Genomic DNA, 72,089 nt, shown 5'->3' with positions numbered 1-72,089 from the left:
TTTAGATACAGAGGTAAATAAATTAACACTGGCAGAACAATGTCTGCTGAGTTCTGCTAGTCCTATATATAAATAGGCTCATCGCCGACTGTAACCATTGAATATAAAAAATTCTTATAAAATCGCCATAAGAAAAACTTGGTGCACTTTTAAAGTTAGGACTGCCCGACATGAGATGGCACTGTGATCGCCTCGTCAAAATGGTGGCGCCATTGTAAGTTGGGCAGGGGAGTTACCTTAAAATATCGTTCTCTGTCTAAACAGGGGAGTATAAAAATACAACAAAAGTGCCTTTTCACGCTAAGGAGAATTATAATTGCTATTTTCAGTATTTTTTCATTGTTCCTAGCTTAAATATAGTATGGAGGATAGTAAGTGATATTTGAAAGCAGGACTAGATTGTGTTTAAAAACGGTAAATATTGAATGAACCAATTCAAGCTGGTCGACAGAAGGGTATGGTAAAGTGGAAGTTGTCGGTACAGACGCCACACGCGGAAATGTGCGTACAACGGCCTTCACTTGTGTTTCTGAACGTTCAGTTTTGCGTGGCCGTGCGCACACGCAAAAGCCTTAGTGTTGGTTTGGGAGGTAAAGCTATGGGCAGTTTCAGATGGGAGGTCCGAGGCAGGCTGGGTCCGATTTATGGAGTGAATAATTTATGATTTATATTTATAACGTCTCGCAGACAAGTCTTTTAGAGACGGTTGAACGGTACCAACAGTGAGTTGAAACGGTGACGACATGCATCAGTGTGGAAAACAGGAATACCAAATATACCAAGAAAACCCACCGGCTGACGGAACCTTAAAATATCGCGGGGAAAAAAATTATGGGTTTAATCACGCCGAGGGTATTCCTGGTTCTAAGGAGCCCGCTCGTGGAAGAAGCTCGGAATGCCGAAGCATCCAGAAGCGAAACCATCATGTTTATCTCGAGTTCCAGCCGTCCACGCCAACAAGACAACCGAGCTGGACAACAATACGGCGGATCACAATTCTCCAATCATTACCGTAAAATAAACAGACAATGAACGATCAGTTACGCCTTCATCAAAAGATAGGCCTCGACACACTGTTTTATTTTATTTTTATTAATGTCGCTCTACTTCGGCTTTCCAGAGTAATCATCTATTTAATTTCTTGATAAATACAAAATACATTGAATACAAATTACAAATCATACTTGAAACTTTAACGTTAACACTAAAATGTTAACAAATTATTTTCACAAAGGCTTCTAGCCGATATTGTGTAACGTTCGTCACGTAACAAAATAAAAGCCTAATGTTTGAAACTTGATTATACAGGCCAAATTTGGGAAAAAAAAAAAAACTCGTTTAACGGAAGTAACATAACATTCATCAGTTTTTTCTAAAAAAAAAATAAAAGATCAAGGAAAAACGTGATTCACACAACATTCCCGCAAAATACATCAGAAAACAGATTGCATTCCAATATTAATGACTCACTAAGTACTGAAAAATAAATTAATAACTAATCATTTTTTTGAATTTATACTTCAAATGCGACTTCCAACAAGGTTGCGTTAAACGTTTAACGCTACCATGGAGAATAACGCTACCATGGAGAAATATTTGCATGCAATTAAAAACTATTTTTTTAATGATGCCAAAGAAGTATAACTTCTCACGCGCGTACCTAAGTAGGTACCCATTTTTTGTTGTTGCGGTACTGACTAATCCAATACAATAGAGAAACCTACGATTCATTCGACTCCTGACAGGTCCGAAAATATCAAGTTCATCGTTCGTTCATACAACTTAACGGTCGGAATAAAAAAAAACTGTTGGCGAGATTTAATAAATAAGTATTTAAAATGTTTCTAACTATCTAAACCCACCTTTTATTTCGGTTAGAATCACCTATACGTGCGATAACCTCCCCCCTTAACTCCCCAAAAAAGAACAAATTTTTACGAGCATTTTATTTATGTAACATAACTAATTTTTACAACAAAAAATAAATTGTAAGCACACACACGGATTATACAGGCGTCTGACTCGGGGTCAATGAATCTTAGGTTCCGCTTCCGCAATTGTTTATCTTTGAGGTAATAGGGCCCAAGTTTTAATTCAAACGGTACAAGATCAAGGGAAGGCCATTACTTAAAAAAGGATAAAACTATGGTAAAAAAATAGAACAGGAAAATGGTGAATTTTATGTTGCTAATTCAAGCCTGGCCTTTGTACAAAGCAATTTTAGGCAAGCGGTTTTCATAGCTTTCATGGAATTTTTCTTTTGTAGATCCGGAAACCTATTAAAGGGTAAATCAGCTTCCGTAAGAGTCAAATACATGATTTAGTTTTTGGTAGCTTAAGAAGTGTGAATTTGTACATTATACAACGCTACATGTTGGAAGTTTGAAAACTATAGGAAAGCCTACAAATATTTACTTACACCATGGGAATGTGCGAGTAGTTTCTTATTCTATTGATTTAACAAAACATAATTTGAGATTCGTACCAACCAACGAACAATTATAAATAAATTATTTATTATAAACGTTTAATCAAAATCCAGGAATTCTTGAAAACAATAGTAAACAGCAAAAGACTCAACAGTAAAATTGGGTAATAGTATTGCTCTTTTGGCTCTTAAAATTAAAACTGAACGTTGCAAGTACTCAAGAGCCCTAACTTGGTCACATCTCATGGCAAATGTATGGCTTAGGGCGACTTTCTCAGACGTGTTTAAAGTGGAGGAAAAACCTACTCCATTTGATTGACGCGAAAAGTAACAATGTTACTCAAAGTTTTATGCTTGTTGGAAAAAAAATCAAATATATTTAGTTAATTCTACAGCTTTGCATCACAAAAAAACAACTAATTCCTTTATTCTAATATTTAATTTTAATATACAACTGGATACGCAATAAGGAATTCATTATTAGTACCAATTGAAATAGTAAACAAAAAAAAAACTAATATTGTGGCGCTGTCTTGCAGTCATTTATCATAATCGCTCGACGTATTTACTTTGTAACATGACTGATACACTACCTCCAAACGCAAGCACGTTGAAACTATAACGGCGTCGGTAGAACCACAGTAGCAGCAGTTAGCATAGTCATACTGTAGCGCAGCCTCAAAGCGGCCAATTTAACTGGCACTGTGGAACACGGTTTAAAATCTGGTCTTAAATAGCATTCTATAAAATGTGTTAAGTCACTTCCCTTAATTTCACCAGATTTTAGGACAACTGGCAAATGAAAACATGTTAAGTTACATAATATTCGCAGCATTAAAACGACCAGCAAATGCTACATCTTCGTTTACAAAGTAGCAAAATCGCATTTTCATAAACAGCAGTATAAGGAAATTCAACGCACACTAACGAAGTATACAGGACAAAAATTATTTTGTTATAGTTTAGAAGAATGTAGTCAAGACGACGTACTAACATACCTGCGCAAACACCAGAACCTCACGGACCGACGACAACCTACACCGCCAACGGTTAGGTAACAACTTGCAAGATACTGCACGGCTGCACAGGAGTGACGCGTTATGTACCGCGCGGGCAGGGTCGCCAACATTAATGTCGTGAAAACTGTCTCAAACTTCCTCAGTCACATGTCGACAGCGGCAACGCGTTCCGCTCGATTTAATTGGGGTTCACACCGTTCGAATGACCAAAGGCGTACACTTTTAGGGGGGGGGGGGGAGGAGGATACACTCCCTCCTCGAAATCCTAAAAAATATACCATTCATACTAACAATAGGAAAGGATTTGAAAGCGAACAGCGGGGAAATTGGCGTTATCGAAAATGCCTTCTTGACAGCATAATCAGTAGGTAATTTATTTCACCATTTGGTCGACAATATTTGTTCTTTACTATTTGTCAGAATTACAAATGTAAATTTGTCATTGATAGTTTTATGTTGCATTGTTATGCACTGATGCTAAAGTGTTTTTTAAGGTTCGTCTACCATTGCAATATCAATGATCCTTTGACGTAATGGATGGTTTGGACAGTGGAATTGAACGTTTTGTCCCAATCTGTGTCTTTTGGTAGCATAAAAAAACACTTGTGATAGTTGCTTTTTCCGGTTCCCGTTTCAAAAAGGGAAACAGATAATAACGGACAGTGGTTGGAAGCAGTGGCGTAGCCAGGATTTACGTATGGGGGGTGTTAAGAAGCATGCCGCGTTCCCCCCCCCCCCCCCACCACCACCCCGAGGTTTGGGGGGGGGGGGGGAGGGGGTCCGGGGGTCCTCCCCCGGGAAAAGTTGGATTTTAAGGTGTAAAATAGTGCTATTTTAGCAGTTTTCGGTACTTAAATTTAAATATTGTAATGGTAAATTTTTTATTAATTTTAATATGAAATTTGTTTGAGTGATGAATAAGAAATTAATTAAAAATTTGGTGCTAAGGGGGGGGGGGGTTAGAACCCCTAAAACCCCCCCCTGGCTACGCCCCTGGTTGGAAGTCAAGAAGACAAAGACAAAAACAATGATCAATGCTGTCCGTTTACGGCGGGCGCTTTAAAAAGGCCGAACACAAGAATTAGCTTTTGCAGTGTGCTTATAATTCATTTATCAGCATTTACTTTTGCCTCGCAGAATATATAAATAAATATTATTGAATCCCCCAACTTTCGCAAGTTAAATGAATATTCAAAACTTATCTGCGTTCTAATTTTCAATAAATAAAAAACAATCGATAAACATCTTTTTGGCGCTCTGGTGACTACTTGATAAATCAGAATATTCAGACACCCAACCTACCTTTCCGTGCACTAATGTGACCTGTGACCTACATGTTCGAACTGTTGTAGACTAACGGGCCTTGATAGTTCCATCTTGAGCGCAAAAAAATCTTGTTCCTTGAAAACTATTGCAGATAAGGTGACGAACCTTTTTTGTAGGTACTTATAAAAAAACCTTTTCTTTGAACTAGATTGTTTTAATTTTTTTTAATACTTAACTGGAAAATAATTACGTTAATATAAATACGTAGCGTATTAGATCACAGTTTTATCAACAAAATTATATCATCACGGGTATGCACACAGCATTAAATGTTGTTCAGTTCATATAAAACGCCCAACAAGGGCATGATTTTGTGCTAATTTACAATATATAAAAACAATCGACAAACTTTTATTTTGGAGCTCTATAATTTACTGCGCTCTGGTGACTACTTAAAATTTCAAGAAACAATGGTCTAGACAAGTAGAAATTAGTGATTATTGATTACCATAGAAAACTTTCTCATCTATAGTACTATCGTAATACTTCTCGAAATTTACTCAAATACTATTCAATTACGTAACAGGCGTTGATATTTGAAAGGAAATTCAAAAACATATTTTCACAAGGGATCATACTGTGGCTACGGCATCTGTATTGTGCGCTGATATAAAATAATAATAAAAAATATATATATGCATTTAAATAGCTTTTCATTTTTCTTCCTTTAGTAAATAATTACATATCACGGACTTTCGCGGCCAATGCCTGGAGTTACTTGGCTTCCGGGTTGTCGCCGCGTCAAAGGCGAAGATTTTACCTACGTTTCGGCCAACCGTGCAGTCGCCATCACCACGGTGTTACCTACTAAGGTACTGCCTTTATACTACCTACCATCTGGGAGTGGAGTGTTTCCTCATTGGCCGCAGTTGTATGCCAATCCTTAAATAAAACTCGGCTTGGGAGTTCATCCTCCTCTTTAAAATTTTATTGTCGAGTTGATGAAAGCGATTCTGGATTAAGCCGTTTGATAAGTGCTGCCGTGACAAGAGACTAGCTATTTTCAACTTCTATAAAATTTTGATATTCGCTTTCTGCTTGAGCGTTTTTTTTTCTACGGTGTAAGCGTTGTTTATTTTATCACGTCGACACATTACTAAGCCATCTTATCTATCCACTATTGTGAAATCACCATAGACGTCGCAAGTTTACTCACCGTGAGACGCTAATGGTTATCTCACCAAGTTATCAATGGAGGAGGAAGACATTTGTGACAATCTTCGCTTAGGCGATACCTTCAGAACGCCATTATCTGGGTTCGAATTCCGGGTAAGTTACTTAAGTTACGTGCATATGTGCAGGGCCGGCGCGTCCATATAGGCGAACTAGGCAACCGCCTAGGGCGCCAAGTAGCTGGGGGCAGCGCAGCACGACACATAACAGCTGATATATGTTTAACGATTATTAAAACTAGATGAAAAGGGATTTTTGTAACAGTTCGGAATGTTTATATTGATTTAAAGTCCACGGTGACCTGTTTATGATTTGTGATAAGTAAAAAAGAAAAAAAAACACAAGCCTGCTTACATTTGATTGTTGACAAAATATTAGGCTTACGTGATGTATTTTGAGGCAAGGAAAATTTGTTTTGGGGTGTCCGGCCGGGGGGGGGGGGGGGGGACTAATGTTTTTCGCCTAGGGCGCCAATTTACCTTGAACCGGCCCTGCATATGTGCCGTTCTTAACATTAGGGAATTTCCCCCCCCACGCATTTTGTGGGCCACCCGCAATCAGCATACAGGCATAAAAGTGAGGGTTAAAAAAAGCTAAATAGCTAATACGACACAATTTGCAATGGGCTGTGGAGACAACTAGGTGTTAATCGCTGACCCAAGCAGAAAAAAAAATCATTATACTTATTTTAATGAACGACAATGCAATGCGTTATAACTTACTGAAAATCTTTTCATCCTTTAACAAAAGTCAAATCCCGTTAGCAACAAAGGGTGGAGGAAACTGCCCCTGCTGCTGCCTCCCTCCGCTTGTCCACAGATCCTGCATCACTGTCTTAGATATTTGATTTTTAGTGTCACTGCCAACTTTGTTTTGTTTAGATATATTTTTTAAAATTTGATTTACGCGGTCACTGACACGGATTTTAAATCCCAAGCTATGATTTCTGTGTATTTAACCAGTTATGTTTCTTTGTTATGTGATGTCAAATTCCAGAATACTAACCATCTGCTAGCTCAGTAGTCACAGCTGCTGGCTGGCCAGTTGAAATTCCTGCCGGCTCGTAAACAATTTCTTTCCCGTGTCCACGGCTGGTTGTCAGCCCAGCGTCCAACATTGGGGGAGGGTTTTTGGTGGTACATAGTTACTCCCCCCCTCACCAATTAAATGGGGAGTCCAATATTTCTAAAATTAAATATCATCTTAAGGAGAAACGGACCTCACGGAATGAAATATCTACAATGACATTCATACGGGCCCGCACGGATTAGCTCGGCAATGCTTAACTCTTCCAATTACATCTATTGGCAGCCATGTTTTTTTTACAATTAAAATACTTAATCTAGTGTTGGATCATTACTTTATTTTTATTAAATATATAAATTCTGACTGGGCTGTTTATGGATCCCAACATTTTTTTTTAAATTAAATTATGTTTTGTAAGTGCAACGTAAAACACATTGGTTGCCGTAACAAATAGCAAGCAGCAAGATTGCATTTCAGGATTACAAAATATTAATTTAATTTTAAAGATAAATATAATGCAATTTAAAGAATATAATAATTTGAACAAATGTACTAAAAAAATTCCTTACATAAATATTGACACTACACTCCCCCCTTCTGCATAGGTTTATTGGGACCTAGTATGAACAGCAGAAGCAGATGAACCCAGCCCCTTCATTTTATTAATTCTTGCTATTTTCATATTCTCTACTCATAATTCACATTTTTTTGCTGCTCAAAGAACTGAAATATAATTCAGATCATAATAATGTCTAGAATTTATCAACGTCACAGCTCTGATAAAAAAAAAAGCAGAAATAATAAATTTGAAGTAAAATACCTAAGTGTGAATAAACCAACTGTTTGTAAATAAAAAAAAAGAGGCAACTGGATAACCCCCTTCCAATTAGTGGCCCTCTGGGCCTTCAAATTTATATCACTGTTTGAATAAGTTAGACGTCTAGTATTGTTAACTGAGTAAGTTTGAGTTTGATAGATTTGACCAAGAGTTGCACAGTGTATTTTTTTTTATGTAAACATATTTTAAACGAATACTTAAGCTGACATTTGACAGATAAACAATAATTCCTCCCTTGACATACCTGAGTATCAAAATAAATTAAAAGTTTTGAACACAATTTTTTTTTTTTTTTTTACACTAGGGACACTGAAATAGAAAATGCATGCACAACTTACGGAGATTTGCAGCTAAAATAGTTTTGGGAACAGGTGGTGGTATATTCTCTTTACCATTTACCATTTCCTTCTGAAAACATAACGAAAAATCTTAATTCATCCAATCTCATTTATTTATTGTGACAAAATCAGGTGACATCTTGAAATAATTAGGGTTTGGCAACCAAAACAATTACAATCACTAGTCATGTTTGAAATGCTTATTTATCATCCACCATTAATGACTAACCGTAACATAGTATTCATTGAGCCAAGATATTACAATTTCAATACACAATGAACAATAAAGTAATGAGTGACTGTGTGAGGGAGAAAAAAGACCCCACATAAAGCAGTTATTGTAAGAAATTTATTTGAACTTTTGAAGGTCTCAAAAAATTATATTGCACAACTGACGAAAACTTTACAAGGAGAAAAACCAATTTTTCCAGTACATGAATCAAACAGTGTGAAGAAAAATAGCACACACATATTACAGTGAGCATTCTTTAATCCGGGATTCTTTGGTATGGCACATTCCGTAATCTGGCAATGCTTGAGACATTTCCGTTCACATTCCTCAGAGGAAATCTGGTCTTTTGAAATACCATTGAAAATGTGATCAATAGCATGAACACTGATTACACATATTTTTTCTATCTAACAACAATTAATTGAAGGGATTGTATTGTCGCTACTGTAATGGTCAAAGACTGAGAAGTTTTTTACTCTCGCTCTGATCTGTTCTGACACCACCAGTGTTAAACTGGAATACACGGTAGAGATCTAAGGAAAGGGGAGGGCGCTGGGTTTGTGATTTTCGCACTTGTCGCCTATGTGACAGTCATGGCGTCTTTCAATTAATACAACAAAGGATATTTCCAAGGACCTAACAATTTAATTCCCTAAACTTCTGCATGCTTAGTCCTGTACAAGTCTAGTCACTACGGGCTACACTGTACCGAAGGGTCAAACCTAAGACGTCTCTCATAAGCATCTTCCGCACTGCGCACCATGTCAAGGTTCGAGGTGCCTCACAGACTTTACTCTAAGCCTTAGTTACTTAATACTCTCCGTGACTACAAAAAATGCTAATCTCGCTTTCTGGCTGAACACACACACCCCTGAACTCTCGGGAACCTGGCAGTGCCGCAGAGCACTCTAGTGGAAAATGAACAAAAGAAAAATGTTGAATGCGCAGGTCAGCAGCTCTCAAGTGCAGGCACAAAGTGAGCTGTTGATGTGACAACTGCACAACACTGTCCACTTTCATAAAGGTTTTAAACTAACAAATCCTCCAATCTTATAAACTATGTCTATAAAAGACTGTCCCAGTTATAAAATTTAATAGTATCAACCGTGTAGTGTGTTGGTTCAAAATCAAAATTAAAGCGTAACTCTAAACAGTTTTAGATAAGTGCATGCATGAATATTGCTTTGTTTTTTCTTGCTTGCAGCACAAAATAATGGCTCTTTCCCCAATTAGTTGAACCTGTAAACTTTATTTGGCACAGGATAGAGTCCCTCCCCATCGGAATCTCTTTGTACAAGAGTGGTTGAACGTCGAGTTTCTGACTGTTGGATTGGTCACAATGATTGAGACAGAGCTCTTTTTTACTGGCTTCCACATTCACCTGACACAACGCCATGCAATTATTTTCCTTGAGGGCTTTATAAAAGGTTTTTCTCTTCGTTCCGCTGCTACCTAATGAATCTTAAGAGTTGAGACACAGAATTGAAGAGTCAATTGCTTCTATTAATCCAAAGTGTGGGAAGAATTAGACTTTAGGTTGGTTGTGTGCCGTATATAACTAAAGGTGCAAAAATTGAACATTTGTAAAAAAAAAAAAAAAAAAAAACCACACACACACACAACTACATTACTTTACCTTTAATCTGATTTATAACTTCTTGCAAATAGTCTAATTTAAATTGTTATAATATACAATTGAAACTGGGACATTCTATTATGGACATACTGTATTTTCTTACACTACCAAAAATTTATAAACCGAGCAAGTTAAAAAAATTCAGTTAAAAACTGCAGTTACAGAAAGATACTATCAACACAACTCATACTGCCGCCCGTCTCTAAGGCAGGTCCGTGAGTGACATTGCAGCACATTTGCTTCTTTGTACTACACTCACTTATCTATTCCCCATGCTAGTAGGGATGTCCTGGCTGTTTGCAGTCTCTTGCTAGCTTATCTCACTTATCCCTCCATTCCCACATGTAACATTATTAGGAATATACTAAACCATGCGAGGCATGCTCAGTCATTAACGCACACATGATGTTGGTCTGGCACAGCTCGGTTTAAACATTCTTTTACCCTGAAGAGGTCTTTATTTACTCATTTGCAGTATGATTTTATTCCTAAGATGTCTAGCCACTAAAACCAATTTTTATCTCAATAAAATTTTCTTCAAATTTAGTAAAAAATAAATAAATAAATACTTAAAATAAACTTAGCGCATAGATTGCTTATACTCTATGACGAAAATGAGAAATTGTTTATGATGAGGCATAAAAATATTTGTCTCTGGTACAACATTATACAGAAGAAATTATTATTTTATGTTTTGATTGTAAAAATCCTGATTTTCTAGTAACAAGGAAAAAAAAAAAAAAAAAAAAACGTAGTTTGCAAATGCTAGGTGTGATTCTTTGTTCATGCTTTTTCTTTTGGTCACAATTGTATGATATTGTTTTATTTGAGAGAAATCTACGTACTTAAATTTTATTTCAGCAAAAAAATTGACAAAAATTACTGTTAAAAGTCTCTGAAAATGGATTTCGTACACACATTTAGTTAAAACTTATTGTCACTCTGTACTAATGTATAATTTTTTTTGGGTGAAAATCTGTTCAAAATACCTACTGTGGCATCTTATTGTTCAAAAGAACTGTGGCAAATAAAATAAATGATAATCTAAACATTTACACACACACACACATGCGCACACATTTTTTTTGCAACAGACTAAGGTAACAGATCTTTGATTTGCTGCTCTCTAAATGTTTGCCATGACTCTGTTTATGCTTCCTTTGGTGATGATAGACACTGTATACGCTCTTATAAAATATAAAGCATCAATTTATTTCAAAGTAGTACTGTATATAAACAAATGAATGTGTCAAAAACTAATTGACTAAGTTTCCATAAGAACCCTCTAAATGATCATAATATATATTCCAACAGTGTGATTTTACATATTTTAGCTTAATAATTGCATGCACATTAACTTTATGGATTATTCACGATTTTGGTTTATACACTGTGTTTCCGCTAAAACTATATTGACGTTAGATAGTTCGCCAAATCGCTAACATGGCACAGGTGTGGTCTAGAATGTTCCAGATTAAAGATCTTCCAATGTAAGATGACTTGTAAGTTATAAATTATGTTTTCAAGACAGCTCAAGCTACAAAAAAAAGTATACCCAATGACAGCATTCAATACAAATGAAAAATTTGAGAGATAAACACAGCCTAGAATCTTCTTTAACCCATATTTAAAAAAGGTGACAACATATACAAATAGGTAACTCATTATTTTCAATAAAAAAATGTTTTAAAAGAGTGGCATTTCAAAAGTTAACTTGGCTAAATGATAGGATGAAAATACGTAGTGAAATGTTTAACGTTATTACTGATAAAAGATGAGGGATGCCACCAATCTTTTGATTGCCTAACCTCAATATGTACCCCCATTCCATGAAAGTTACTGACTATATTATTAAGACTCGTTTGTTTTACTTTTGTGAATCTCATTCATTTAAGAAAAATGACCCTTTGTGTCCGTTAACCTAGCAACACTGAGGTTCATGCTCTGGTAATGAACTCGCTTCATTAATGACTTAATTTTACCAATTCTTTGCACAATCAAGTTTTGTGTTTTGGTTCCAATCCAATGCTTTGTACACAGACTTCTTTATCCTAGAATGGTGCATGGTCAAAAAAATATATGACAATTAGTTAAATAGTAGAATTTGAGCTGTGAGTGTTTTTAAATAAATAAAAAGGGAAATGTTTCACAGCACAAGAATTTTCTGCTGATATAAAACACTATAGCAAAAATTTTTACTGGCAGCTATCCAACTTTACCTCGATGCTAAAATACATGGTACCACACAAGTCTTCATGCCACATGTTTTCATCATTTTTTATAACGACACCATGCCTCCCTAATACCGAAAAGAGGTGGCACAGTCAAAGCAACGTCCTGCAAATACCAAGTTCTGGGCTTACTATAAACTCCCCCCTCACTATATGCAACAATAGCATTGTTTTCAACACAAGATGTGAAACTGGTTACTTGGAAGCATCATGCAAAGACAATTAGTCCATTGAAATGTTACATGATCTTTGCATTTTATAGAGGACGCAATTTTATATATGGAACATGTGATGGGGTCAATAGAAGCTTAACCTCAAGTTTGTGGGGTCGCCACCCTTGTCCCCCGGCCGCCATCTTGGAAAAAGGGGTGAAAACACTTTTTTCGCGATATCTCGGAAACTATGCGTCTTACAAAAAATTTGTAAAGTCATAATTTGTAGCAAATTGTTTTTCCTACAAATATGTTTATATAACTTTTTGCCCTAAATAAAAAATTTAAGAAGTTATAAGCAAAAAAGTGAGAAATGTTTTATAAAAATTTTGTTTTTTGCTTTATAACTGTTCTTTTATACATTTTACAAAAAAATTACCTCAGACCAATCTTGTAGATGATCTTTTGAGGAAAATTTTTCCCTATGATTTTTTTTAAATTTCATTCATTTAAAACGCTGTTACAGCGCTTCAAAGTTGATCGGATTCGTCAATGCTCATGAGAATCCGGTCGAAACGAAATGTTTAACTTTTTTTTTTATTGTAAATATATTCTTACAAAATTTTTGTTAAATTGGTACAACTTTACTTATTCTTTCCTATCTCTTTTATTTACCATAGAACTTACCAGCTGTTTCTTCTACCTCATTTTATTCTCTTAGTTGTGCTACATATTTTGCCACGTGTAGAAGTAATGAAAATTGCGGATATTATTTTCAGTTCAATCAATTAAACTGTGAGTTTTGTGTGGTGAAATTTTCATTTAGTTATAAACATTGCGACTTTTTTAAAGCGTGAATCATGAGTGATTGTTTTATATGTAAAAAACCTTTTGGGGACATTAAAGTTCGAACTGTGAAAGCTAGAGGAGTGAAAACTTTGCTTGCGCGAGCAAAATTTAAAAACGATGTGGATAATGAATTATTTTTACAAAGTGTTACTGAAGTAACTGTTCATATTCCCTGCTATCATTACTATAGTGATAGTTGAACAGATAATGTTGTTCGTCGTCTCAGCTGTAGCAGTTCATCATCTTCAGTATCAGAAAATCTAGACACTGATTTAGATTTCTCAAACTATTGCTTTATTTGCGGCGAATTATTCCAGGATCAGAGTGACTTTCGTCAAAGCTGTCAGAGGAAAATATGTAATGTACGTCATGAAGGTACAAAAAAAAGCATTTTGAACCTTGTTCTCAAACGTTCTGATGACAAGGCAAAGAGCATTGCTGATCGCATAGCTAATGTTTCTAGCTTAGTCAATGTTGGAGCTAGGTATCACAAGGATTGCAGCAAGCAATTGTACTCCAAAAAATGGAGTAACAAAATAAGACATGATGAGCACAAAAATAACATTGACAATGCTATGGAGGATGTTTTTGCTTACTTGCATGAGAATAGTGAAGAGTGCCAATTTCAACTTGCGGATTTAATGAAATCCATTAAAGGAGACATTCCAGAGAAGTGTACGGTCATTAAACGATTAAAGGCAAAGTACAAGGACGACATTCTAATCTTTAAACGAAGGTAAACAAGACATCATTATCTGCTTTAAAGGTTATATATACAAAGTTATATCGAAAAGATCATCTCATAAAAAAAAAGATCCTCAAGAGGAGAAATTGCAGAAGTCAGAGATGCAGCTGCAATTATTTTGAAAGACATCCGTTCACGGCGCTATGAAACGAATCAGTATCCACCTTCAGATAATTTTTTAAAAGAAGTTAATTCTTTAATTCCTGAATCTTTATCAGTTCTGCTTTCTGGAATTATCTGTCAATCAAAACGTAAGTCGTTGGTTGCAGCACAAAGAAAATGTACATCAATCGCTCACTCCATCATTGGAGCAACTCGACCTGCTTCATTCATTTCACCGCTACTACTTGTGGTTGGATCTTTTTTATATAAAAAATATGGTTCCAGTAATCTCATCAATGTTCATTCAACATTAGGTTTCTCTGCGTCTTATAATTCTATTTCATTGTACGAAGATTCCTGTGCATTTCGTCCAGCGCGTAATATTTTACCTCATGCCTTCTCACAATTTGTTTTTGACAATGCTGATTTTAACAGCAACACAATTGAGGGTAAAATTACTTTCCATGCGATGGGTGGAATTCAAAGTATTACACCGTATGAAAGTATTGAAGCTGATACCAGTTTACCATGTGTCTCCAAAAGAATACCAGCTTCAGCTAAATCTACTTTAGGGTTAGTTCCTCTTGCGTCCTACTCAAAAGGCAAAACAATTGGATTGGGTAAAATAAATGCTTCATTAATCGAAAATATCACATCACCAGCCAAAAAGATTGTTCCTCGTCCTTGTGACTTCATGTGGCTATATGGTAAATGGTCTTGTGCTTTAAACATTGGTGGATGGAACAGCTTTATGATTGAAGCAACTGTTGAGGAGTCTTTCCAAAGAAGTAGAATTGTATGTGTACCATTTATAAATGCTCCTCCAACAGATTATGACACAATTTTAACATCACTCCAGCTTTCTATTGAGAAATGTAAAGCTTCCAATCAAAAAATGTGTATTGTAACGTTTGATCAACCTTTATATTGGAAAGCTCGAGATATAACTGCTGCGGCTGATCCTACTTCAGATCTTTCAAAAGTTGTTGTTCGATTGGGTGGGTTCCATTTGCTTATGTCATTCATTGGTGGAATTGGATACATAATGTCTGGCAGTGGACTTGAAGATATATTTAAACTAATTTATGAAGATAACTGTGTTCAGCACATAATATCTGGACATGCTTAAGGTAGAGCTGTGCGTGCTCATTTGTTGGTGCATTTGTCTATAAGCAAAATAATTATGGACTCAATAGAATTTACAGATGAAGAACGTGATTTCCTCGATGTTACTAACGATATTGATCGAACTTTTAGAATCGATTAATAATCCTTTATTCAAGAAGATATCGACCAAATTTGAAGAATCTTTGACCATGCTGGAGAGTAAAGTACCAACTGCAACCTTATGGATGCAATACTACAGATTAGTCACTCTCTTAAAACATTTTATCGAAGCAGAACAATCTGGAAATTGGTCTCTTCATTTGGATAAGGAAAATACTTCCAATGTTTCATGCAAGTGGACATTTCTTGTATGCTAAGTCAAGTCAACTTTACCTGCAAGATATGTTGAGGCTTGATCAAATAATGACACCTGATGAATACCACTCGTTCACTGCTAAGGGCTGTTTTACTATTCGACGAACTGACAAATTTTGGAGCGGGATAATATCTGACCAAACTATTAAGCAAACTCTCATGAGAATGTTTAAATCATCTGGAGGGTTAACACACGGGCGCAGTATCTCTGAGAGCACGTTGGCCTCATGGACTCTTGGAATGATACGCTTACAAGATGTTTGCGAGCAGATTACAGAATACTGTAACATCACTATGGATACTTCAGAAAAGCACGTAGATTACAGAGATGAACGTGTCCAACGTGACAATGAAGACCTTGAAAAAATTGATAATTGGCTCTCTTCTCATGATTTTACTATAGATCGCACTGAATTGATTTGTTAGCAAATGGAATAGTTGCTTCAGATATCGTCAATTGTCATCATGCTTTTGAAATAGGAGAAGGCTTAATAACTAACATCATTGGATCTAATTTTCAAGGACTGTCATTTAGTCGCAAATCCAAGGTTCTTCCCATAAGTGCTATGACAAGCACTATTGAAGTAGAAAAATCTCCTGTCGTTATCAATCCCTTACTTTTATTTAAACGGATGTGTATTTCGAGAGAAACAGTTGGCGATATTAAACAATATCTGGCGTACGAATTAGCACCTTTTCCATTGGCATTATTCGCTGAGGATGGCATGAGGAAAGGTACTAAGTCGTCTTTGTTTAATGTTTTTACACCACTGGACCAATCCTTTGAAAACATTCACAAAAGTAATTTTGTTATCGATGGTGGTTTTCTATTGCATAAAGTGATTTGGGATCGGAATTCGTCATTAAACAACATCCTTGAGAAGTATGTCCGGTATGTGCAAGAACATTATGGACTATCTGCAACAATAATATTTGATGGTTACTCCGAAAATCCTGATATAGTAGGAACAAAGTCATGGGAATGTATGCGTCGCACGAAAAAACATCAATGTACTGAAATTAAGTTTGATAAGAGTACCGTATGTACTAACAATATCTCAAGAAAAATTTCTTGGTAATGAAAAAAACAAATCAAACTTGATAGATCTTCTCCAAACTGCTCTTTCAGAGGTTGGTTTTTCTGTCAACCACGCTAAATCAGATGCAGATTCAATCATCGTCTCTGCTGCGCTTACTGCATCCTGATCTCATGATTCTGTTATTATTGTGGCAGAGGACATTGACATTCTTGTATTGCTCACGGCATTAGGTACAAGACAGCCTAACATTTATTTTTCAAAACCTTCAAAAGGGCACACATCTGCTCAGTTATATAGCCCTTCAAGTTTTATGTATGGAGATCTCATAGCACAGAATTTGCTGTTTCTTCATGCTTTTTCAGGATGTGATACATCAGCAGCCTATATGGGGAAATTAAAATTTATAAAAATTATGGAGAAACATCCTGAATTAGCTGGTGGTACCGCGCTATTCCTGAGTGAGAAAGTCGATCCATCTTTGCTCACTCTTGTTGGCGAACGTTTTTTCATAGCTTTATACGGCGGTAATAAAGACGACTCACTAGACGGCTTGCAATACAAACGATTTGCCAAGACAGTGACTAAAAATTCATTTAATTTATCATCGCTGCCTCCAACACAAGATGCTGCTCGTTTTCACAGTCTCCGAGTATATCACCAGGTCCAGTCGTGGCTCAGAAGATATCACAATCCTGAAGATTGGGGCTGGAAAAAGCATGCAAACATTTGGATGCCAATACAAGCTTCCAAGCCTCCAGCACCTCCCGATCTCATGAAATTAATTTTCTGCAGATGCAAAGGAAACTGTGGAAGCATGTGTGGCTGCAGAAAAGCAGGCCTGAAATGCTCTACAGTATGCCTCCATTGTTCTGGCGAAACATGCAGCAACATTATGGAAATATCAAAGTTAATGGAAGAAAATGAATTTGAAGATGAACTTCCAACTATGACTCCAATTCTAACTCCTGTCATTCCTCAAACTTTCACATTTGACGTTGATTTAGATTCTGAGCCACAGCCTGGACCATCGAAGAAAAGTCGATTAGAGTAGCTAGCTAATAAGTGATTAAAAATATTATGATCTCAAGGATTACCTTATAAGCAAGATATCCGTGGAGTAGGCCTACTGGGGATACCATGTAACAAAAAACGCACCTACAGACTCTACCTCATTGGTGGCAGGGAAAAGAGTTAGGAATGAATAAGTAAAGTTGTACGAATTTAACAAAAATTTTGTAAGAATATATTTACAAAAAAAAAATCAAAAATAAGTTAAACATTTAGTTTCAAGCGGATTCTCATGAGCATTGACGAACCCGGTCAACTTTGGAGCGCTGTAACAGCATTTTAAATGAATGAAATTAAAAAAAAATTATAGGGAAACATTTTCCTCAAAAGATCATCTACAAGATTGGTCTGAGGTATTTTTATGTACAATGTAAAAAAAAAACAGTTATAGAGCAAAAAAGAAAATTTTTATACAACTTTTCTCACTTTTTTGATTATAACTTCTTTAATTTTTTATTTAGGGCAAAAAGTTATATAAACATATTTGTAGGCAAAACAATGTGCTACAAATTATGACTTTACAAATTTTTTTTAAGATGCATAGTTTCCAAGATATCGCGAAAAAAGTGTTTTCACCCCTTTTTCCAAGATGGCGGCCGGGGGACAAGGGTGGCGACCCCACAAACTTGAGGTTAAGCTTCTATTGACCCTCCACACGTCCCAAAAATAAAATTGCGTCCTCTAAAAAATGCAATATTCAGTCCTTAAATTGTAACATTTCAATGGACTAAATGCTGTTTCAACAGTGATGTCAGAATGTGCACATGGCTTTTCAGACAACAGAATACCTAATTTCTCATATGAATTTTCAAAATTTCAGCTTGTATTTCATCAGAAGTTTGACCACAGTCTGATGTATATCCCCTTAAAAAGTGAAAAAGACAGTGCGAACAGCAATTATCAGCAACAAATCTCATACCAGAACGTTCTGTTACAATACAATTTTGTCACTGTGCCCACAGTGGTATTACATTGGTTTCAGAAGTCAACCAGATATTTCAGTGACAAAATTATAATTCTATATCATATACAGATGTGTTAGCATAAAAATGGCAGTGTTCAAACACCTTATATTCTAATCATACATGTTGACTCATTATACAGTAACCAGCCACTAACGGGTGATGCCAAATGAGTCTACTGCTAGAATTTTTTTCTGTGCCAGTTCAACATGATTGAAAACTATAAAGGTGAATTTTAGTTTGCATTTGCAGACCTTCCAACTCTCCTGATTTTGGCCGGAGACTCCGGATTTTGTAGGTTATCTCCCGCCCTCCGGAGCTTTCATATAAATCTCCGGACTTTTGACTTATCTGCGATGTATTTCAATATATTTTTTTTTGCGTCAAATCATGCATCAAACGGTAAAAATAATTGCGATTATCGTAAAGTACGTTCGGCGAACTCCATGTATTATCGATTATCGCAGGTAGTTAGTTCTGTGGACTCGATATGCTACTATTATCGCGTCACGTGAATGAATCGAAATAGTTTTGCCAGCCATTATATTATTGTGTCCCAGTAATTATTCGCGAACGCTTCAGTCGATTTCTATGTGAAATGCGTTGTTCGAAATTTTAAAATGTCTAGAAAATATGAAACTGTTTACCGACATGCATTTTCAGAAGAGTATCTGTGTATCAAAGAATCTCGGAAAGGTGCTACATATGCTTTCTGTTGCTTGTGTAGGTGTGATTTTTCTGTGGCACATGGCGGTAGACGCGATGTTATCAAACATGTGGAAACAAAAAAAAAACACAAAGAAAGTGCAGTGTGCGTTGAAAGTAATCGCAAGTTGAATTTTTTTGTTCAAGAAAATGATTGTGAAAGTGTTACACGTGCGGAGTGTTTGTTTACTTCGTTTATCATCGAACATAACCTCCCATTTAGCTGTGCTGGTCATGCCGGGCCGTTATTAATGATTATGTTCCCGGACAGCCAGATAGCCAAAAAATACGGGTGTGCCCGAACGAAAACATCAGCAATTGTGTGTGAAATAGGCATTGAAGGAAAAAAGACAACTGTCGAAATTCTTAAAAATACATCGTTTTCTGTCTACGGACGGTAACAACAAAAGTGATGCTAAACTGTACCCTATTGTAGTCACTTTTTACAGCAAAAACTCTCAACAAATTGAAAACTTTGTACTGTCTGTCCCTTCATTAGAAGGTGATGCGACTGGTAAAAACATTGGTAATCTTGTACTCACCACCCTCAAATCATGTGATATCCCGTTGTCGAATTGTTTGGCCCTAAGTGCAGACAATGCACCTGTAATGTTGGGAATGAAGAATGGTTTTGTGGCTCTCTTAAAAACTAAAAACTGAGATACCAAATCTCATAGTAATAGGTTGTCCATGCCACTTAATAAATTTAGCTGCTGAAAAGGGAGCAGCATGCCTTCCTGTCAAAATAGATGAATATTTGATCAACATTTATTATTATTTAGATAAAAGTGCGAAAAGGAAAGAGCATTTGAAGCATTTCCAGGAATTACATAACACAGAAGTTAAAAAGATTTTGAAACATGTGAGTACACATTGGCTGTCTCTTGGTAGGTGTTTAAGTAGATTGTTGCAGCAGTGGCAATCTCTTGCAAGTTTTTTTAGAACTGAAGTTGGTGGTCAGAAGAATTCCCACGTTGGTGATTTACAAACTTACAAAATTCCCAAACTTGTTCATAATTAAGTTACTAGCAAAGTTTCAAACTCTGTTCAAGACTCAAAGGTTCTGGAATAAGTAAGTCTGCAGTTTCATCCAGTTCAAAACGAAGCTTAGAGACACAAATGTGTACTAGCAAACACAAAAAACCGAAACAAAATGACACTCCAGTAAGTTGCAGTCTGTCACGGGAAGAAAGGTTATTTATGATTATTTTTTCAGAACTGAATAAGGCGTTTAGCTTATTTCTTTCAAATACTATACCAGCATTTGAAACACCAAATTTGCTTCTCCAGTCCAGTGTGCCTCAGATTCATGTGCTAAGATCATGTTTGCTTAGTAGGCTACAGAACATAATGTCTAAATTTGTTAAGCCAGCAGCAGTCAAATGTGCATCATCAATTTTAAATGTTGACTACCATAGCAAAGACAATCAGAAAAATGACTCTGATATAATAGTAGGCAGTGCGCCGACCAAAGTTGTGGCAACACTAAAACAAGAAGAGAAGTTGATTTTCTTTAATTATGTAAGAAAATATTATTCAGCAAGTTGTAATTATATTATGGTACATAAATTTCCATTTAAAAGTGATGATATGATTAATGCTGAAGTTGAAAATATTGAATCGATTTGTAGTGTGTCATTTTCAAGCTTGCAATATTTTGTGGAAAAAATTCCTACAATTCTTGCTTCTACTAAACAAGATTTGGATGAAGAATTAGATGCATTACAGGCCCAATTTTGTAATTTTCAACTTGAGCCAGAATTACCACACGACATCAAGAATGAAGAAAGAATAGATGTTAAGTAGTCAATGGTGGGTCAGATGAAAGCTGCAGATGGGACATTAAAATATAACAAATTATTCAGAGTAATGCTTGCTATTTTGACAATCCCACACAGTAATGCATCTTGTGAGAGAGTATTTAGCCAGGTTACTAAAACACACACACAGTTCAGGTCAGCACTTAGCGAAGAAACCCTGGAATGTCTTCTGACAGCAAAATCCACCCAAAAAGGAAAATGTTTTGAACAAAAGTTTGATACTTCATTTCTCAAGACTGCAAAATCAGCTACAACATCAAGGAATCAACAGCATTAAGGTAGTATGACAAAGGTTCACTATAATTTAAATATGTTTTCTTGGATTGTAATTTTGTATTTTATTAATATTTTTTAGATATAAAGAGGTTAATTTATTAGTCTTTTGCTATAAATTGCTGGTTGGTATTCTAATCATTGTATGAATCACACTCGATAGCCTTTTTATGGTGTTGTGTAAAACGTCGCAAATTTCAAAGTTGAACAACTACAAATTTTGGCGTGTATGTTGGAGAGGAGGTGACGAACCTCCTGATTTTTCAGTTTGGGAAGTTGGAAGGTCTGCATTTGGTTAAGTTTTTGTAAATAATGTTATTTTTTTTTTAGTTTGAGACTGCTGAATATTCTTTCATCATTTCTGAGAAAAATTCTGGTAAAAGGTTAGCTAACCCATTTCTTTGAAAAACACAGTACTTTATTTTTTTTTAAATGGAATACTTTGTGTGGACAGACAGCTTAATACATCATACACAGCTGTCAAAAAAGTGCACTCGTTTGTAGACTGGACTGTCACTTGGCTTGAACTGCACGCAGGTAATTCAACACAACTGATCAATTATTTAGTTATTGTCTGAATTCTTAACACCTTTGCTGTAAAACAAACATTGTTATAAGAACAAAGAAAATTGTTAATTTTCTGCCATAAAATGGTTTGTATAGATCTAAACTTCACACATATACACAAATCACAACTTTGCAGGTGCAAGGTTTTACATGTTTCAAACATTACTTAACCTCTGACAAAAATAACACAAGTCAGATCAAATGAGAGAGAGAGAGAAAAAAAAGGGGGGGGGGGGGGGAACCTAAATTTTCACAATCACAATCTGTAAATATTCTCTTGAAATTGAAATACTTAAGTCATTCTTGCAGATTCACTGAAAATTGCAATTTTTTTTATACAAAATATCATCTCATAGTTTACAACAAATCTGTACTCATATAACAATAAAAACAAAATACTGCATTTATCTGAAAATAATGCTATGATTTTTACCAAAACTTTGGAAAATTTAAAGTTAAAGGTCCCATTATAATCACAAACTTTTATATTGCCTTTGGGAACAGCTTAGTTGAAAAACTACAGGCTCTGCCTCTTAAAAGTGTCACTTATGCCATTTTTGACTGCTGTTAACCACAATAATGACCACATTATTTTGAAAAAGTCACAATACACATTTTTTTTTAGCTGCAGCTTGCTGTTTCTAAAGAAACCATGTAAATCACTCTACTGAGGAAAGTGGCACTAGAAATGGTCTAGTAAATATGGCATAAATCAAATAATTTAATAATTTTCAAGTTTCATGGACTTGAATCGCAATTTCCAAGCCATTAACATTTTTTCATAAACACATAATCAAAAAGTTTGGGGTCACATTATATATTCACTCACATTATTATCGGGTAATTACAGTATTAAGTTTGTTAGCTTGGAGATACATAAGTTATTTACAGAACTGTATTTATGAATAGCACAAATTATGAACACATCTGAAATAAAAACAGTGGCAGAAAAGAACACTCCATTTAAGTTAACGACATTTTATACATGATTTTATTCATTATATAAAAAGCCACACAAACAGTCTTAAAATATTAAATCACACCCTTCATCTAGCATATGATAAGGTTCACAGCTTAACACCAGAATTTGGATACTTTGACATGGACTATGGTTAGCATTTCCATCAATACCAACAAACATCAATCAAATCCCTTACACAGAAGCAACAGATGCTGGAAAGTTTACATAGAAGTCTTTTGTTTATTCATTTAAGTATTTTGATTGTTAGCTGTAAATTACACAGAATAATTAAATTAAGGATGCACCATACACTGCCAAATAATTTTGCACTCTCGATAATACTCATTAAAGTAACCAAAAATTAAATGTATATCTTCTAGCAGCTTAAAAATATAATGATAGTAAAGACGAAATGTTACTGAACAGTAATCAAAAAACGTTTGGTACATATTACTTTTATTTTTTTATATAAAATCTTCATACCAGATAGAATTCGAAACAGTGTTCGTGCATAATTATAAACATTTGTTTGTAGTGTTACCATAGACAAAGCTGAGTAAATAAAATAGTTCAATGGAATATGGCTGTCGTTTAATTTGCGTAACCAATTGTCTTCGTATTTTTAATGGTCCTTCAGAAAAAAGTTTCTTTTCCATAAAACAGATAATACTAATGACATTCTCTGAAACGTATGCATATACTACAAAAATGGTATGATAGATGATTAATTTACAAATCCTACCAATAACGGATTCCTATGCTCGATGCAGCATGCACAAAACATTTTGAACACAGATACAAACACGATACAATAGAAAGTGCTGACTGAGCTATTTTGAGGCCCAGAGGTAACGAGTGATACTTCATAGACTGAGTCGGTGACGTAGCTGGGAGCAGAAGTAGTGTGTTCCAAAAGCTGGTAACTACACAACCATCATGCTTTAACTCATTTTGTAATTTAAATAGTGTGGCTGATTGACTTACAGTCTCACAGTGTAAAGTCTGTGACAAAACTAATAAAAATTAACAAATAGTGTAGTTCAAATATTTTCATTTTCAATCATAATATTTGGTGTTAAATTTTCTTGGCTTAACTCTCTCAGAGTACATGATAGTTTTTTTAAGCTTAAAACAACGAACAAATACACACAATAAAACTATTAAAAAAAACCATATTAATACAAGACAGGCACTTCCATAAGTTCCTTAAAAATTTCCAAATCAAACTTAATTATTAAATAAAATGAGCTTTCAGAGATGGATATCAAATCAAGCACAAAATTATGCATCAGAGCTATTTCTGAACATTTCACTAATAACTGGTGCAGGTAATCAGCGCAGTTAATGCCATAGGAGACTAAAATATAGTTTTCACATTGGAAACTTGTTAAAGAAATGATTACAGTCTCTAGTTTATTCATGTTTACTTGAACACTTTTGAAATATTTTTCTTCTGTCATAAATCAAAATACAAACATCAATGCATTGATTAAACAAAACCAGTGTTGAAAAAACATGACTTTGGGTATTCTTACTCTGATATTTAAAAAAAGGTTTAATTAACTTGGGTGACATTAAGCTACTTGCGAGATAGGGGATTGGTAAGAAAATTAACACTTAACACTGCCACACTCAGCTAAAACTCACTTTAGGAAGCACAACTGTTACCTGCTCCCTTAAGGTGTTGCATCGACTTGAAGTCACTTATAATAGAATATTTTGTTGCAAAAAGGAACAAATGCAAATAGTGCACAACCACCAAGACCCAGCTTATCGCTGCTTCATCCGGTGAGGTATCTCTTGTCACCACTATTGCCCTGCAAACTGATTAAACCTTTCCTCTTCAACATTACAGGCAACATATTGCTTAAAATAACATCCTTAATCTTCAAACTATCTTACACAACACAGAAAAAAAAGTCCCCAAATCAGCACTGCACTTTGCTTCCCAAACAGCAATAAAACTTTGAAAATCCTGACCTCAAAAGCAAGTGTCTTGCTTGGTGTCTTCAGTCAACCACTCATTCTTTCCTGTTGGCAAAAAAAGACAGGGTTTGTTGTTTTAACTGTCCATTCCGTCTCAGTCGGGCCTTGAGAATATAACTGAACATTTCTCACACAGACAAACAAGTTAATTAAGCTGAAAAAGCCCCATGTACTTGGGCTTAGTTCTTAGCCTTACACTCCCAATAATATTTTCCATAACCATAGTGCGACTTCTGGAAAAATTTTTATAGAGTTTTTTTGTTTCATGGTCCATTGTCACATTTTTATGGACACGATAACTGCTATTATTTTTCAGAAATCACTTGAAAATAATACATAAAATATAGTAATGGAAAATTTCAGTGTACGCGTAGCCACGTACAGAGTCTTGCCTCAAAACAATATTTGGTTTCTATAATTATGTATGTTTCAGATTTTATTCTTGTGTTACCTCCATGGACAATTATTTATTACTCTTTGGACTCTAAAGTTTATTTTTTGTTCATGTTGGCTATATGTTAATTTTAATTTTCTTTCTGTGCGCAATGTTTACTAATATTTATATTTTGCAGGTTAATGTGGAGGGGAAAGTATTTTCAGAATTTTTATATTTAAAATTAGTCAGATTGCTATATTTTGGTTAGGTGTGAACGTATTTTTCATCATATTCTGATGTATCCTTTAAGTTAATTTATTTTCAGCCATATTGTAATAAGTTTGTTTATTTAGACTAACAATGAATGTTTAAATTTTATAACAATTAGAGAAGTGAAATTTGTATGTAGTGCAGGGAAGGATATGGAAGGAAAAAGTTTGGAAAAGCCATTGTTTAAGTATGGCTTGATCGTGTATTGAGTTCCACTAAAATGGGTTGTAACATCAGGAAATGGCAGTAATACATCAAGATTGGCAATCGATAATAATCCTGTGAAGTTTGGCCACAAGTGGAAATATCATTTGTATTAATCAGGTTTGATTTGGCTGAGTTTTGGCCATTCTCAGGATTGGTAATGCCTCAGGCTTGATGTTGTACAAGAAGAATTAAGGTAAGCCTGAACGATCTGATTATTTCCGAGCATCGAAACGCACTATTCTTTGACACAGATTAAACTGATATGTTTGAAATATTCAAAAGTTAAACTTTGTCGACAAAACCCAGAGGTAGAGGTGAGAATTTCATGTGTAAACGATTGAAGCTAGTTTTGGGAAACATAAATTATTATATGATTTTTCATCCAAACTGTCTTATAGCTACATTAATAGTTTGCTTGGTTATCATACATAACTGTTTGAGTAAGGTTTTTCTTTCAACATAAATTAGGCAATATCATATGTATGAGAAGATTTTATGGAAGTATGTAATTTTATGGTTTTAATATTACATGTTAGTTTGTTGGAAGTATGTTGTCATAAGATAATTAAATTTAATATCCTAGGTAAAATCATGTCTATGTTGAACATTATTGAATGATTATCTATAAAGTTGGTTGAAACACTACAATCATGCTATATCTCAGTTACTGGATATATATAAATGTTTGTTCCATTTAAAGATTATTTTTTTTATGAAGAATAATAGGAACATGGCACCCATTTGTTATTAATTGTGACTCCAAATACTAATTATCACTATCAGATAGTATAAATTCCACATCACATTTTGTAGGTAATTTATGTATCAATTTAATTGAGGTGGTAGCAGTGAAGGAGCAACACAAAAGTAAAGTAAAAAGAGTAAGCAGAAGAAGTTATATTTACAGAAGTGGCCACCACAACGTGGTGCCGTACATGACACCGTACACACCGAAGAAGAAAAGGCTACGAACACATCAGTCACGTTTGTTAATGGGTAATAATAATAACCGACCAAAGGGGTAGAAATGGGGATAGTTTTTGAAAAACAGAATAATCGCTATAACTCCTATAATATAACGAATATTACATCCAATTGAACCTAGTGCTGGAATTAGAAAATAAATAAAAGTTCTCAACTTTGTTCACTATTGAATTCTTTCTAATATTTGTTTAACTTCCTAAATATTGTCTAAAACTTTCGTTAAAATAAAATTTATGTAACCAACCTTTACTGCAAGGGGTGAAAATAAGATTTAAAAGAAGAAAAAGTAATAATTTATAAAATATATACATACTATCAAACTCATTATAATTTAGGCCTATTTTATAAACCCTAAATTTCATCTAACACTTCGGCTGAAACAATTTTTGATGAAACAAATAATTAGGGGTTAAAAAAAAATCAAATTTATTTAGTATCTAATTTGTTTGAATTTATTTTAAAACATTTTACTATTATCTTAATAATATTGGTTCAAAGCAAATTTTGATAAAACCATGTTATAAGTGCAAGGGACGAAACATAGTTTTAGAAGGTCAAACAAATTGTTTAACTGACTTAGTTGGCATAATATGAAATTTGTTCCAAACTATTCAATGCTGCATGCATTGAGTTAAAAACATTGGTCAAATTTTCGCTGCATGGAAAATGAGAAAATGTTTAATCAACCATTTTGTAATATTGGCGAACACTAAAATATTATCTACATTAAGTTCTTAAAATGTTTCAGAGGATTATAGAAGTTTCCAAAATATTTTCGAATGAAATAGGTACTTCAAAATCTACCTAAGCCTGTAGGCTGTGACAGAAGGAATTTTATTATTGGCAAAGATGTTACAGTCAGGCAAAGATCAGATTCATTGTTCCAAGTTCACGGATTAGTCAATAAAGTAATTTTGGAAGTCTCTCTCAAAACAGGTTTGCTACAAACTCCGGAATTAAGGAATTCCCTGACTTTCTCATGTTTTCCAGACCTGAATTGACAAGTTTCCTGAATTTCAGGTAAGAGTGATCATGAGGTACCTACCTTTCTGTGTTAAGATGCTTTTTCTGGGGGAAAATGTATACATATCATTTGAAGGTGGCATTTAAATGTTTAACTTTTCAGTTCTGTAACTTTTGATTTACCGAAAGAAAAAAAAAGAACATCAAAAACAAATATCATGCATTTATGCAGTGCTCCTTGTGCAGAAAGAGAGAAAATCTCTGTAGAGGAGTGGGAAGAATTAAATAATTTATTGTGAGAACATTAAGGGAAAACAAGAAAGCACAAGAAAACTACACTAACAAAAAAGGGTATCTAAAATTATTGAATAAAGGTCACTGACTTTATCCCAGCGAACTTGCAGATTTGCCAACAATGGTAATACAGCATGTTGTCTTATCTCAAATTTGTTTTAATGTTGATTTCTGAAATGATTCCCGATGCTGTAATTTTAAGCTACACGTCTTGTTTTTTGATTGATACATTGCGTTTAAAATTTAACACTTACGCACAACCTATGCATCTAGTCATCTTGAACACTGCCCCCAGATATCACAAATAAATATATTCTACTTGAAAACACATTGATCTTGAGCTTCTTTCCGAGATTAGTAATCAGTGCTGGATGCAAGAGGGGGATATATCCCCCCCCATGAAGTTCTAAATAAAATATGCAAGATCAGTATGTTATTTTGGGTGATGCATGGTGAGTTCTTACACGAACCTGAATTCATAAATCACAATGGCAGTGATGTATGTCCAGACTGATATTGTAACTGCCTGAATCCCTTGTTGTTGACGCAAGTTTTTTTGAATACAACAATTCTGTATTTTATTTTCAAATTCCCTCAAAAAAAAATGTATTCCCCACAGAGAATAATTATAATGTAACTGTCTAAAACCCCTGTTGATGTAAGTTTTTTTGAATACAAACATTCTTATTTTAATATTTTTTTTCCAAATCTCCTTCCAAATTGAATTCCTGTTAGTAATTATTAAAATTTCAGCTCATGTAACATAATTACTCTAAGTTTAAACAATATCTTTAGTCAAAAAGAACAGAAAATAAAAAATAATTTAGTTAGATGGTGTTTACTGAGATGCTATCCAATGTTGGATTTGCTGTCCACAGGTGATGTAGGTGAATCATATTGTATGGCTTGTTAGCACAATAAAAAAAAAGCTGTGCCTGTAAATGAATTCTGGCCAATTTGACTAAAACTATTCATTGAATGTAGGTTGTATGTAAAATTGTGCAAATAAGTTTTTTTTCTCCCTAGTTAAACTCTGTATTTGTGAATATAAGCCCATGAAGAAAGAAAGTCAACCAAATTTAGTGATGGTTCACGTTTTATCATTTTAAGAGGTGCCTCATTTTCTGCGGAAGTAGTATAAACTGTTTCATTTTTGCTATTGCAAGGAAAAAATCCAAGAATATTTTGTGGTTTCCCCAATTTTTCCAGGTATTACTTGACCATTTTATCTTCCCCTACTTTACCCAGTTTTCATGATACTGGTTTAAGCTAAACAGACATTGAGCTATCCAGCTAGCTAGTTTAAAATTGGAAATATGAAATATGTTAGTTTCAAAAATTTTAATCAGTATATTGTTATGTGTATTACAACACCACACTTAATTATTTATAAGCCCAGTTTCATATTGATACCTAGGGACTGGAAAATGTCATCGTTTTGAAAGTGCAAAAAGCGGTGGTTTGAATTCTTAAAAGCGGTGTTTTCATTTCTGTGTTTTCACCAATGTGATTTTTTTGTGGATTCCCAAAATTAACAGTCAAAATTAATATGAACATGATATATTGATACAGAGATACTAGTAAAAACATTCTTAAAGCCTTTACAATGAGGAAATTATTATTTACTTATTGTCATATCTGTACATAATTTTAGCTTCTATATTTGTTAGTAATGCTCTTAGCAAAAAAATTCAGTTTCCTGCTTGTCACAGATCATAAAACACAATACATAATATTTACAGCTGCAAAGTTGAATACATATGTAACACTAAACACATAGACATGGCGTACAACTAACACACTAAAACAGTGTTCAACCTTCAAAATATATTTCACTGAGAATAGCTACATTTTCAGCATTAAGGCGCTGTCGTTGGTCACTTAGAACAGAACTGTACTTAGAAAAAAATTGTTCGCAGTCTGCATTTGCACATGGCAACCATACACTTTTCAAAGCACCCTTAGAAAATTCTGGATGATTTACAGAAAGAGACAATAATATTGCAATCAAATCCAGTGATGCATCACTTTTGTCTCCTAACTGTTTCTTCACCAAGAACTGAAGCTCTTTATAGCCTTGAAGCAATTAACTTTCATCGCAGTCCTTGAACAATGCCATTTTCTTCAATTTCTTACTAAGATCTTTTGTTACTTCCGTAATTAAAATCTGTGCAGGGTCAAAAACACTCAGTTCAGAATAAAGATGACTTGCAGGATCACTTGAAATTAAAGCTAGCAGCTTAGTGTATCCATGTGATGCAGCTTTTACTAAGGCAGATTTAACCTGAGCTTTTGCAACATCTCTCCCACACGACTGCAGTGCTAAACTTGTTTCTTCGCCAAAATTTCCTGCTTCAGCAAGCTGCAAAACTTGCTCAACTTTGCGTAGGTTACCACACAAAATGTTGCTACAAGGATATGACGACCCTTCCAACAACTTCGTCAAGTCAACAATTCCCTTTGCTGATTCTTTGATGAAGGTAGCCTGCACCTTAACATTAAGGACCTGTTCCTGTGACAAACTTGCCAAATACTGAACTCCAACATTGCTAACTGATGCTATGTCGTCACTCTTCATGAACTCAACAATAGCTTCTATGTAGTCGGATACATAGGCTACAGACTCCTACCACGAAGACCATCTCGTGAGGACTGGCATTGGGAACAGTGCAACCCTTCCAGCTTCATATTTATCATCCAGAATTTGCCGGAACAGATGCTTTCTCTTTCGAGTGTTCAGGAACGCACTCTTGATATGGAAGTGGCATTTTGAAGTTCAGGAAGGTGTTTTCCCAGAACATTCAAAATCAGATTGAGTTTGTGCGCCCAACACTGAATCACTACAACATTGTCCGACATCAAGTTGGTAAGTGTGTCAAAACACTTCCCCATGTATCGGGCTGAGTCTGATACTAAGGCCAGGACACTGTCATAGCTAATGTTATATTTGTTCAAAGAATCAAGAATAGCTCTTGAACAACTTTTTGCATCAGCTGTTTCAAGAATGTGGACATCACCTACTACGATTTCAACTTGGTGACTGGCTTCTATAATCTTGAAGATTATAACGAAAACACACCGACCTTGTTTGTCTGTTTCATCGCAGCATACCGCAATGTGCTTTCCTTTGACCTTCTCCTTGATGTTTTTTTCCCTTTCCATATTTAATCTGGGAAGGTGCTTTTCTCGCAAAGTCTTTAGGCAATGCGCCAGATCCTGAAAAAAAAATTTCCTCAAAATTAAGACCACCATTAGCATAGTTTACTGGCATAACGATGTACTTCAAGTTAACTGTTGTTGTATATTGGGTCAATTGCAATTTACAATACTGGACATTTGTAGTTCAGGAAAACGATTTATTTCCTAGGTTAGTACTACACTCGTTCAGGTATTGAAAACAAAATGAAAAGTTTGTTAGGTTAGGTCAGCTACTTTTAAAAAAAAGTTAATTGTAGTGGGGATGATTGGTTAGTTCAAGTACATTAAAAACAGTCCGGTATCGCAAACTACAATAGACCTGTTATATCTGAATTTTTACTTACCTTCAATAAATTCATTCATGAAGTTCACCATGTGTTCATTGTTAAGTTTCTCAAGTGGTATGTTAGCCTTTACAAATGTTTCAGTGACACGTTTTCCAAGATAATCTGCCGATTTTTTGTCTTTGACAACTTTATTAAAGCATGATGCAACTGATGTTTGTAGTTTTGTAGTCTCTTCTTTTGTTGCTGCTAATGACGCCACGTGTTTTGCCGACTTTAAATGTTTTTCAATCGTGTCTTTTCGATCCCACGAAACTTTCGTGTTGCAAAACTTACACATAACCGTGCTATTATCTGTACAGTAAAACCCCTCCTTCTTATACTGAAATGCTCGATCCCTTGCACTTAATTTATTCCACATTTTTACTCACTTACTAGTCACTATCCAATTAATAATCTTGTTAACTTGCCAATTTGCCCGTCGGAGTAGAAGCCAAAGTGAACATGACGACAGCAGCAGTTGCACACCAGTGAAAACTATTCTCTTTCAAGTTAATTTTTTTTTTCTTCCGTGGATCCCAAGGTATTAAAAATAAAAGTGTTTATATACCCCGCAGTCTCCATGTAAATAATTTTATCTTTTTTTACCGTCACTTTTTGCTCGATGTATTAAGTAATTTTCTTGTTATGTTCTCCGTAATTACGTCCCAAAGTCCCACTCAATGGCGTGTTAGTTTTAATCATGAATTTAAGTTACTGGCTAGGAGCGTTATCCGTAGGCCATAGCAGCAAAAAAAAATGGCTGCGATGACTGGCGAAAGGAATGGTTTACACCGGCGGACTTTTATTTAATTAAAATGAATCAACGTCACGTTAAGTGTTTCATATTAAAGCGGATGTTAGTTAATAAATAGAAAATCGTAAATTACTTAGTAATGATTAGCATCGCAAATTATTATAATACATAATAATAATTAATTATAAGGTTTACCCTTCACGTTTTTTTGGTTAGGACATTTATTTCCTCACATTTTTTTATTAAAACGAACATATTGATTATGAATTGCGTCGATGCGTGTGACTGCGACTTATTTTTATGATTATGATACTAAATTTATAATGAATAAACCTTTTTGCGCATAGTTTGTTAAAATTCATAGAAATTTCGTCTTTTCGCAACAAATGGTATTTTTCGCGTTTTGCACTTAATTTCGCGCGAATTCGTGAAAATTTCGCGATCGCGAAATTTTCTAGTCCCTATTAATACCTAATTGTTTTTAAAGGCACTCTAGTTTCTACAGGAGAAAATTTGAATTTTTATGTTATTTTGACAGTTATTAAATAAATGTAATAACATGCCAAAACATAACAAAAAAAATTGACAAAAAGTAATGTTAAATCAAGGCAAAGTGCTGTAAAAACCTAAAAGCAATGCAAAAAATAATACAAAAAGTAAAATCATCACTAAAAGTTGCTAACTAATGTTCTTTTGTCTATGTATAGCCTAAGTATCAAAACATTGCATTTTGTTTAAAATTTATTTTGTTTCAACAGTATTAGGTAACAGAAAAAATCTTTGATAAGTAAATATGTAGTGTAAATATGTAGCTTCTGCAAAATTAGACAAATAATATTAAAGTGAAAGGTTGGTTAGGTTAAATCAGCTAGACAGTATTTAATGTAAAATTCTGTTTAAATATTTAAATTTTAAAAGAAAAATATCATTTTTTTTAATCATGCAGCTAACCTAACTTAACCAACAAACATTTTATTTCCAATTTCCCTTGTTTTCCAGAACCTGCTAATCTACAAGTATATACAGTAAAACTCGCTAAGATGTTTTCCAGTTTATAAAATTTAATTAATAATTCCCTTGATCACTTTTATATATCCCTATGTTAATTTTTCCCATTCAAAACGTTTGTGTTTATAGATTCTTCCCACATATTGTTACAATATAATTTTCAACCAATCATCTGCTTGCATTCGAATCCTTTGAGAGGCGGTTCCATCTGTACACAATTTCCCTTATTTGAGGCATAACGTCTGTCAAATTCACAACAAACCACTACCATTCATTGACCTGTTTGCACGGGACACAACTGGTACAGCAATTTAAGGAACTAATCAAAGTTTCATTGTTTTTTGCATCAAAATGTACAACGATGCCGATAGACCTGATATACCGTATTTACTCGTGTATAGCGCACCCTCGTGTATAGTGCGCACCACGATTTTTGCAACAAATTCCAAAGAAAAAAATTTATTTTTTTCCCCATAAATAAATTTTACTAACATTTTGTGGTACCTGTTAAGTAATTACTTATGAAACAAATTATTATTTAAATTGATGTGTGGTGATGCGTCAGGAAAATACTTAAACTCTGCTGTGTAGACGGACGCTACATTGCTAAGCTGGCGCGGAGTACTAGATAACTCACCGGTCTACCGGGACGAGGAAGCGAAGAAAGTGGGCCGGGAGCGGGGGGGGGGGGGGGGGGGGGGGGGGGGAACTGGTGACAACATTCTCTCTCTCTCTCTCTTTTATTTTATTAGCTGCTGTGCTGGCTTTCTGTAGAGGGGGAGCTCTAAAAATAAACAAGAGACCATGATGTGCGAGCTTGCGAGAGCACCTGTGTGTGAGCGTGTGTGTGTGTGTGTGTGTGTGAGTGAGAAAGAGAGGCCTTGTTGCTTGTGCTATGTGTGGGGGCTGGCCAGAAACGTCCCCCATCACCTGGCAGTTAACTACTACCACTCCTCCTCCCTGCCACCCCCTCACTTCCCCCCCCCCCCCCCCCCAATGAGTATAGAGCGCATCCTTATTTTTTTCCTTTACCTGAGGGGGAAAAAAGGGTGCGCTATACACGAGTATATACGGTATAAGGGCCTACCTACAGGTGTGTACTACCGTTAAAAAATAAAATTCAAGAGGCAACCACCGTACAGGTAGCATCAGAGCCTCTGAGGGCCTCCAATGTATGGTTTTCATGGTATCTGTCACAAACATTAATTTTTCCCACCCACTTTTGACCATTGGTAATGACAGAGATAATACATAAGGGCCTTCCTACAGGTGTCTACTATCAATAAAAAATAAAATTGGAGAGACAACCACCCTACAGATTACACCAGGGCCTTTGAGGGCCTTCAATGTTTGGTAACTTAAGAGGTAATTTGTAATTTTGAATAATTACTTATAATAAACATTTAAAAGTTTGATGCAAGGCTTTTTCTACAAAAAAAAATATTTGTGGTAATGAAATCCCTACAAATGGCCCAATTTTAAAATGTAAGCTGGAAAAATAGAAATAACCTAAGTGTTTCATTTGAGAGATTTTTTTTAATGTAGTAATTGATCTCTACTATTTTCCTTTTAAGAAGTTTTCCTTGTTAATAAGTTTTTATCATCCAGTCCCTCGAAAAATGACTTAACAGGGTTTTACCATACTGATTTTAAAAAATTCCCAAAAATCTTATCGATTTCACGAAAAAACATGAATTTTTTTTAAATCTGTTTCCATATTAGTGAATAAATGAGCTCATATTTACATACTTAAACACTAGTTATCAGTCACTTTTGGTTGTGAACAGCAACCAGGTAAACTGTATTATAGTTCAGCAATATCACAAACATCATTTCTGCTAATTTCAACTGATATCCAAAATCATTAGTTTCCAATTTTGCTTTTTTGTTTTTGAGTCACATCTGTTTTTCATAAGATGTGTACATACAATAAGTAAGCTGCTACTGTGTCATTGTGACTCTTGATTTATTAACTATGGCATTCACTTCTTTTAATGGCCATTGTAATGGTGTGTGTGTGTTTGTGGTTATGTAGTCCATGTTTGTTGATGTTTATTTTTACCCCCACTACTGGTATGTGTGAGGAAATAAATACAAATAATATTTTATTTTCAAGTTTGAAATGTCTCAAATATGCAGTGTTCTGAATTGTTCAAACAATTTTTCCGTTACTGTTTAGCGAGACCTAAGCGGAAAAAAAACTTTGAAAACTTGTTGCATGTTTAAAACAGCGCTTAAGCCAGCCCCACACGATACACATTTCCTTAACAGTTTTCATACCTATTCTGTGTTAGCGCGCCTGCTCTCGTGTAGGTAACATTTCAGCACCCTTCCAAGGGGTCTGGCTTTGGGCATAAAAGTTTTCATACACAAAGTCTTAGCCAAAACCGTATTAGAACGTGTTCTGTTTTTCTGCTATACGAGTGGAAGTCGTCAAGATGGCGGACTCACGTGTAGCAATATAAAACCTTATATAGTCCCTTCTGTAAACATTAAGGAACGTAAGAAACGTAATGGTATGCCAAATGAAACTTTAAGATAGTAAAACTACCCTGGAATATTATTTGGTAAACTAAAATAATACCTAATAGAAAGAAGAAAGTACAAGTTTAAAATAGATAATGAAAATGCATTACAATGTTAATAAGTATCGGTATCCAAATCAAAACATTTAAGTCTCTATAGTGTAGTTGTATGGCACACGATTATGGTGTTCGAAGGGTAATTTTTGATGTGGTTCAAAACCTCATCACTGCAAAAACATTTCTTTTTTCACTTTTTTTAAATAACAGATTACTGGATTATACATACTGTTTTTTAAGCAAATATGTATTTATACATTTTTTTATCTTATTGCTATAATATCATTAAATACATAGCACAGTCAATTTGTTTTAATATTTCGTACTAGGTAGATTTATTTTTACTTAAAATTAATTCCCTAATTAAAACTTCAACATTTATTAGGAAACAAATGTCCATAAATTATTAATAAATAAACATAGAAACCCACATCTTGTTACTCTAAATGAAATTGTGAGATGCTTGTCCTTCACTCTAGATTTAAGTTTTTTTATGTGAACTATCGGGGCTTCTTTGTCTCAATGGGTTACAAAAATTGTCAGTTACAATTTCTCAAAGTAAGAAGTAAATTACCTAGTTAGTAATCAAATAACTTTACAAAATATGAGAATTGGTAGAATTTTTGTTACTATTACAATGAAATTAGGACAATAAAACTGTGAATTAGCTAGATGTACTGACTGAATATATATAGATACTAGCTGCCCGACCCGGCTTTGCACGGCTATACTAATGGAAAAAAATTAAGCCACATCACCCATTTACAGTAATGGTAAATAATAAAAAAATCAGTGAAAATTTATTACAATGCTGTATAATGTACCGGAGAGAAAATGAATAGCACCGATGGTTTCCCGACTCGTGCACGCAACGTACAACTGATGTACCCGTACTTCGCTACGGCAGTCTACAGGCAGATCACGCTTGCGCCGCTCATTATACTTGCCCCTCCTTGTGGGTACGCCACTGCCGCGCAATGCCCGTTGCCATGGAGACGCAGAAGGCATGAACAATGCAAAATCCTGTTGCCTTGTTTTAACCACCCATGGGATCTAATTTTCGGAAAATGTCATCCTGCGTAACATAAGGAACATTACTGTGAAGTTTCAAGTCTGTAAAATATAAATACTTGAAAAAAAAGGGTAATTTTTGATATTTAGATACCAGCTAAATTTCAACGGTGATGAGGACTGCACTAACAATGAAATAGTCGTTGTCATAGAGACGAATGAAGCATCAACAAAGCAACAGCCGTTGCCATGGTGATTTCCTACCAAAAAATGGAAATTTTGATATATTACCCCCCCTCCCCCCTCCGAAACTCCCCTTGGGATCAGATTTCCGCAGAATCCGTTCTTAGTGAGCGTCTACATCACAAAATGAATAATTATGCTAAATTTCAAGTCAATTGGGTTTATAGTTTTAGAGATCTCGTGATGAGTGAGTCAGTGAGTGGTATTTCGCTTTTATAATTCGCAATAAATTAAAATTGCGACTATAATTTGAGATTTAAACTATCCTATCTCTCAAGTTGGATCGAACTGCACATGGTGTGCGAATTTTATTATAATCGGTTAAGTGGTTTAGGAGTCCATTGAGGACAAACATTGTGACACGAGATTTATATATATTAAGATATCAAAAATAAACTACATTAAAGCAAATCCAATTTCCCTTGTAACCTATAAATCTTATATTACTAGATTTTGAAACTGATCTATCAATAAAAAATACAATCTCATTAATTCCAAAATTGCTATGGTTTTGATTTTAAATACTAAACCAACTTTGATATTTTTTTTTTTTTTTGCAAATGAACTATAGAAGATAGAATATCAATAAATAATTCAACAGGTTACATAATTTTTAACATAAACCGCTACAATTTTCTTATTTTATTCAGTATTTTGTTAAATTGACAACAACATGTTTATCCTTCCCGACATGCTCGCTTTTGTCGGCAACTGTATTGGCTGGTTTTCTGTTGACAATCTAGGAATCGTGTGTATGGAGGTAAGAATTATTTCTTCTCTTCTGCTATACATACTTTTATGCACATTTTTATACCCATGGATATAACAGAAGAAATAGCAGAAAATGGGCATCATGTGGGGTTTGCTTTACTGTTCGTGTGTTTGATTATGAAGTCCCATTAAAACATCAAAAAAGGGTACTTATATTGCAAAAAAAAAAAAAAAAGTTAATCTTAACAATAAACGTTGGTATACGAAAAACTCACGACAATGCCAAATATTTGTATGGAATCAAATATTCATTGTTTCGAAATGTTAGAATTCAAAGTTAAATCCAATACGAATAATAAACTATTCATATTAAAATTCTAAAATTCTAATATTTGCACAGGCCTTGTTGCTACGCACAGCACACACCATGTTCGTGCCATACATGAGTACTATCAATAGGCACTGCCGTAGAAAAAACCCTACATTGGAGATATATAACTACATTGGTACAAAAATTAGTGCCTTGCATTACAAATCTGTGAATATACCAGGTGAGGCTTTCATATAAAAAACAGTGGTGGTAAGATGAAAACAAGTGCTGACCTGCGCAGCGCCAGCGCGGCGGCGTGGAGCTCCTTGGCGTGCCGCAGCGCCAGGGCGTTCACCCGGCGCAGGTGGCGCAGCTCCACCCTGTGTCGGAGCACCTGGTGGTCCATCTCGGCGCGCGCCATCGCCAGCTTGGCCAGTGCCTCCTCGCGCAGCGCCTCCTCCGCCTCGACCCGCGCCCGCGCCGCGCGCACGTCCAGGTTCGCCTCCAGCACACGGATGTGCAGGATGTCCGGCTCGGCCGTCGCCGCGCCCTCGTCCTGGCTCTCCTCTGCCGACCGCACGCAACCACACTTACTTTCATTTCCTTGGCATTACTAATACTTGAGGTCCATTTCTGTGAATTAAATACATTTGCTGTTTTTGGCAAATATCATTCAGACTTTCATCTACAGATAGTGCAAAAAAAAGGGGGGCTTTTCTGTACACTATCAGACAATAATTATGCAAAATGAGGCCCAAGGCCATATGTGACATTATATGATACTTTGTCCTATTGTAATTTTATTTTTAAAGCTATAGTACTATTTGGAAACATAAGTGGAAAAAGTTCCACTGCAGCTGCTCCTGAGCAGATTGAAGTATGCGTAAAGACGCAATGAGCAGCCCACACTAACTCTGCTTTGATTGCACTATCAGTAACAAGGAAAGTGGAGAGATTTTGTTTTTAATGTCTCTCTCCTGGCATAGTACTATAAGATGTACATATGCTGTGAACTGGGGCTAAGTGCATGCTTAGATGAATCATAACTTCTATTGCTGGGCCAACAAGGGTCACGTACCCTTTTACAAAAATATAGAGCTTTTGCTGTGTGACCTGTGAACATTAAGAAACTCGCCATGTTTTTTTTTTCCCCCTTTTTCACTGCATTTAATTGCATTAATTCCAGAGTGAGAAACATCCACATATCTTTTGCATAGCGTACAAATAGCTGGAAAATTATCCTTACCAGCTCTTAGCCACAATTTCCATTCCTCCTCTTCCGACCAAATGTCTTGAAAATGATACTTCCCTGGCATTTTTATCACTGATAAAACACTGCAAAATATTAGCTGTAGGTGTGCTGCAGCCAGTCTACCACAAGTTTTAACAATTAAATTTTCACACGCAAACACGCAATGAAAATTCACAACAAAATAAAAACATTGAAAACACATTGGTTTTGAAAAGATACGTCCTTAAAACACTGCTAGATCTTAGTAGTACACTTGTTACTTCTTATCAGGAACTTGTAACGCGAAAACGTCAATTCCGCAATAATTTACTTACTGTTAACCACTCAGCCGTCGCCACATGTCGGACAAGCATGCACCACCATGATGTCAACATAACACTTCACCACCCATCATGCCACGCATAACAAGACACTTGAATGATGAAACATATTTGATATTTACATTCTTTGATTACGGTATTTGTTTACATCCAAGTAAGTTAGTTATCGCTGAGAAGTTGAAAAAAAAAAAAAGAATGAAAATTTTAATATAAAATAAAGCTGTAACGTATGATAAAAAATGCCTATGTGTTGCTGACAAGTACCCACAGTTGTAGATTAAAAATTATTTCTTACACTGAAACAAAAAAAATTGTGTCCATGAAATCTGTGACTATGAGTTCAATATTGTGACTTTTTCTTGACTCCCGTAACTGGTAGACACCCTGTTAATGGAGAGTACTTTAAAGGTGACTGAAGGATTTTATAAAAAAAAAGGTACTAAATAAATTTTTATGACAAAATCTTTTTTTGGGGTCCCCCCTTGTATTTACAAAATTACCTAATAGTGGTACAAAAAACCAAACATTTGTAACTATAATCACATGTGTGACTTTTTACAGCTCAAAAATATCTAGTGAAGAAATTCGAGGTCAAAACAACAAATGCAATAACCACCAGGGTGTGAGAGACTGAGCTGAAACGTCTTGTTGACACAGGGATAATTAGAGATGATGAACACCACAAACAATACTGATAAAGGAATTGGCCATCGCTTACAGCGAGAAATCATCCCAGTGTTTTAGGATACCATGGACCGCTGATCAGGAGATTTGGACTGGGATTCGAACCCAGGGCCTCTGGAACCGAGTCGTGTCCTACCGATGGGTCATGCCACCTCACTCCATTTGAACCTACACAAGCTACTACACCTCTGTTCTCTAGACTAAGAAATGAACACACAATATTTATGTAGACAGTTGAAATGTTTTGCATACATTGTATATTTTCCACTTACTGTTTTTACTCTAATGCTTTATTCTAGAGCAATATCCTACTAGGTATTGAGCAAACATTTTTTTTTTAAAATATAAACAAACCTGTTCAACATAACTAAAGAGCAACTAACAGGTTACTTACCAAAAGAATACACAGATGAAACTACTGGACTGGTAACTCTCAAAGGGCTTGCTGCTGACGTGCCGACTGCGGTAGTGACTGATGTCAGGGGGTCCTCCACAGGTGAAGGAGTCTGGGGCAGAGCAGCCACGCTCTCCATCGGGCGGGAGCGGCTCGCTGTCCTAGAAAGGAGAGCCATGGCCTGGGAAGCCGGAACCAGATGGTACCTGGTGAGCTTCTTCCCGCCGGCCGGGTCTGCACCGCCAGCTTTCGACGTGCTGACAGTCACGTTTTCACTCTCTGGCTTGCCGCTTGCAACCTTCAGGGGGGAGGAAGTGGGAACTATGTAGGTGGACTTGCAGCTGACGGCTTTGTTTTGGGGGGCAGTAGGAACTACATTAGCAGGGCTGCTGCTTGCTACTTTCGGTTGGGTGGAGGTGGGGACCACATTAGCAGAATTGCAGCTCACAACTTTGGGCCCAGTGGTTTTGACAACTACTTTAGTTGGCACACAAGTTACAACTTTAAGAGGAGAAGCAGAAGTCGGGACTACGTTTGCAGGCTTACAACTTGTGATTTTTGGTGTGTTGAATAATGGAGCAACATTTCCAGGTTTACAGCTAGCATCTTTTGGTGGGGAGGAGGTTAATGCATCGTTTGCCGGTTTGCTTCCAACTTCTTTACATGATGAGAGGAAATGTTCACTTGAAACTTTTGGTGAGGTAGATACTAAGCTTGTGGGCTCTGTGATGGAGGCCCTGGAATTGCTGTAACGTGCATAACGAGCAGGTTGTGCGGCACTCGCAGGCCACATTACGTTTTTCATGAACTGTGTTTTGGATGGCGATAAAGATGCTGCCTCACGCAAAACTTGTGGGTGGATTTTTGAATACGTGTTCACGACAGTCTTTTTAATATTTTCCTCTGGAGACTGCAGCTGGAGAATATTAGGAGAGCTGGAAACTGAGATGCCAGAGGATGTGCTGGTCTGTGCCATGCTTGTTGTGAGGGTCGCACAACCAGGAGTACTGCTGAAGTTGGAGCCAGGAGATGTTAAGTCAGGGTGTACGTGTGTCTTCCTGATTGGACTCGGTGTGTTCCGATAGCTCGGAGAAGATGTCCGACGTGGCAATGATGCACCCCCTATGCTACTTTTTCCTTGGCTTACCATATCACAGATACTCGCCTGTGTAGCTGTGCTCGTTACTGGAATCTTGACACCAACATTCTCACCTGCCAGTGTTTCACGCTTCGGGGAAACTTTAAGATACGATGCTACTGAAGAAAGAACAGATGATTCTTTGCTTCTGGGTGGACTGCTCTGTGAAACAGAAGTCACCATCTTTATTGGTGAGTCTGAGAGAGCTTTCAGTTGTGCCTTAGAGATTGGTCGCATGATCACCATACAATTTTTAGATAAAACCGTTCTTCCTTTCTTTACTTTTTTACTGGTGGAGTTGGAACAATGTAGAAAATTGTCTATTTGTTTCTCACCAGACGCTGAAACCAACAAATTCTCCTTCTTTAATAAAGTATTACTAGTGTCTTGATGAGAAATTTCATCGCTTTCGCAAGACAATTTTATCTTCTTCAATTTAGGCTTCTTGTCTTCTTCAGTTTGCATTTCTGAAGACTTATTTCTGCTTTTGATCACCATTCTTAGATATGTCTTCCTCAGTTCACGACAAGTTTTCTGAAAAAGAAAATTAAACCACTTTATTTAGCAATGAAAAAAAATTAAATTACTTACAGAGGATATTACAGTGACATATGTAAACTATAGTAAGTTGTATGCCAGGCCTCTACAAAATCTCTGAAAGATTAGGAGCCAGACACAAAATTTTGGAGCCGGATAGTTGCTATTTATTTCTACTTCTATTTGTTATTGCAAATTATTCCTTATAGTTCAGAGTACTACCACAATTAATTTGTTTGATTAAACTAAATTTAAACTTTTTAGTAGTAGTTATCTTTTCAATATTTTCCTGACGACCAATATAAATTGATTTTTGTGCTTTTATAAATGTAATAAACCATGTAAAGGCATAATAATACATCTCAGATATTTAATTTGTTACAGGTAAGTTGAGAGCAAGGTCTTTTATATGTTACATCAAATGTAAATAGCATTTTGATGTACTGTAATAATCATGTAAGATTTGTATTGACGATTATAATTGGTCGATAATTTACTGTTGAGGAGGAATTTATCCATGAACAAAAGTTTGAAACGTTTAGTCAACAGTTAACCAGCAAGCAGGGCATAAGTGTTTTGAATTAATTCCCAAATCTTGGAACCATTTTCCAATTAATGAAAATTATATAAGATTACGAAGTGCAAGATAAAGGAAGATTGAAGTTTTACAGCGGTTGAAGAAAAGGACAGTCTAAGTATGGAATTTTATTACTTAAAAAGGTATGTCGAATCTATCAAGAACTTGAAAGACAACGGAATATGCCATGGCTAAGGAATATTAAATATATATATATATATATATATATATATATATATATATATATATATATTAATGGAGTAGTTTATGTATGATGAAGAAGAGTATTCTGAGATATAACTTGAAAGAGCTCAAATAGTAACAATAAATAGTGGACATTTGCACTGGTGGTATTATTATTATTATTTGTGCACAGATTAAGAAACTTAGTTTAACAGAGTACCTATTTCTCAAGAGACAGTACCCAGTAAGTAATCCCAACACTACGAGAACTAAAAAACACTCATAGATATGAATAATAATCCAATTTATTAGTGATGATAGTGCCAAGTAGCAGCAAACAATCGAAAGATATGGTGAGAGATTGACTCAACTGTATTAATTCATTTGTAAGGACTGAAATAACAACAAAATATCCAATGGTATGTGAAATGTCATCTTTAATGATATAAACATTGTAGTGTGTATTGATTATTTAGAGTGCAATTGGTTGAAAATTATTAGAACTTTCAATTTCATCAGGAAGTGGCATCTAGGACTGATCGGAATGAAGAAATTTAGTACCTTGGGCTACCTACTCTGAAACGACTGAACGAACGAGCAACTATCACAGCAACAACAAAAGCAGGTTTGGGCTATAAAGTAGGTTTCCTATAGTCTGGCATTCAACGGTCCGGAATGATACGTGTTGTAGCACTAGGCAAAGAATGTACACATTTAAGCCTAATAAGTAAACATAAGCTAAGAACCAATAATTTTTTGCTAATGTACTAGCTTATTAGTACGCATAAAAGTGCTAGTTGGAAGCGTTCAGCATGGTTTGGAATGGCTCAGAAGTGACTTGCACACTTCTATGTTGTAATTCAATACTTTGCAGTAATCTGAATGTATGTATATAAGCACAGTTAAAATATATATAATAAAAATTAATTTTTGGCATGTTTCTGTGTTAAAATGTTTACTATTATGTTCCTACTAAACAATATTCTAAATTATATGTTTGAATCAGAATCGTTAGTGCTTAACCCATTAAATTGACATTGATATAATCATTTCAAAATTCTTTTTTGTGTTTTGATGCTTATGAGTGAGTTTGTAGTAGGCCGTGGTGTGTTTTAGAATGATTTTTTCAGAGTAGGTAACTGATATGTGAAGTAAACCTTACAATAATAGAAAAAATAGACCAAATAACCACAGGTAAGCTACTGGAAATAACAATTGAAACTATCTGTTAGTAAACATTGAACTGCATTTCCATTCTAGTTCATTCTGCTATCACTTTTTCTTGGAACATATAATGGCCTTGTTTGTTTAGTTTATAAGGAGGCAGAACTGTTTTCTGAATTAGACACTTCTCAACATAGATTACTAGACATTGGGGTGAACATGACTATGTGTTCATCACCCCAAAATGCTAAAGAAACTGCACAGTTTCAATAAAATTAGTTTACCTTAGAAATTTTTATTTATTTGGCAATTTTTATTATTTACTCTCAAATCAGCAAACATAGCAATTTTAATTGCAATTATTTTTTTATTATACCCGGCAGTAATAAAGTATTAGCAACATTATTAATCATAACAAATAGTTCTTGGTTTTTTATTTGTTTCTAAATTTCTGTCTAAAATTGTAATTTCAGTCCCAAAATCACTTCTTTTAAGAGAAACTCTCATAGATTTTAAAACATAACCACATAATTTTTTATCTTCATTGCCAGGATTGAGTCAGGCCAACAAAACAAATTTCATAAAAATGGTCAACTTCACCCCAACTGACGGTATCTGTTATATGGTATTGCACATATGTATTTTTTTCTTCATATTTCGTTAAATTAATGGTGGCATGCATATTTTCTGCAGCAAATGTTTGTCTGCATGAACAATAAAGTGTTGACAGTGAGACTGAAAAAGAGCTTTTTGTAATCATTTTATTTCTATGGAATTGTCTTAGGTTGTATAAATTTTAGGTACTTCTTTGGAGGTGGCTAGGTGTTTTCTTTTTTAGGTGATCGTTGGTTAGGTTAGATCAGTGACATCAATAATTCATTAAATCGTTAAAGTATCAAAATTATTATTTTTTGGGCTAGATGATTGTAACAAGTGACAGTTGGTTAATGATAGGTCAATCACATTTACTGCTGTTTCCGAATACCTTTTTAAAACACTCGGATGTCAGCCAATTTTGTTGATCTTACGAATAGTTGCACGGATACTTACAGAATCACAAATGCAGACTTTCGTAAAAAGGATGAGTCATTTGCGTTCTTACATGCATCCTTGTAACCTTTAAGAGGTTTAAGATGCTATATTTTGGTGAAATTTAATAACAGTCTGTTGCTTAGCCAGTCAACCTATGTCTAAACTCTTTATGATAAGAGATAAAAACAAATAGACACCATATTAGTTTCAAAAGTTTTTGGGCCATACATTTTTTGAATGATTTAATTTTGAAAATTGGCCTGTCAAAGCATAAATAGCATATTAAGGAGTTAAAAGTGTCCATGAACAGTATTATTAGTCATAGTTATTCCCAAGATTAAATTAAATATAAATGCAAATGACTCCACAAGGGATATTATACTAAGCATTCAGTAAATTTATTTTCAGGTATTTTTTTCTTGTCGTACTAATTCAGGTTGTTTGTTCGGTAGTCATGTTGTGATTGTAGTACCGAATGGTTGTGGTTGGTTGATGGCTCAAAATTAAATAATTATGTAATTGAAAAGTAAATTTCGCGGCTGCGGTCTGGCCGCTGTTGATTGATTAACATTTCTGGACTTTTCGTCTAGAATTTATTGACTGTGTTTAGCCCCTAATGAGGCAAAAGTGAAATGTTTCGTAGTTTCCAAGTATGAAGAACTTGGCTTGTACCACGAGTTTGTGTGAAATCATGGGATTTAATGGCAGTAATAAATAAAATTGTCATCAGGAACTTTGGTACCATTTTAAAGTAAATTGTTTTTCTTGAAGCAACAAACTTTTTATTTTATTTTAGTATACAATCTGGAACAGTGTTGTGGTCAGAAGATGGCGGCAAATGTGAAGTTTCGATGAAAGATGAGAAGTAATAAAAAACATTAATTGTTCTAGAGACGTAATTTTTGTAATGAATTAAAGTGTTTTTATGTAGGTATGTGCAATTAGACCAATTTTGAGCTAGCTGTCAGGTCTGGTTTGTAACATGCCTGCAAGCTGGGTTTTGTTGAATATTGTTAAGTTATTTGGTTTTGTAATGTATTTTAACTATTTTTATTAAACAAATTTGTTTTTTATTTATTGTTTGTAACTGAATAAAATTATAAGTAGTAAATAAGCTATATATTTGTGTAAATTACAAATAAGTATTTACAGAAAATTTGTCTTGAGTCAAATGCCTTTTTTGTAATATAAGTCTGTATTTTCTTTGTTGTTTGCATCCTGTATTGTTTTCATCTTTATTTTTTTTTATCAATACTTACAATACATGTTTTCAGAATTTATTTGACAAACTTCCTATTAACATTAGGGGAACGTGGGGACGTTTGGGACACAGGGACGTTTGGGACACCATGTTTTGTCAGTGAAATGTTGGTAGAACTACATTGATTTTTTTTTGTGTAAACAGCTGTTTCCCTCCAATTGTTGTAGGTGTGTTTTGAACAGATTCAGATAGTTATGTCTTCTTAATAAATTAAAAACTGTTTTTTACCTAAAATCTGTATGATTCAACATTGAAATTATGACTGTACATTTCTGTCAACATTGAACTAGAGGTAAGTGTGACAGTTTTTATACAAAAGTACTACTTTTAAGGATTATTTGGAAAAAATAATCTTAAGTAAAAAGTTATAGGTTATGAGCCTCTGGCTAAGTTTGTTTTTTGTTGCACCATGGGGAGGTTTGGGACATAACTTCAAAATTAAATTATTTGTTTTAAATAACATGTAAAGTGTGCAAAAACTAAGTATGTTATAACTCAACTTAAATAGCCAAATATTTCAATAGGTCCTACCTTAAGATTAATTAACTGTAGTCCTAGGCCGAAGCTTTGTAACAATTTGTTCAATTTTAATTTAATGACTACACATAGTAATGGGAACTAATTAAGTTAAGTTTAAGTAAACATTTTGCCATTATGTAAGTAATTGCAAACTTATAGGTGAACTATGAATTATTGGTTGCAATTTGTAAATTTTCTTCAGTAGACCCTAATCATTACGCCTAAGAATACTTATATGGATTTGTTATAATGAATTTTAGAAATCCTACTGCAAACAGTTTTTTTGCTAATGTAGACCTACCCTCAGCATTTGTATAGGCCTAACATCTGAAGCTAACCTAATTTTAAAATCTTATTTCAGGTTTTCCCACAAGATGCCTTTGACTTGCAAGAAAAAAACTGAGAGGGTAGTCCCAAACATAGGCTTAAGTCAAAATTGTATAAAAGATCAACATTTGAAGAACACATTTAAAAATACTATAGAAAAACAATCTGTGTTCTTTAGTCAGTCACTTTTAATTAATTAATATATCTTATTACCTGTACTTATAAGAATTTGTGTCTGTCCCAAACGTCTCCAACCCATGTCCCAAACGTCCCCATTGCAGGGAGGTTTGGGACACTTTGCATACTCAAAGATTTTATTTATTTATAGCCAGCAAGATATTTCAAATTTATGTTTAATGGGATCTTTGTGTAGCCAAAGCATCAAGTTTGGTAAATATTTACTTGGGCGGTATTTCCGAAAAAAAATGTTAAAAATCCGAAAATACCTTTATTTTATGCTCTTCAACTTCCTCTTTTCATTAAAAGTGGCGGAGGTAAGAAATTCCAAATACTTTAGGAGATATCGAATTTTTAAATTTCATCATATGTAGTTGAGCGGTATTTGCAAAAAAAAATGTTAAAAATCCGAAAATACCTTTATCATATGCTCTTCAACTTCCTCTTTTCATTAAAAGCGGCGGAGATAAGAAATCCCAAATACTTTAGGAGATATCGAATTTTTTATTTTTGCAATACAAGACCTGTGGAAACATTCGAGCGGCGCCATTTTTGTTATTTTTCCGTGTTCGTGAATACGTGAATCGTGAATACGTAATTAATAAAATGGTTGATTAGGTCAGGTCAGTTACATTATTAATACTTTCAAAAAAAGCCGACATTAAAAATTATTTTGTGAATTAATTTTAATGGCTGTTTAGTTTTAAAATATTTATAATGTAACTGACCTGACCAAACAAACCCGGACAGAGGGTGAACAGTAAACTAAAATGGTCGATTAGGTCAGGTCAGTTACATTATAAATACTTTCAAACTAAGGTGATATTAAAAATAATGTGAATTAATTTTAATTATTCTTTAGTTTTAATTATTTATAATGTAACTGACCTTACCTAACAAACCCGTAACAAAGGATGTACAGTAACAACTCACGTAAATTTTTTTGTTACTTATTACTTGCGCAACAATATCAAAATAACAAATAAGACTTTAAAATTAGAAACGTTAAAAACTCACCTAAGTTGGAGGCGGTAATTAAACACCGTTTTAAACAATAATTGAACTAAATAATCACGTATTAGTTCATTTGAATTCTGGCCTATCACGAACAATCACGTGACATCATTATCCAATAAAAAAAAACAGATACTCGTACGTAAACAAAAAAAATAAATGGTGCACCCACGCCACAGGAATGCGCTGGTTGTGTGCTGAAATTTAAAAATTCGATATCTCCTAAAGTATTTGGAATTTCTAATCTCCGCCGCTTTTAATGAAAAGAGGAAGTTGAAGAGCATATAATAAAGGTATTTTCGGATTTTTAACATTTTTTTCCGCAAATACCGCTCAACTACATATGAAGAAATTTAAAAATTCGTTATCTCCTAAAGTATTTCGAATTTCTAATCTCCGCCGCTTTTAATGAAAAGAGGAAGTCGAAGAGCATAAAATAAAGGTATTTTCGGATTTTTAACATTTTTTTTTTCGGAAATACCGCCCAAGTAAATAAATACCTCAAGTTTTTTTGCAGCACTAATCAAAGGTAGATGTAAAAAAAAATATAAAAATATAAATTTAAATAACGTCCCAAACGTCCCCACGTTCCCCTACATGTAATTTTAAATAATTTTTTTTTAACAGTGCTAACATTCTTGATAATTGCGATATCTAGATAAATGCTAAATGCAATACCCAGTCCACAATGTGAAGTAATGTTATAGCTAGAAAATAATGCATTGCTAATCTTATTATTAACGTACACGCAGGGTTTTGATACTATTATATTCATTTAAACTGCATGGTACAAATGCATGCTATACAATGCACTAACACATTCATACACTTCCCGGTACCTTTTTACTATCAAAAGAACGTAAATTAACTGTCTCTGGTGATATCCCCATAAGCGCGCTGCTGTAGACTCGGTGGTGTGACCAAGGTGACATAGTGCGCAGTAGAGCACGAGTTCAGACGGCCAGACAGTTTCACCTCCCCTTCCTTACACCATGACGACACCCATCTACTAGCACTAACATTAAAATAGTGATTAGCATGCCTTCTTTAAGTCATTTCGTTTATAAGTTATTTCAATTTTAGAATGGTTTTAATTTTAGCATTTTTAAAATTTTCACATTTTCTGCTTTTTTAAATTGATTTTATCTCTACAGTTTAAAAATTGTATTATTTTGAATTAAACAGAAATCTTGACTGTAAAAGAATGAGATGATATTATGTTGCAGCTTTTCCGGAAATTAATAATAAAATTCCGAAAATACCTTTCCCCCCAAAAACTAGAGATGTTCCTGTATTTAGCCTGAAAACAGTGTCTTTATTTTCCTACTGGTTTCGGAGAAATCACAGTTTATAGCTTTCATTACAATACCTGTGCACTGATGCAGCCATCACTTTTTTTTTTAACCTTCTTATAAGGTATATAGAGAAACACAGGAAAGACAGCAAATCATAACATTCACAACATTCCATTCTGAGGCCGCATTTGTTATGTTTGGTATAAATATAATAAATTTGTTGCTTCTTTAGAATAGTCATTTAGATTAGTTAGTCAATTATAAACACTTTAAAATATTGTGAACGGTTGGGATGGTTAGTATAGCTATATTAAAAGTATTTTTAACAGTTGCTAATGGATTGCAATGTAGCACAGCAACCAGTTCACACAAGTCCATTCGCAGCTCACCCAAGCAACTTTAGTAGCGGATAAAAATGTGCATACAAGATGATCATTTCATCTTTCATACACTTAGGTGACTGAGAAATTAGAGAATAGTTTAGTTACATTAGGTTAGGTTATCTACATTAAAAATATTGTGAGATCGTGTGAATGTTTGGTTATGTAAGGACAGCTATCTTAAATTGTTAATTCCTAAGCAACCATTAGAAATCTATTAAAATATTTTTAAAGCAGCTATACTAAACTAACTAACCTAATCGACCATTCTCACAATTTGACTTAAGTTCTCCAAAACATAAACACCCGAAACCACAAGGAAAAGCAAAAAAATTGCGGAAGCCCCATCAATGCACAGGTATTGTAATGTATGCTATAAACAGCGATTTATCAGAAACCAGGAGAAATTTATCAACCCTGTTATCAGGGTAAATACAGGAACGACTCAAGTAAGTAAAAGTAATTTCTGAATTTTATTATTAATTTGGAAAAGCGACGCCTACAGAATTTTAACAATTACAGTGAGCCTAAAATTCCACATTAACCTATTTCAATTTTTTCCCGAAATAAAAAGGAATCATAGCTCTGTAATTACAAAATAATACTTTTGTCAGTTAGTTAACATACAAAAATGGGTATTTCTTACTTGGGCAGATATAATTCTGTAAAACAGCTTTGCAGTTTTTAAATTTTTCAGTAGTTAACTGTTTGAACAGTTGACAACGTACGCTACTTTTAAAATATGTAAAATAGTGTGGTCTTTTGGTTCATGGATGCTACAAGCTGAAATTCTAAAATTTCCTGTCTTTTTTAGATTTTCCAGACCTGAATTGAAAAATTTCCCCGACCTCTCAGACATGAACATTCTTGCACCACCACTTGATGTTAGCACTTTTTCTACAGGAAAAGAATGTTGTATGTTCTGTTCAAATATCCCATTTTCATATTAAAAAATATGCATATGCAAATAAATTAATAATTACATAATAAAACCTCTTTTCTTGGAAGAAACCCCTAGCACAGGATTTCAACTGCAACTATAATATGTTTTTACACAGGAAAACTCAACCAATTAAAATTGGTCATTTGAAGGAAAGCCTCATTTCTAGAAGAAAAAAAATGGTTATAAGTTGCATTTTTACTCCCTGGCACAATTTACAGTCATTCAAGAATTTACCAGAAGTTTACTTCTTTGAGTGGTTAGGTTAACTTATATATTACAATTAGTGTGATATCATAATTAGTTGGAATAGGTTGGCTATATTTAAAATATTTCAAAATAGTGTAGACTAGGTTAACTACCTTAAAAATACTTTTATGTATTTGAATAATTGACTATGAATTACCTATTCCAGCTAATCTAAACTCAAATTTTACTTTAAAATAAAAAAAAAATATGTAAATATGTAGAGTAGCGGTATTTGTGAAAAATAATGTTAAAATCCGAAATTACTTTTATTATATGCTCTTTCACTTCCTCTTTTCATTAAACCCGGCGGAGATACGAAATTCCGAATACTTTAGGAGATATCACAGTTTTTACTTTGCAATACAAGACCTGTGCTATCATTCCACCGCCGATATTTTTTTATTTTGCAGTGTGTTCGTGAATGCCTAATTAATTAAAATGGTTGATTAGGTCAGGTCAGTTACATTGTAAATACTTTCAAACTAAGCGGACATTAAAAATAATATGAATTAATTTTAATGGTTGTTTAGTTTTAACGTATTTATAATGTAACTGACCTGACCTAACAATCCGGGACAAAGGATGAACAGTGTAGAAACTCACGTAATTTTTTTTACTAATTACTTGCGCAACAATATCCAAATAACAAATAAAACATTAAAATTTGAAACGTTAAAAATTCACCTAAGTTAGAGGCGGGTAAACAATGGTGAACGCCGCAAGAAAAAAAAATGTGATACTCGTAAACAAGAAACAATGGTCAATGCCGCATAAATGCAATGGTATCGTGATGAAAATTAAAAAATTTGATATCTCCTAAAGTATTTGAAATTTCTTATCTCCACCGGGTTTAATGAAAAGAGGAAGTTAAAGAGCATAGAATAAAATAATTTTCGGAATTTTTAATTTTTTTTTAACAAATATCGCCAAACTATGAAAATTAAAAAATTCGATATCTCCTAAAGTATTTGCAATTTCTTATCTCCGCTGGGTTTAATGAAAAGAGGAAGTGAAAGAGCATATAATAAAAGTATTTTCGGATTTTTAACATTTTTTTCTTAAATACCGCTACTTTACATATTTACCAAACAATATTAGTACTGAAGTAGGAATCAATTAATAGGATAACATGTATAACCAAATTCGATATGTAATTTAAATTACAAATAATATAAACTATAATTATTTAGGTAAATCTGTATTGTACGGATTAGCGCCAAAAAAAATCGTACAAATATGAAATAACTTTCATTATATGCTCTTTTACGTCCTCTTTTCAAAACTGCCTGCAGAGATTAAAAATTCCAATTACTTTTGGAGATATCGCCGTTCTTATTTTGCAATACAAGCCCTATGTAATCATTCAACAGACGCCATTTTATATTTTGCCGTGTGTGCGTGAATGCCTAAATAACAGAAATTTTCCATTAGGTAAGGTTAGTTACATGATAAATACTTCAAAATAAACGGAAATTAAAAATAATATCAATTAATTTTACTTGTATAGTTTTAAGTATTTATAATGTAACTGACCTGACCTAACAAAACGGGACAAAGGTAGATTAGGTCAGGTCAGCTACAGTATAAATACTTTGAAACTGAACGGACATTAAAAATAATAAAAATTAATTTTAATGGTTGTTTAGTTTTAAAGTATTTATAATGTAGCTGACCTGACCTAACAAACCGGGAAAAAGGATGAACAGTAGGAACTCACATAATTTTCTTTTTACGTGATGTAGTCGTTCAACTACGTCGCGAAAAAAATTAATAATAATACTTGTAAACAAGCAACAATGGTGAACGCGGGAAGCCTACGATTCACTCATCCATCTGGAGATACCCGAATACTCACGTTGGCAAGCCTTCTTTCAACAGACGAGAGGCAAACGCCCGATCGTGCATGTTCGGTTTTTTTTTTTGTTTATTGTAAATAAATATGCAACTCATGAAAACTAATGGTCAATTAGGTTGTTAGCTACATTATAAATACTTCAAAACATTGTGGATGGTTGATTTGGTTAGGATAGCTACATTAAAAATACTGTGAAATCATGTAAACGGTTTCCTAGCGCTGGATAGCTACATATGAAAACGTTATTTGCTAAGCAACCATAAAATGATTTTACAGTTTTTTTAATGTAGCTATACTTACCTAATATAACCAACCATCTACAATGTTTTAAAGTATTTTTAATTACTTCTTGCTAATTTTAAGAAAAGAAGGCTTGCCAACGTGAGTATTCGGGTATGTCCAGAAAGATGTGTGAATCGTAGGCTTCCCGCTGAACGCTGTATCAGTGCACAACATGAAAATTAAAAAATTAAATATCTCCTAAAGTATTTGGAATTTCTGATCTCCGCCGGGTTTAATGAAAAGAGGAAGTTAAAGAGCACAGAATAAAGGTATTTTTGGATTTTTAAATTTTTTTTTTAAAAAAATCGCCAAAAAATGAATATTAAAAAATTCGATATCTCCAAAAGTAATTGGAATTTTTTATCTCCGCAGGCGGTTCTGAAAATAGGACGTAAGATAGCATATAATGAAAGTTATTTCATATTTGTACGATTTTTTTTGGCGCTAATCCGTACAATACAGATTTACCATTATTTATTTCATGTTTACCTGAGGTTGGCAGTTTAATAAGTTGGGGTTACCTGATTTTGAACGCTAGTTTCACAAATCACTCACTTCATACATGCCCTTGAAGATTTGTTGATTACTATCAAGACACACACTCCATACCACATTGTGTTGATTTCCTTCGAATTTTTTTTAGTTTTTTAATTATTAAATGATTCCCAATGCCATTTTTCCCTCCCACCGGAATCTCGAAACTTGTGGTCTGGCTATTTGTACCCTATTTTTGTTTGATATTAACCCATAAGCCCTATATGGTTGGATAAAGTTAGTCACATTAAAAAACACTGAAAAATCAGTGTAGACAGTTCGGTCAGGTTAACTACATTAAAAATAATGTAAAATAGTGTGAGCAAGGTAATGGTTAGGTTAAGTTAGCAACATCAAAAATACTAAATATTATTATGTGGTAAAGAAAGAAACATAAGCCTAAGCTACAAATCCCTATCTGATTTTATTTATCATGCTGTGGTTTTATTAATTACTCTGGAAAACAACAATTACTTACCCAAAGCTCAAGTTTGAACACACAACTTAAAAATTTCCTTATTTCAATTGAAATTACAAGTACGTGAATTACAAAAAATATAACATTACTGACGCACACAACAATTAAAACAGCATTTACCTTTTTAAAACGTCTCTTGATGTTGTACTGTTTAGAAATTTCTGTCCATGCATCATTTTTTTGTTGAATGATATTAGCATCAGTTTCTGTTGAGTCTAAAATAGTTTTGAATGGCTCTGCCAAAGTCATTAACAAATCTGTTTCTATATTACATATCAAAGTGTTATTGGCATAAGTATCCATTTAGGTTCACACTTTAAAATTAAAATTACCCACACAAAATACAGGGTTCTACGTTTCACAATGGCGTCTTTCTATAAATGACAATCGTGCCATGATTAATAACAAACAAGCAACAAATAACAAGATTGTGATTCTAATATTTTCACAATACAAAGTTAGGATAAAACTATGAATTAAATTTACCCAACAATACAATTATCTATCAAAACAACTGAAACCGCCAATTTTACATTACACAACACGTATAAAAAAATGGACGCTACCACAGACATAATAAAATTTTGTCCAGAATACACCAATACGTGAAGCCTTTTTTTTCACTGACGAGAGAGCCAAAAGCAGGATCGTGCATCTTCGGATTTTTTTGTTAATTGTAACTCATGATAACAAATGGTCAATTAGGTTAGGTTAGCTACATTATAAATACTTAAAAACATTGTGGACAGTTGATTGGGTTAGGATAGCTACATTAAAGATACTGTGAAATCATGTAAACGGTTTCCTAGCCCTGGATAGCTACATATTAAAAAGTTATTTGCTAAGCAACCATAAAATGATTCTACAGTATTATTTTGTAGCTATACTTACTTAATATAACCAACCATCCACAATGTTTTAAAGTATTTTGCCACACCCGACCTCTGTGAAAGGCCCGGGGGGTACCTGACGGGCGCTACGGGCGTCGCGATGCTGTGGTTGTCGGGAGGGGCGCCAGGCTAGCGGGCTGCTAGGCCGTGAATGTTGGAACGTGGGTACTCTGCCCCCGCGTGCCCCGCCAGGAACACGGCTTGAATCTAACCTAAATGGTTCTCCCTTGGCTGTGAAGGCCGCTCGGCTGTGTGGAGGACGGGAGACTACGGAAAATGATTGTACGCGAGTAGGTGAGAATTACCTTTAATTTAGTCCCGCTACAAAAACTCTCACCAACACTTGGCAACGTCTAGTAGTTACACAATTAACAAAAAAAAAACTGAACACTATGTGACACTAATGGTTACCATGGCAGTCTCGCGGGATGTGGGTCGATGTTCGCTGGAGACGGCCAGCGCCGAAAGATAACTGGTGCGGGGGGGGGGGGGGGGAGGAGGCTCGATGAGCGGGCACCTAAGTTCGGAGAAACACTTACGTGAGTGCAGCCGGCAGGCATATGCACGGCGTCCTTAATTAAAAACACTCTCGCTGGAGTCGGCCAGTACTGTAAGTTCCGTGATACGATACGCAGCGCGGTATCACAATGAAGACGGTCGGGATAGGCCCGGTTCCGCAAAATATGCACCGAGTCGACGTGGGCAGCGGTGAATTAATTAAAGGTTTTATATTTGAAGATGTAGTGCAGAATAAAAATAATCAATGAAACTAACTTGAATGCTGCCCACGGACACACGTCTGTACCCGGCGCGGAGTGGTTGGAGACTGCCGAACATGGCCGCCTCGCAAGGAAGAGAAACTTTCGCTTCTTTGTGAGTCGGCACCAAAAACTTATAATAATTTAATTGGTTATATGATGAGTAAAACTTTGCACCTGGTAAATATTTGCCTAAGGCTTAACAATTGTTTTAATTGATTTATTAATTTAAAAAGTGGCACCAAGTTGGCGACTGTAAATTTAACTACAAATTGTCTCAATGTGCACTGTTTGGGTTTGAATTCCCTTAGTTTAGCTAGACCACTATCATAGGCCAATTAATCAAGGCCAGTAGCCGCTGTGGCTAGAAACGAGGGTTGTTTTCTGTTCCGTGCGAGCCGCGCACGCACGGAGTCTCTACGACGCACTTTCTCACTGCATGTAATTACTTAAGTTCGTCCTAATGCCTCTTTGGGAATTGTTTTCCGTAGTCGAGCCCCCGGGGTTTCGTGTCCTGTTGTTTAATTCAGTTAATATAGGTCACACCCGGGGCGCTCGCTTGACTCAATCCGGCTGGGCAAGGGGCGCGCTCCGAAAACGGGATACAGTACTGGCGGTGCGGAGCACTGGCTTAACAGCCATGGTCGGTACGGCGTCAATTTATAATGTAGCTAACCTATCCTAATCGAACGCAAAATTTAATGCCACACCAGTTTATACAATGAGATAAATCGAAAAAAAAAAAAAAAGAAGCGAGCATGAACTTCGGGGAACTTCAGGTGTGGATCTCTCGTCTGTGAAAGATTGGCTTCCCACACCAATACATTTACAAAGTTTTGAAAATATACTTTTTTGTGCAATAGAAAAAGTCTGAAACCCAATCTTGTCTGCTGCGCACCAGGCTATCAGAAAGCAACACCAGATACATCACTAGGGGCCTATTCTTAGGCTGATCGCACATTGAATAAAATTAAATTAATTAAGAATTACAAGTTATGTTAAGATTTCATTTAATAACTAATAGTTAAATAAAACATAAAGTTTAGGAACTACATTTAGCAGGTTCATATCCACCTGGCATGGCGAAGGAACACATGGACACTTGATAGCCGTGCGCGCAGTTATCGACACATCGACCTCGGAGTCGCTCTCCTCGCTACGTTGCACTATGTTGCACCCGACTACACCGGGGCCTGTTTATGACACTCACATGCTACAGGGCGGGCGTCAATGTGGCATAACAGCATGTGCGACAGAGGAACACCGATGGTTGGCATCAAATCCCCCTCCTAATAGAACATTATGTACATCGACTCCTCCCTCATATGCACTGATCAGAAATGTGGGCTCTGGGCTTGCGTATAGCAGACTCGTGTGGGATGACCACACAAAGTAGGGCAAGGATACCATCATGTTACATCTTGAACCTGAGTTTGGAAGTTGCCTCTAGGTGTATCCCAACCCGTCTCTTAAGTTACCTGGTGCTCTCCGGGTCTGTGTCAAAACACTTATAGGAGGCATGCCCACAGTCATCGCCAGCATGTTGTCAGGTAGCTACATGTGGTTGATGTCGTCCAGCCGAAGGCCCCCTAAATTCCGACCTGTACCCGCCAGTATCCGGCCCGCAAATGGAACGTACCCCTAGCCATGGCCCACCCGAGTCAGGCGAGCCTCCAATACCAAGGTAGAACCAAACGCCATGTCTAATTAATCAAACACCTCGACCCACGTTCATTAACAATCTAACATAATTCAAGGGTAAATTCAATATTAATTCAAAAACCCGAACAGGGGAAGTGCTACGCAGGTGTGCCCCAGTCACTCACATGTGAAATTGCCATTATAAGTTTGTGAGTGTCTCCTTTGCGGCCTTCAGCCTTAATTAATTATAGTTTTTTGTTAACGCAAAAATTACCCCTCCCCCCCGTTTTTTATGTGTAACTAGCCACTGGAGCGGTCAGCAAGCGTCGAACAGTCTCTGGTGTGACTCTGAACATGGAAACTTAATTTACACAAATTAACTAACCGTAATTATTAAAGGCCATCTGCCAATCATATTAATTAAGAATAATTAATGTATGAATTTATAACTGCTCTCAGCTTATTATTTTTTAAATAAATTCCGAATAACTGAACTTAAGCAACTTTGGCGCGATAGAACGCCGAGACCTTTGTGATAATACTAATTATCTCAGAACACTGAAACTTTAGTTTAACTATTTTTCAGTGTTTATTTATATGTCTTTCAATTGTAATTATCTTTAGGGTTTATTTATTTCTCTATGTTTAATGTTGTGCAAAGATATGTGACTAAGAGAAGGTGATTTTGTCTATGGATCGGCGGATCTTTTAAAAAATGGATAGGAGTGTGGATTGTTAACGATATAAGTTTGAGAGAAAAAAATGAAGAAGGAAGTTTTAGTGGCTGGTATCAGCTATATTATCAGCTGATAGTTCACTGAATAAGTGAACTGTTGTGCCCCTGAGCCAGGGCGAATGCTATGGTAATATTTAATTACCGGGGCTACTTTTATCCGCTGAAATATAAGGTACCAAAAGTCTAATGTATTCAGTACTGAAGTTTTGTGTTCGGTGAGCCCCTCCTATTAACTGTTTCGGCATAGTATTTTATTTCTCTGGTTTTCATTATGGCACAACATAATTATTTTGAATTACGCCTAGTGGTCCCGATTTAAAGACTCTTGTGCACTCCGAAGTAACTGAGCTAGTTAATTTTTTTTATTCACTTTAAATACTATTATTTATCACAAATGAACTTTTGATTTTGGTTGTGCCCAACATAACTTTATAGATAAATTATATTTTATTTGATTTCTAATGAGTCATGGATAAGCAACCTAGTTTCTCAGTGTCGAAATAGGTAACCTTGGGCATAAGCCGCAATGGAAAGTTACTTATAGCATAGTAAACATTTATGATTAATATAGTAATGTTAAAGTGTGGCGCCCATATAAACTTAATATAGTAACTATAATTCCTATCATATAAGTAAATACAATTATAGAGTGACAACTCAAGGTGTTTCATTTTGCTTCGAAACACATAAGAGGTTACCCTATAATATTAGTATAAATTACAGAGTGTCGACCGTACGTGGGGCCCGATATTTTGTCAGTAATTTTTGTTGAGTATAATCATGAATACCAGAGGGAGGTGCCATAACCGAGGCAATACCGGATCTAGGGACAGCAGCATGTCCGAGGACAGAGAGACAATTCCTATTCTGGTAACACAAGAGATAGAAGGAAACGAATCTAATCAGCCCACGGAACACTTGGAAACTATCTCAGTTTTAGTTCCTACTCCTAGTGGCAATATTGACTTAAATAACTTGCTCCAGGGACTCATGGCCAGGTTAGATGCCAACGCTGCTGAATTGAATGCCAAATTAGACTCTAACACTGCCAAATTAGACTCTAACACTGCCAAGTTAGATGTCAACGCTGCTGAAACCAGTGCCAGGCTAGATTACTATACTGCACAACTGACTGGCATACAGCAAAGTATCCTCAGCTTCGAGAGTAACCTCAAGTTAGAGCTGCAGGAAGTTAGGGAGTCAGTATCAGTTGTAACCAACCGGATAACAACACTAGAGTTTAACACTGATCAGAAATTAGCCCAGCTTCAGAATCAATGCCAAGACACCACACAGAAGATACAAAAGGAGTTAGGCAGTGTGTCAGAACGCTTAGAACAAGTGGCCCAATAGGCTGCACAAAACCTCTGCAGTTTGGACAACACTAGTCAACAGGTGCACGAACAAATGGCACAAATTTCACACAAAACGGACGAACTAGGACACCAACTAGAACAGCGAGTAGGTAATCTGGAAAATCGCATGCTTACCCTCAGGTTGGACAACCTGATGGATAGACCCATCACTACCGCAGTTACGCCCATAGCTATCCCTAGTAACGTGCCAGAGACGGCTTCACCAGTTACTACACCACATGCAGCACATTCTAGCCTTTCTCCTGCACTTGACCAAGTGGCCATTATGCACCACCCGGCCAGACAGTGGTCAGAGGCCATGCCTCGTTTCGCAGGTGGGGAAAATGAAAACCCCATGCGGTTTTTAAAAAAATTTGAGGAGTATTCAGCCATGTTTAAGCTGAATGACGAGGAGAAATTAAAATGCCTGAATACTGCCCTCCGCGAACATGCGTATTACTGGTGGGAAGTAATACAAACTTCGACCCACACATACGCAGATTTCCAAACTCAATTCAAGCAGAAGTTCTGGAGTGTGCGAATACAGGGCCACTTAAGAGCCAGGCTGCATGGGGAAAAATTTGACTATAAAAAACATAAGTCTCTGGAAGCCTATCTCTCGAGCATGTTCGAACGTACCAGATATTTAGACCTACCTATGAATGACGAGGAATTTATTTCCATGTTTCTTGGACAACTACCCTACAAGTACCAGTTACAGCTAACTGGTAGGAATTTTTCGAATATTACCGAGTTTAGAGAACAGTTACTGGCATTCGCCAGGCTAGAGCAGCAGGGGCGGAGTAATACCACTGAACCAGAAAAGGCACAAGCTCAGAAATCACCTCCGCTTTACCAACAGTGGCAGCGCGGCGGGGAACAGCCCAAAATACGAGTCAACACCGCCAAATGGAAGTTTCACCACACCGGTAAATGGAACAACATGGCAGAATCGAATACATAACTCGAACTTCTGGAGAGGGAAATGGAGTCGTCCCGGTGGTGACGAGTACGAGCCGAGCCACCATGAACAACCCCGTAACAAGAGGTCGCAACACGAAGAACAACGGCTTTCCAGGTACGAGTACCCAGAGCGACCAAGATCACCACGTCAAGGGTACCACGACCGATTGCCAAGGTCACCGGAGCAGCAGCAACAGCTAGTGTTCCCTCCCAGTGGAGCTGAAACCGTCCAGTCAGCGAACACCACGACGAGTTTCCCCACTCACAACTTCCCCTCGTCCACGTCAAAGTACCAACAAGGATACTTTGCGCGGCAATCACCAATCCCTCCCAACAGCAGCCAGATGCAGCAGCTGCGGCAACAGCAGCAGGTCAGCTCATCATCAAACGCCGCCTTGGCTAGCACAGCCAATGTGACGGCGTTAAACTAGCAAGGATTAGTGGTGATACGCCCTGATCATTAGTCCAGGGACCAGACATGGGGGTAAATGATTACCAACAGTTAACCCTGTGGAGCGGCAGATGCGTTCGCTAGGTAATCTGCTAAGGGCATACTGTCACGATGCACAGCAAAGCTGGCGTGATTATTTACCGTTTGTAGAGTGTGTACTAAACCACACCATACACACATCTACCGGCGTTACCCCCCATGAGGCCATATGCCTGGTTCGGTCGGAGGCGATACCAAACCAATATTTACCCATCTGCGACGAGAATCCGGATCAGGATAAACTTCCTAGCAGGGAAGAAATTGAGGATTTAATTAGAGCAAAGCTACACCTAGAAGCCAGGAATAGACAGAAGCGGAAAACCAGGCGCAAGCTACACCGTTTTAAGGTCGGTGACCTTGTGCTGTTAAGGACTGGGCCAACAAGCAACAAGTGGGCGAATGTAACGAAGAAGTTATTCCTACTCTACAGTGGACCCTACGAGATTCTCCAGGTACATCGGGAGAACTGTTACACCTTAAAGGAAGTGTCAACAGGTATCAATGTGGGAAACTACAACATTAATCATTTAAGGGCCTACCACGCACCAGCTGTGCAAAATATATAAGATCAGAGTATACAAAATAGTTAGCTATATGTATACTGTACTGTTATTGTGCCTAGAATTATTAATAAGATTTATGTGTAACTGTGAATTTATACCGGAAGGTTAGGGTGTTAGTCAGCTGAGTTTTTTTTTTTTTTTGTGTGAACTCAGTTGATTTCGGCTAGGTGAAGCATAGTCTTCCTAGCATTTATGCGGTTCCGTACGAGAGTAAATGCTCTTGTCCTTAGGCAGAGACCTAGAGGATGTACTGTGAACCTGGTGTACTGTATGTACATGTTTATTGGCAGCACCTAATAGTTCGGTTCACACACACGAATTGAGTAATTTTAATGTACACTGTCAGTACAGGCTGTATATTGGTGCTAATGTATACCTAGGCAATGTTCTGTTGTAGACACGGACACCCTGACACACTGTGTGTAAATAAACAAGAAGGCACTGTAGAAATTGAAAATAATGGCTTACCTTGTTATGATCCAGGCTACAGCCTTTTTACCTACCTATTTCCTAGGCATTCCTCATTTCTAACACTTATCAATCAGTAGTAAATAATGCTGACTAGGATTGTAATCCCACAGGATTACCCTATCTAAGTGGATATTTACTTCATCCACAAATTCCTAGATATCACACCTGAAGAAAGAATTAGCTATATAGCTGTCTAGAGAGACCACTTTCAATTCTCTTTAGATTAATTTTGAAAAGAAAGAAAATATAGCTGACAAGAAAGAAAAATGCACATTAATCATTGAATTTCACTTGTTTACATCATACAGATAGCACTCAGGTTGAAATCACTGTAATTCACTGTCTATTTCTTGATGTGAAAAGATTCTTCAGTGATGAGTGTAGAATGTTATTATTTGTTAATTGACAAAATATTATTAAATATCTGTGAGGTAATTAATAACAATGCTAAAAAGCTAGTGATGTGAAAATGTGATTTAATGTTGTTTTATGGGAGACCAAATGAAACAATTATGATTACTAAATATAATCAGAAATAACTGTAAAATATTAGAATATGTGCATATCAATGTTAATGGCCAGGAATGTGCTATTCCTATATACCAGCAAGTCATTTATGAAGTTCTAGTAATCACTGTAAATATTTATTTAATATGTGCATCTCAATGTTATTGTGTTTGAAGTTTAATTATGTGTTCCTGCACTGAAGTTTAGTTAATGTTTCTAAGAACAAGTTGATTGTAAATATAATATATATCATAATGAAACAAATGTTTATTGTTATAGGCAGAATTCCAGGAAATGTTATTATTTCTGCCATAAAATTAATGTACTAACATAATAATGTTTAATAATGAAGTTTAACAAACAACTATTTCAATTGATGGTATTGAGGGCTGCGCGCACGTTCCCGGTGATTTTAAGATGTTAAGTATGGGCGCCACCACGTGTAGGGGCACGTGGACCCGGCGGAGTCTCTCGCTCAGGGCGTGACGTAGCCCAAGTGGGGACGAGTTACCAGCCCTTTCTACCCTACCTATCCAGACCTGGCCCGCTCTAGGCGTCGGGCACGCCACACTCCTAGGCTAAGTCACTCACCACGTGGTTAAATAAAAATACTCAATTTATATTCATTCCCAGATTTAATTTCACTAACACGTTATCTCCACGTCCGTTACACGTTTCACGGTAGAAAAAGCCTGAGGCACGAATCGACTTAGGTGAAGGCATGGTCCACACACGTGGCCATGCTACAAAATTTACTTATTACACGATTGCTGAAAACTCGACTGAGACAATTAATTAATTAAACAGCCCGCTGACCGAGAGCTGCCCCGAGGATGACGAACGAAAGCGATTTAGAAAGAATTAACGATACAGAAATTACTTGGTCAGTGATGAACAAAGGTTGAGGTCCCCGGGGTGCTGGCGCGTCTGCTCTCGGTCAGTGATGAAGATGGACTGGGCTGAGCTCATCGCTCGCAGGTGGCAACATGGCGCCCTTCGCGCCAACACAATTACCGTTACTATATCCTACGATTCCGTGCCCCGGCGAAAGTTAAGCAAATTACAGATCAACATTAAAAAATATATAAAAATTACTGATAGTTTAAAGTTTGTTAATAGTTACTTATTTAATGATAATTTATATAAAAACATTCCTACCCTCGTCCAAGTCCGTGCCTGTTCGGGTCCGCCCGGGCAACGTCTGTGGTTATTTCAAGTAACATATTTAAATTAAAGAAACACAAATAGATTGCACAGCACTGGGGCAAAGGCGAATGAAAACAAACAAAAAGGTTTACAATTAAAAATAAATGTAGCAATTTTAGGGGTCGCCGCACTGCTTCTAAGCGCCCTCTTGTGGTAGTTCATGGCGCGCAATTCAAACACACGACTACGTACATGTCGGTACAAATGGTTGGGAAGGGAAGGGGGATGTTGAGGAAACGGAGACTGACTAGGCTCATGGGGCGTAGCCCCGGCTGACATCAATTGCCCCCCCTCGAATAGCCGGTCATGGCGACGTTTCCGCTAGGTCGCTTGTGGGCGTGGTCGCCCCCTTGTCAACAGCAGCTGGGCTTCCTCGCGATCCCTCGGGGTCGTAGCGTGTATCGCGGTGCCGGAACCGGGACCTGTGACGCAAGGTCTCCCCCCTCTTCCCGCGGTGCTTCGTCTTCCTGCGGCTCGGATATTGTCACCCGGAACGTGGAGTCTGACAACGAGTAATGCAGAGGCCACAATGGCTCGTCCGGTGAGCCCGGCCTACTCTCTACTTCCTCCGGCCACCTTATAAGTGGTTGGGACGTCGACTGGCTCTCCGTCACTCCGGGCGTGTCCCTGGGAAATCCCCTGAAAGGCGAGACGCCGCTCCCCGAGTCTTCGAACAGCCGCCTCGGCCGGACATCTGTGCCTGCGAGGGGTGTCGCCTGTCCCGCCTCCAGGTCCGGGAAGCCCCTGAACCCGCCCCCGTCCGTTGGGGTGGACGTGACCAGCTGTGCGGCCGCCCTCCCGTCTGTCTCGTCCACCGTCTCTGCCTCTTCCTGTTCCGTCTCCGCCTCGTCCGCCGCCTCTGTCTCTTCCTGCCCCGTCTCTGCTCCGTCACGTCTCGTTTCCGTCTTTTCCTGCCCCGTCTCTGCTCCGTCACGTCTCGTTTCCGTCTCTTCCTGCCCCATCTCCGCCCCGTCCGCCGCCTCCGTCTCTTTATGCCCCGTCTCCGCCTCGTCCGCCGTCTCCGTCCCTTCCTGCCGCGTCCCTGCTCCGTCACGTCTCGTTTCCGTCTCCTCCTTCCCCGTCTCCGTCTCTTCCGCCGCCTCCGTCTCTTCCTGTGCCAAACGCACATCGTCCCGGTGATATTTCGCGGCCCGGCCTGAGGGTAACTTTATCACGACCGCCGTGGGCCCCGCCTTGACCACCGCCACAGGGCCAAACCACTTTGGCGCCAGGCCGGCGCAGAAGTTGTGTCGGCCGGAGGAGAGTGGGTGGAGCCTCGCGTAAACCAGCTGGCCTGGTTTCAGTTCAGGGGGCGGGCGGGTCGTCTCGGGTGTGCGTTGCGCTTGGTAAGCTACCTGGTTACGTCGCGCCCTATCGTGCGTCTCGGCCAACCGCCTCAGGCGTCCTTCGGGGCTCTCTACGTCCGGGTCCGTTTGTTGTTGCCGCACGTGGTACTCCCCGGGGAGGGTGAGGTTCCGACCCTGGACCATGGTGGCTGGTGTTTCGCCAGTTGCCGCGTTCACCCGTCGCCGGATGCAGTACAGAATGTCCGGGATGTGCGTGTCCCATTGGGCGTGGTCGTCCGCGAGCCTCAACCGCAGTTGAACCTTCACCTCTTGGTTGCGTCGTTCCGTGGGGTTCGCGCGGGGGTGGTACACGGGGGTGGTGTGTAGGATTACTCGCCATTTTCTCCCCAGCTGCGCCCACCGGCGCCCGACAAATTGGGTGGCATTGTCCGACAACAGGACCCGGGGGTACCCCCACCTAGGAAAAAACTCCGTTTCCAGACTGCGTGCAATGGTGCCCGCGCGGATGTTTGCAAGGGGGTAGGCCTCCACCCAACGCGTGTAGCAGTCTGTCACCACCAACAAAAATCTTTTCCCTCGGGGTGTGCGGGGATATGGTCCCATTAGGTCTAGGGCGACTGTATGGAATGGCTCTGTGGGCTGCCTGGGTACCTGCTGGGCTGTCCCGTCGGTGCGGCGCGCCTTGTGCCTCTGGCAATGTTTACATCTCCTCACGCAATCCCGTACAAACTTGTTTACCCCTGGCCAGTAGAACTGTTCCCGAAGATCGTGTCGCGTCTGGTCTGCGCCGGGGTGTCCGGCTAGCCTGTTCACGTGATACATGTCAAACACCTCCCGGCGCGTGGCGGCCGGCGCGAACGTCCGCCATTGGCCATCTGTCCCCTTAGGCCGCGCCTGCAGTGTCCCGTCCAATACACGGTAGCCTTCACACTCTCCGCTCCCGCAACGGCGCACAATCTCCTGTGTGTCTGTGTCCGTGAGTTGGGCCGCTCGCACGTAGGCGTCTAAGTCATCAAGCTCCGCGCCTGGCGGTAATGTCGGTGTGACGTTAAGGTTTAGGGCACACAATGCGGCTTGGGTTGTCGGGGTGCGCGGGGTCCTGGGTACGCGCCCGCTGGACGGCGGCAAAAGCTCCTCCCACTCAGCGTCGTCACAGGCTGTGACGGTGACGTCCGGATTTCGCGACAGCTCGTCCGCTAGTTCGTTTTGTTTCCCCGGTACATGCTCGACTTCGAAATCTAAGGCCTGTAGAAGCATGGCCCAACGCGTCAGCTTCGAACGTCGCCCCTGCATCGTGGCCAGCCATTTGAGACATTGGCTGTCAGTTCTCAGCACGAACTTCTGCCCCTCCAGGTGCGGGCGGTAACGTCTGAGGGCCCAAACTACGCCTAAACACTCCCGCTCGTTCACACTATACCGCTGCTCGACATCGCCGAACTTGGCGCTTGCATATTCAATCACCCGAGGCTCGCCGTTGTCGCCGAGTTGTAACAGGATGGTCCCGATGCCCTTCTCGCTCGCGTCTGTTTGTACGATCAGGGGTCTGTCTGGGTCCAGCCGCGCGAGTAAGTGGCACTGTTGGAATCTGCGTTTTAATTCGTCAAAAGCGTTTTGAGCTTCCGCGGTCCACCTGAACGGACGTTTGGGTGACAGCTGTTCGGTCATCGGCGCCGCTACTACCGAGAACTCTGGAACGAAGGCTCGCAGCCAGTTAGCTAGCCCCAGGAACTTTTGCAGTTGCTTGCGCGTGCGTGGGGGCTCTTTGTTGATAATTACATTCAGTTGTTTTTCCGTGGGTCGGTTTCCGTCCGCGTTAACCACTAAGCCCAGGAAATCTAGTTCTGTGGTCCCCAGGTGGCATTTTTCGCGATTGCATGTAAGGCCATGGCTCGACAGGCGCTCCAGGACTAAGGCTAAGTGATGCGCATGTTCTTCCCACGTCTGAGACCAAACAATTATGTCGTCCAGGTACGCGGCCGCAAACTTGCCCGAGTAGTTGTCTAAGACCCGCGTCATCATCCCTTGGAAGGTAGCGGGGGCGTCCTGTAGGCCGAATGGCATCGCGCAAAACTGAAATCTCCGCCCGTCCGGGGCTGTGAACGCCGTCTTGTGTCGGTCCGCCGGACGAATCGGCACCTGCCAATACCCAGATTTTAGGTCGAGGGAAGAGAATATCTTGGCGTTACCCAGGCCTGAAAGCGTGTCGGCTATGTTCAGCAGGGGGGGTGGGGCATTAATTGTCTCTCTATTGATAGGTTTGAAATTGACGCAGAAGCGTAGTTTCCCGTCTTTTTTTTCTGCCAACACGACCTGGAAATTATACGGACTTTCGCTAGGCTCAATTATCCCGTCCTGTAACATGTCCTGAACCTGGTCTAGGATGGTCTGTTTACCCACGTGGCCGTAGCTACCGGGTGGGATAAACATTGGCTCGTGAGGATGGGTCGGGATGGCATGCTCAGCTATGGTGGTACGTTTTAGCGGGTCCGCGGACGCAAACACATTACACTGGTGGTCGAGGACCTGCTGAATGGTAGCACGGAACTCGGGGGGAACCCCGTGTTGGAACTCGTCGAGACTGACCTGGTTTACTGCTGGTGGAGTAGGCTTACCCAGCCCGTGGATGGTCCGCCGCCCCTGGGTGCCGACATGGACGCAGCCGGCCCGGATGTCGATGGCTGCGTGCTGCTCGTAGAGCCAGGGTAGCCCCAGAATGACGTCATCACGTAACTGCTCCACCACCAGCGCCGTCGTGACGGACCGTTGGTCCCGCACGTCCACCTCCAGCGTCGCGACGCCCTGGGTGTAGCAGGCGTCCCCCGTGGTAGCCAGCTGGAGTTGGCCCGGGTGGTGCTCGAAGTTGTCACGGCCAATCACGCGTGCCGCCACACAGTTGTGGCTGGCGGCGGTGTCAACAAGTGCGTGGACTGCGCGCCCGTTGACAACCACCGGGATGCGCAACAGGTCGGCCTCCGCCGCTCCCACGTGACCCAGGAGGGGCCCCGCCGCCGTTGGTCTGCTGTTGCTAGGTGAGGCGGGGGAGGTGGGCTGTCTTAGCGCGCCGCCCCCTGCCGTCCGTTTCCCGACGGCTGCTGCGCCGCGAAGTCAGGCCGGAACTTGTTCCTCACCGGGCAGTTCTCGTGCCAATGGAACGTGCCTGGTGGGCACGTGTGACACTGAGGTGGTGGGCTGCCGCCGGTAGTCCGTCTCCGCCATGTCAGCTGTGCGTGGCCGCTCGGCCCGGGTTCGTCGCGCCTAGCTTGTTCTCGGGCGGGCGCCGTGTAGGGCACCAGCGCCTTGGCGTCGACGGGCGTCGTGTCTTCCTGCTTGGTGCTCGGGGGGACGTGAATCCTGGTCGGCCTGACAACTCGTAGGTCCTGCTCTAAGACGCGCGCCTGTTGGACGAACTCCTCTGCCGGACGCCGCGTCATCGGGCGTAAATACGGGCGAAATTCCGGGCGCATCAGCTCAACTACCCGCTCCAGCACTCCGGCAGGTTCTTCTCCGGGAAACAGCCGCTTGTACAGACGTATTTTTTTCATGATAAACGCCTCCGCCGCCTCCGTCGCGCCTTGCTCGAGACAATACAGCTCCGTCCGCACTCTCATCTCCGCCTTCACGTCCGCGAATCTGGCCTCGAACAATCTCGCAAACTCGGTCCACGGCATGTCATACTCCTGGACGATCTTCCTACCACGTCTTGGCGTCGCCTTTGAGCGCGTTGCTCACCCTGTTCGCCCACTCGCACTCCGGCACTCCGTAGCGATTCAGGCGTTCCCGACACGTGTGTAAAAATCTCCGCGGATCGTCGCTGGTTCTGCCCGCAAATTCCGGTAGTTCTACGTGTCCTATGAGAGGTACCCTGCCCCGTGGTGTGTCGGCGGCGTCCCTCACCGGGCTGCGGCCTGACGGGCCCGCTCGTCTCACGTGGTGGCACCACTGGCACGTGTACCACCCGTCTTGAAAGGAGATTATCTCGGACTTCGCGAAACACGCCGTGTGCTTGAACGCGCGACAGTTCCGGCACCAGCCTCCCTCCCGCGTCTTGCCCTCACACTCCGCATCCGTGCACTTCCCGTGTCCCGCCTCAAACTGATCCGCCCGTTCTGCCTGCTCGTGGTTCGGCTGCACTTCATACTGTCCTACGCACACGCACGTGTCCGTCCACGAAGAAACCGCCGTCCCGCTCACCTGGCGCGGTCGCGCGCACATAACACAATATAAGCTATTCGTTTTAAACAACTCACTTGCCTTAATCGCGCCCGGGTTTTTGTCAAGTCCGTGATTGTCCGACATGGTCGTGTGGTGGTGAGGCCGGTCGATTGCCTCTCTTCCCTTCGCTACGCGACGCGACGCGGATGGCGGTACACACACACACTCACTGCGCCCGGCTGCTGCTGTCGCGAGGAATGCGGCCACCTGGCTGCTCGCAGCGAATTCCTGGAAGCGCGCGCCCGGCTGGTCACGTGGCCGGCGCGCCAGAGTCCCGCTATGCGCTCCGCGCGAACAATAGTTTCGGCGCGAACTTTAGTTCCGCGCGCTCCGCGTAACACCCGCCTATCTCACACGCTCGTACAGGTCTGGTTTTCGCGGAAGATGTAACTCGCCCCACGCTCTTGGGCGCCAATTGAGGGCTGCGCGCACGTTCCCGGTGATTTTAAGATGTTAAGTATGGGCGCCACCACGTGTAGGGGCACGTGGACCCGGCGGAGTCTCTCGCTCAGGGCGTGACGTAGCCCAAGTGGGGACGAGTTACCAGCCCTTTCTATCCTACCTATCCAGACCTGGCCCGCTCTAGGCGTCGGGCACGCCACACTCCTAGGCTAAGTCACTCACCACGTGGTTAAATAAAAATACTCAATTTATATTCATTCCCAGATTTAATTTCACTAACACGTTATCTCCACGTCCGTTACACGTTTCACGGTAGAAAAAGCCTGAGGCACGAATCGACTTAGGTGAAGGCATGGTCCACACACGTGGCCATGCTACAAAATTTACTTATTACACGATTGCTGAAAACTCGACTGAGACAATTAATTAATTAAACAGCCCGCTGACCGAGAGCTGCCCCGAGGATGACGAACGAAAGCGATTTAGAAAGAATTAACGATACAGAAATTACTTGGTCAGTGATGAACAAAGGTTGAGGTCCCCGGGGTGCTGGCGCGTCTGCTCTCGGTCAGTGATGAAGATGGACTGGGCTGAGCTCATCGCTCGCAGGTGGCAACATGGAGCCCTTCGCGCCAACACAATTACCGTTACTATATCCTACGATTCCGTGCCCCGGCGAAAGTTAAGCAAATTACAGATCAACATTAAAAAATATATAAAAATTACTGATAGTTTAAAGTTTGTTAATAGTTACTTATTTAATGATAATTTATATAAAAACATTCCTACCATCGTCCAAGTCCGTGCCTGTTCGGGTCCGCCCGGGCAACGTCTGTGGTTATTTCAAGTAACATATTTAAATTAAAGAAACACAAATAGATTGCACAGCACTGGGGCAAAGGCGAATGAAAACAAACAAAAAGGTTTACAATTAATATTAAATGTAGCAATTTTAGGGGTCGCCGCACTGCTTCTAAGCGCCCTCTTGTGGTAGTTCGTGGCGCGCAATTCAAACACACGACTACGTACATGTCGGTACAAATGCCAGGGAAGGGAAGGGGGATGTTGAGGAAACGGAGACTGACTAGGCTCATGGGGCGTAGCCCCGGCTGACGTCAGTATGATACCAATTGTAATAAAAGAAAGCTTTCTTTGGCTGGGTTAAAAATAATTATTTTCAGCCAAAATAACTAAATGGCCTTTGTGTAAATAGTTATCTATTGTTGAAGACAAGTAAAAATTATCACATTTATGTACACAGCATTTTATCATGAACATGGAAAAAAATACCCAGTCTCAACAATAGTCCACATCTGATTTAATATGAGTTGTGTCAAATTATGTGTGTTTAATTTAAGATTTTAAATTTTAATAAGTAGGCCTATTTTAAACCAAGGTTGCTTACCCATTATTTAAGGTTAGTTAGGGTAGCAAGTAAAGAAGAATTTTTACGTTCCGGTGTCTGCAGCGAATGGAGAATAAACTGTACGAGGTAGTTCACTTGGACGCTTAAAGTTAAAAAGCGCGGGTGCATTTAGAGGCTAATATATAACAGTTTAATGAGTGTTTATAGTGTACACGAGTGCGCGGACGAACTACGGACCGAGATGAATTCTTCTTGATCCTCGTCTACTGCATGGGGTAGTAGCATCAGCAGTGACAGCGTCCACCACATCTGTCAGGCTTTGGGCATGACGTCCCACCGCAGGCCTGGGGTGGAGCGGCCGAGAGGTATATCCAGGCATGGGTTGTCTGGAATGGCTGCCTCAGTCCTCGCTAGCCTGGATCATGACGTCAATG

General features: G+C 37.9%; 1 protein-coding gene across 2 annotated transcripts; it reads right to left on the bottom strand.

The window, feature by feature from the left end:
- Window positions 1–21,862: 21,862 nt before the first annotated feature.
- On the bottom strand, window positions 21,863–55,357 carry LOC134542261 (mucin-2-like). Of its 2 annotated transcripts, XM_063386377.1 has the most exons (4): window positions 54,909–55,357; window positions 40,847–42,518; window positions 38,490–38,763; window positions 21,863–25,004 (listed from the first exon to the last, which is right to left on the bottom strand). In XM_063386377.1, exons 1-4 carry the CDS (start codon window positions 55,089–55,091, stop codon window positions 24,995–24,997), a joined length of 2,139 nt encoding a protein of 712 aa, XP_063242447.1. In that variant the 5' UTR covers window positions 55,092–55,357; the 3' UTR covers window positions 21,863–24,994. The 2 variants fall into 2 exon arrangements, with proteins under 2 accessions (XP_063242447.1, XP_063242446.1); XM_063386376.1 differs by lacking the exon at window positions 21,863–25,004 and having other exon boundaries at window positions 36,103–38,763; window positions 54,909–55,343.
- Between the last annotated feature and the right edge of the window lie 16,732 nt (window positions 55,358–72,089).

Source organism: Bacillus rossius (assembly GCF_032445375.1).
Source record: "Bacillus rossius redtenbacheri isolate Brsri chromosome 4 unlocalized genomic scaffold, Brsri_v3 Brsri_v3_scf4_2, whole genome shotgun sequence".
NCBI lineage: Eukaryota > Metazoa > Arthropoda > Insecta > Phasmatodea > Bacillidae > Bacillus > Bacillus rossius.
Note: the sequence above shows the minus strand (reverse complement) of the source record. Positions and strands in the feature narration are given on the sequence as shown.

What these genes read in the sequence shown, in the direction of transcription:
- LOC134542261 (XM_063386376.1), bottom strand. Translation starts at nt 55,091, where the DNA reads ATGGATACTTATGCCAATAACACTTTGATATGTAATATAGAAACAGAT. An exon ending in TCAAGAGACGTTTTAAAAAG is followed by an intron (nt 42,519 to 54,908) that starts GTAAATGCTGTT and finishes TTTCTTTTTCAG; the next exon opens with AAAACTTGTCGTGAACTGAG. An exon ending in TTCATCTGTGTATTCTTTTG is followed by an intron (nt 38,764 to 40,846) that starts GTAAGTAACCTG and finishes TGCGGTCGGCAG; the next exon opens with AGGAGAGCCAGGACGAGGGC.